General features: G+C 40.7%; 1 protein-coding gene across 2 annotated transcripts; it reads right to left on the bottom strand.

Annotated features, from left to right (window-relative positions):
• Positions 1-1,085: 1,085 nt before the first annotated feature.
• Positions 1,086-35,209, bottom strand: UBP5 (ubiquitin-specific protease 5). 2 transcript variants are annotated; one of them, XR_016057914.1, is made up of 13 exons: positions 34,911-35,209; positions 33,345-33,587; positions 31,124-31,268; positions 25,146-25,205; positions 24,974-25,069; positions 21,353-21,763; positions 17,015-17,155; positions 16,710-16,880; positions 5,326-5,600; positions 5,070-5,218; positions 2,765-3,316; positions 2,092-2,365; positions 1,086-1,554 (listed from the first exon to the last, which is right to left on the bottom strand). XR_016057914.1 is itself a non-coding variant. In XM_006850274.4 (13 exons), the coding sequence occupies exons 1-13, from the start codon at positions 35,033-35,035 to the stop codon at positions 1,390-1,392; spliced, it is 2,790 nt and encodes a 929-aa protein (XP_006850337.1). In that variant the 5' UTR covers positions 35,036-35,209; the 3' UTR covers positions 1,086-1,389. The 2 variants fall into 2 exon arrangements, 1 of the variants encoding a protein (XP_006850337.1); XM_006850274.4 differs by having other exon boundaries at positions 5,326-5,583.
• Between the last annotated feature and the right edge of the window lie 25,739 nt (positions 35,210-60,948).

Below are 60,948 nucleotides of genomic sequence, written 5' to 3'. Positions count from 1 at the left end.
GAGCGGTTGCATCCGCATTTCCCTGATGGTGCTGACATATATTCCAGCATAAATGCATTGAGTTTGAATGATGGTATCTCCTTCATCAGAAGTCCATTTTCAACAAGATTTGAACCATTGGGTTCGTCTCTGAGCTCTCTTTAATCTCACTAAGTTTTTGTGATTAAAGGGTGCGCATGGAAAAAGCGATTAAAAATATACTAAGATGTGTCCAACAAAGTAGTGGAACTTGAACGAAAAGGCAATAAGATGCAGCAACGTCTTGGTTTTCCTTGTTAGATTTCGTATCTGCAAATTTAAAATTCAAAGTTAAAGATAATTATCGATTGGATGTATGACTGTTATCAAAGATACGCTAGGTGCAAATAGCTTAAGCAGCATGAAGTGATAAATATGAATTAAGAAGGACCAACTCACGAATTCAAATTCGTGGAAGTTGAAGACAATCACAAGACCAGTGAGTGGGTTCAATTTTGCGTGAGACCAATTACACATTCAAATTCATGAAGAACAACCCACAAATTCAAAATTACGAATATTAAAGATAAGCATAAAGCCTTGTGGATTCAAATACAAAATTATATGAGGAATAAGCGCAGAAGTAAAAAAACTATGTATTTCTATAATATAGAGACGTGTGGACAAATTTGATCCTGAAGTGGTAAAATTGATTGGAGTCTATATCTATTTTAAATATCTTCAAACACCTTTGTAAGCATCGCACTTTTCAAAACGTCCAATTTCATGAAATACCACATTTCTTTTGTTCAAATCTAGCAGACTACTACTTTGAACCTCAAAACTGACATTTATAATCATGTTATTGGGCTGAACTTGCCCTGATTTCAATCTCTGCCCCATCCCATACGAGGATGGTCTAAGAGGAAATCTAGATACTCCGATCCCCAACCAAATTTCAGTCTTTTAAAAGTGGGTGTGTGGTTATCGTCTGATCCTGAACCTAGCATCACAGTTCAACTGTTATTTTCATTAATCAATCATCTGAAATAACAAGAACAAAATACATTTCGTAGATTATTAACAATAAAAAAATATTTGAATATTTCAGCAAGTACTCAAGGACCTTTTTATAAGGCACCTTATAAAGTTTCAACTTCAAATTATGCTGTTCCATCTTCTACACAAATATACCAATTCTTAGTGAATAATTGAGTCAGTTTGGATATGTAAAGCTTTTCCTTACATGGGTAAACATCGGGCACCCGTTACCCGTAATTAATAATCAACACAATTCTCTAATATGTGAATTCCTGAGGGAGATTACTTTCTCAAATTTTTTTGTTAAAACAAGGGAAATTCTGATGACCATGGAGAGCCTAGCTGTATACTACATATATTTTTCATATTCTTCATTTCTCACATGAAATGTTACACATGATCTGCAGAAGACTGGGCCCCATTACTTACACATCCTTCCTCATTCTTCACTCTCCTGTAGAAAAGCACATAGGCTGCTGCTGATTTCACTTCCTCTTCAGTCAAGGAAGAAATATGACTATCATCAAAATTGTACCACCTATTCTCATCCAAAAGCTGCACGTATAGGAGAACAGAAAATAATTGACGTTACAAAGCACGTACTTTAGCACAAGTTCTCAATCATCATAAAGAAGAGTAGAAAGAGTTATTTTTAATGAAAAAAGTTTACATAGAGCTGAGGCTCAAAACAATCAAATTAGAGCCCACTTCAAAAATTTCACTAGAAGAGGTTGTTTTGATGACCAAATATCCTCAAATTGATCATCTCGGGCATGAGTAAAAAATGAATTTCAAGTTTTGGAAATAGTGCATCTCGTAACACATTTTTTGACCGTCAATTTTCAAGATTTTCAAGTTTTCATAGATCTGCTTGATCTACACTATTTTTGAAGCTTTAAATTTTATAATTAAAGATGAAAATATATTTTAAGTCAATCACAAAGAATTCCGGTAGTAAAACCACATTTATCGACACTATTTGAAGGTGTCATTTACTTTGATTGTTTAGAGCTTCGGCTATACCAACTGCACCCACTTTTAATTATCCTAAGAATGAAAAAAAAAATGTTTTTTGTAGAAACACAGTTTCACCTTGACATGTGCTGTGTAGTGGCCACTTCCCATGCCACCATAGTGGTTGCTCAAAGCGTAAAGCTCGTAAAGCTGGCGAGAAGAGCCACTCTTGTGGGCTACATAGTCTGTCAGGTCGAGGTCATGGATTGGGAAATTGACAAACGTTTCAAGTTTATGCTTCATGGATCTGCTATAAGAGAACCTCTTCAGGTGGATGACCAGCACCTCGGGCAGCCTCCACAAATCCAGCTTCTTGCTTGCTTGTCGCCGCTCGTTACATTGTGGACAAAGCCTAGAATGAAGAAGGTACTAATAAATCAAAAATATAAAAAATGCACAAGAGGAAGAGCAAATTTCATGCAAGTACATCCATTTGTGGACGTGTCTAATAGTTTGCTTCCTTGACAAAAAGGAAATTAACCTGGGTAGTACTGTAAGCAATGGCAAACAAAAAGCACAGACTTTTGGACTGACCTGCTTATCAAAGAATTCACAAAGGGAAGAATTTTCACTGGGGGACAAGTATCAAGTAAAAATACATAAATGAAGACTAGAAACTTAGAACTAGAGAAGGATGCATATCATTGCAAGTCCCAATATGAATTCCCCCAGTAGCCCACTATGAATGAATAAATAAATACATAAAAATAAATACTATGAAATAACAGAAAAATGAAATATTCAAACTAACCACATATCTTCAGGCACCAATGGCTCCTCCCGCAGAAAGGCTTCCAAACAGGTATACAGTGAGAGAGGTTCAGTCCGTGCTTTTTTGGTCGCAGGGCCATACTTGAACACTTCAGGTAAGTTCTCGAGATAACGGGTATCATACTTCTGTAACTCTTTTTCTGACCAATCCATAAACACCAACATTGAAGATGAAGTTGACAGCTGGATTGCTTCGTGTTCTCCAGTTGACAAATCTATACATACGTTGTTCTCATCTACTAATTGCAAAGGCAATTTCGGTATCCCTCCTTTAGAACTGCTTTCCTCATCTTCAGTCATGGATACTCCTGAATCAGAATGTGCTCCACCCTGTATTAACTCCTTGGATAAATTGGGTGGGGATATGCTTGTTTTGCGCTTAAAATAAGACTCGGCTTTTTCAGATCTCAGCATAGGGGCAAGCATGGCCTGAACAATACTTTGGATATCCCCACGTCTTTTGACATCCTCAGAGATGGATGCCACAAGAGGGGTCCCATAGGGTTTCCAGATAGCAGTATTAACAGAGTCCCTGCAATTCGCTAGCATTAGAACAGCAGAAATGAGCTCAACATGAAGTCTATTACAATATTACCCAGTTGAAGAGAGGTGTATGCACAGGCTAAAGATATTAGATATGTATAACCAGTGACATCATGAATGGAAGCTTTCAGGCCAGTAGAAATTCAAAACAAGAATATGGCACAGGGATACATAAAGACCATAAAATTAAGGAAAATTGTTTCATGTGGCAAGGACCGCATTTCTACATTTGTGGTCCTCGAGGTATTAAAGCATCCATCTTAAAGATGGATGCAAATAGGTGGTCCATCTAAAAACAATTGAAACTAACAGTCCAAATGTTTTCTTAATAAAGTTATTATTTCTAATTTTCAAATTTATTTATTTTTTCATATTCATGATCTCTATGTTAAAGATTGATTACATGTCCTTAAAAATTAAGTAAAAAAATCCATCTCAAAAATAGATTTTTAAGAGGTGACTCATTTCTACATGCACTCATAGAAACCATGTCCTAAAATTAAATCTAAGTTGTATTGACCATACTGTACAAGTAAAATATGTTCATCCTTTTCCTGTCATATATGGTACTGTTAGCTGCTAATCCATGAGTATAATTGCATATGAATTCGACACACCACCATTCACACAATGAACAGATGCCGGAGCATAGGAAAGTCACAAACATACCCACCGAGACATTTTTGCTCAGGGTGGGTGCAATATAAGGGCTTCAAAGGAGGCAAGCCATCCTAGTAGAGTTCTCTCACAATGTCATTTAGAAGGGATCTAAATTGTGCTTGACTAACCTCATCTTAAAGCTTTCAAGTGTGACAAAGAGCGGTCCACAAGTCAAATTCAACTCCAAAGGGGTTTGGAGAACATAACATTTGGACTTTGAGGTAATATGAACTCACAAAATATGTTTCATCCATTTGAAAGTACTTAAACTCACTACTAGCTTATATGAAGATGTAGATGTGAGGATTGTGAAAAGAAAGTCAGGACTCTCTAAGCGCAAATTATTCTTATAGTACTCGTAGATCGTTTAGGCTGAGGTTCTGAAAGGAATCATCCTAAAACCCTGGATGAGATTGGTCACACTCCAAAAGGTTTAATACAAGCTCTATTAAAACCAGAATGTAGCAACATACACGAGCCCTTCTATTAAATATCTGGTCATTTTGAAGCAAGTAAAAAGAACAAATTTATTGAAGCAAAGAATTATAAAGATGGTGGAAGAATTTAAGGCCTATGATTGTTAAGAAACCCAGACATAGAACAAAGGAATAGATAAAAACTGTCATTGATGGTAAAACCATGAAGAAAATGACAATAAAACACATCCTGCACCCACAGTGTGGAACATAATGTTTTTAATCATAGGAGAATAAGCAGAAGAAGCACGATTTGTAGAATCGGTTTTTCTAATCCATTAGGAAATCAGAGGAGAAGCAAATTATCCAAGACAAGCACTGAACTTTTTAAGAAAATGGACAACACAATTGAAAGTTAGCACCCCATGATTATGAATTAAATCCAGACATTTTTACAAAACCCTAATAACACAGATGAGAATAGATATGCCAGAAGAGACGTTTAAGAATAAATTATTGACACACGCACACACACACACACACACACAGAGACTTGGTTTTTGGTTGGTTCTCAATGATAGTTTTTTTTCCTTTGTTTCCATATTTAGTTTTTTGGTCTAAATTATCTCATGATAGCTGCACAGGTTCCAACGTAGCTCAACTTACACTTCTTTGCGCCGATGTATCAACTGCAGAAAAGTTGCGGTCTTCGCATACTTTGGAAGCTTATAAGCAGCAAGGTGATCATCATCTTTAATACTGGATAATGAGATCAAAGGATCCTCCAAGAAGCGATGAATCAAGTGACTCTGGATCTGTAACAACCATCATTCAATACTTAACATGGACTACAGGATTTAGCAGTCTATGCTGAAAAGTTACCATATCTTAGAACAGGTTACAAGATATTATCCATACACACCTCTGCAAGTAAAAGCTTTTCCCCATTTTTCAAGGAACAAGCATTGCCTATGGCTTGCATCAAGTCCTTGCACTTCCCCTGCTTGGGCAAAGTTACAGTACATGGCATTGGCAATGTGCCACCCTCACTACTGAATACCATGACAGTCATGGTGCGTGTTGTTGTCGATGGTAATGGCAATGAAAGGTACATAAAGGGATCAAAGGTCACAGAGACCTTTCCACAGACAGGACAAACTAGAGTTGATTTGTATTGGCCCTGCACCAATCACATCACTAAACAAAATCATGGTGGAAAATAGTTTTTGAAACAGCATCAAATAGCATAAACCACAAAGAAGCTCGACAATTCAATTACAGCATGCTGACAAAACAATTTGTTCTTTATAAAATGAAGAAAGATATCAGCAGATATTGGCACACATATCAAGCATTCCTAATATAGAAGGCAGAACTCCCAACATAAAGGAATCGTGCCAGCTAAAACAGTATTTCACAGGTAAGAGGAACATTAGCCTGGGCCCCACAAACAAAGGACAACATCATTAAATTGAAGCCCCTTAGATTTTTCTTTCTTTTTTTGTTCTTTTTCTTTTTTTTTTTGCGGGGGAAAAGTTCATTTAGTATAAGTATGAAATTACAAAAATCTCACGTGGCGTGAGTTGAAGCCACTTAGATTCCCAAGTAAAAAGATGAAAATCAGAAAAACCATGTGCTTCCATACGCAAAAAGGTAAAAAGTCCATAAGCTCACCACATATCAAGACCAAATACCACCTTGACTTCATGAACTATGACAACCCCCTGAACCAAAACACACAAGGCAAAGAAACACCGAACTTCCCCAAAACATCATCTCTCATCAACTTCTCTCTGACGAGACCATTGGGTTTTGGGATTCACTTTTTACTGAGACCTTAACATAATAAAGTCAAACGTTGTTGGGACTGGACTGATGAAGGCACCAGTCTAATAAGACCCAAGTGGAATGGAACAATTTCAAAATTAAAACATATTCCATATGAAACAAATCCCAGAAAAGGGAAAATTGAAAGGGGCATGCAGCTATATCAAGATGCTTTGTTTTCCCTTGCTCATCAAAAACGACTTGCATATTCTGGTGCATTCCCTTCATGGTCGCCACAAGCCCCGCTGGAATCTTCGCATCATGGGAAGAAAATTGCTTTTACCACCTTGATGGCCACCCCTGGAATACTACGCATGTCTAGCGAGAGGCCAACTTGGTGGCCGACTACCTAGCCAAGAGCATTGCAAGCCTCTCCAAGGCCACCGTTTGGCGTGCCTGACCACCTAACTTTCTTTCTTCATTTATTTCTTCTGAGATGGCCAGGACCTTACATTAAAGATCTCTACCATAAACTCTATATTATTTGTAACCTTATTTTTTATTAATGAAAAAGGGGTAGGAGCCCAAGTCCCCACGGATTCACCTAAAAATAAAGAAAAGGAAAAATTGGGGGAAACAAATTAAAAAAAAATATTACAAGCAAAAATAACCCATCAAGCAACAATAAGCTAATATTAAAACAACTATTTCAGGCACAAAACAACTAAACAAGAAGCTCATAATCATACATATAGCCATGAAAACAGTTTTTTTTTTCATTTACTTTTTGTAAGGACTTTTTACAAAATTATAAAAGCCCTTAAAAACAGTAAATGAAAAAGCGCACACACACACACCCACAAAAGAAAGTTGTGTTTTGGACATCATTTTTTTCATTTTTGGCTTCTGCTTTTTAAGGGTTACAGCAATAAGCAAATGCCCTTAAAGTTGAAATCCAAAGCCAAAGATATAAGAAAAACACATACACAAACAAATTTTTTGTGCATTTTCTGTTGTTTAAGGGATTTACCAAATCATAATAGCCCTTAAAAGTCAAAAAAAAAAGGCCCAAAATAAATTTCTTATTCTTTTTTTGCATTTTCTGCGTTACTTCCTTGGGCACTTACAAATTGTAAAAGCCCTTCAAAAACCAAAGCTGAAAGGCAATAAAAATGCACAAGCAATTTTTTTTGTAAAAGCCCCAACCCTAAAAACAAAATATTTTTTGTTCTTTTTTCCATTTTAAATCCAAAGAGGAAAAAATTAAAATAAATGACATATGCTTAGTTCTAGGTTGAACATTTTGTCTTTTGCCAAATTTTGATTAGAAAAGTCGCCAGATGTTCACCCTAAAGCTTGTGGCTTTCCGTTCACACAGAGAGAGAGAGAGAGAGAGAGAGAGAGAGAGAGAGGCTTTCTCTCCTTCCGAACAGAAAACCCAAAAAAAAACAGACCCTTACTCTTCATTTTAAGAAAATGCCCCTATACAAACCCCAAAAGGATGGAAAAAAAACACCTTAACACCTTTGTTTATTAAAAACCAAAATAAGACCAAAACTAACATTTTCTTGCCTCCATCGAGACCAGCCAGCTCGATCCTGGATTGGGTATCAGTCCATTGGTCCAAGACCAGTTTGATGGACCGGACAGGACTGGATAGGGTACTGGTTCCCTGTTCGAATCGGCCGCAGTAGTGCTCGACATCATTGATAAAAGGTTGTTATGCTTTTAAAAAGTGTATTACTTGTAGGTATTTTTGTGAAGAACTACTATCACGGGAACCATATCTTAGTAGACCATTGAGGAAAAGTTGTGAGAACTACGAGGAAAATTGTCTCTTGTCTTGCCCATTAGATTTAGATCAAGATGAGAACCCAAAATTAACCCCCTCAAAGAAATGTTGACCACAAGAAGGCACTTATGGTAGTGGGATCCAATGCAACAAAGATAAGAAAACGAGCTGGTAGGATCTTTTCAAAGGGGAATCCCTTTAGTCAAAGCAACAATATTCATCTGATGCATTGTCACTTTACACGACACCCAACTCTATCACCAGAAGATTAAAAGGTAATATGGTAGATTGAAAGGGTAGAGAGGGATCCTTTCCATTTAGAATCGTGAAAGGAGTTAAATACACCAAGGAACAGATACAAACTTGGTATAATATGTCTTAGGCACAAGAGAAAAAATCCTTTCAACCATAGTAAGGGAGGTACCATTGCGAAAATACCCGATGTGAAGGAAGTCCACCCCTTTTAGTAAGGAATGGTGAACTAATTTGCATTAAAAAAGGAAAAAAATGAAGAAAATACAAGAATATTGGCCCCCTTAACCAGCCATAACTAACATAAGCCAACAGAAAAACCTATAGATCCCAAATATATGGTTAAACACTATGAGGAAGGTCAAAAAGGACAGTGAAAGGGCCACAACAAAGATCGACCAGCGCATCCATCCAAATCCCACTACACCAAATGGAATGATCGTACTAAACCAGCTACTCAAAAACTGATTGATTTCCAGCCTTATTACCATTTTTTGTTTTTTGTTTTTGAGAATATCCTTATTACCTGATCTTATAGGGTTAAGAACCTTAAATAACAGGTAAAGTTCTAATAAAAAATAAGTTATATAATATAATCATCGAAGGATGCCAGGAAAACAGTAGCCCAAGAATATAATACGTGAGATAAACTTGAAAGTAGTCATCCACGGAGGGAGAGAGAGAGAGAGAGAGAGAGAGAGAGAGAGAGAGAGGGGGGGGGGGGAGGGGGAACTATGAGTAAAACGGTCAAACCATCTCAAAAAATCAATGAGGTCGTTAAATCAACTTATTTCCTAACAAAGTGCTTACTTTTGGATATTCCATTTTGCTTAGGTATGTCCTCAACTATTTTGTTAGAAAATGTCCAAAATACCCTCTTTCTAGGTTTTGAACTCCAAACAAGCAAGGGTATTTGCTTATTAGGTCTCTTAAGAAACTCAATCCGAAATTACCTAAATGTACCTGCTTGATCTGGATTCCAACTCCACAACATGTTTCTTTCATTAGAAAACCTTGTTCAGGGTTTTGCATCTGACAAAAGGCAAGGATATTTATGCCTGGGGCAAACTATCAAATGCCCCTCTTTGTACCAGGTCCCAAACATGGAACAAAGATCTTATAAATGAAAAAAACTGCTCAAGGTTTGGAACCCATAACAAGGAAGGGAATTTAGGTTATTTAGCTTAAGTGACTTAAGTGAGTCGAATTACCAAAACACCCTTGCTTGTTCCGGATTACATACCCCAAACAAGGACAACTTGAGATTTTTTTAATAACTTCTGGTGTCTATGTAAGAGTATTTTATAAAAACTGATTGCTTGGTAAAATTGTTGATTTAACCACCTAATTAATTTTATGAGGTGATTTGACCATTTAAATGATGTCTAACTCAAAAATAAAAATAAAAATAGCCAAAGAGCATTGACAAGAAAACCACCAAATCATTTGCCCTACCCTATCACCCTATCCCTTGCCACCCCCAATCGATCCACTACAATATTCCTCCTCATCATAACCCATCAACAGTTATTCGTCCCATTATCCTCTTGCTTGTTAAGGTTTCAGCCTTAGCCGCCTACCCTCCTGGTAATTGTCGGCCTAACAATGGACCAAGAAGCAAGCATGTGCAACCCAATGATTCAAAAAATGGCCCACTTTGTGTCTAGGCGGGCAAGGGGGGCATGGGCGCATTGCCCGGATAGACTACCAGGAGACACTTGCCAACTCCATTCGGGTTGTTTGGTCAATGCCAATTCCTGGCAGCTTACTTCGCATGGTCTATTGCACCAAATGGATGTCAAGAAAGTGCTCTTCCAGGGGGAACTACAGGAAGAAGTGTATATGGTACCTCCACTTAAATTTCAAGCACTTAGATATGAAAGAAAAGTTTGTAGATTGAGAAAGGCCATCTATGGTCTAACTCCTCAAGCTTGCTTTGAGAGGTTCAGTCGTATCGTTCAAAAAATCGGGTATACTTGGAGTCATGTGGAGCATACCTTATCTGTCAAACATATCAAGACCAATACTGCTACCCTGATTGTTACGTGGATGATATTGTCGTAACAGCTAAATATCTTTAAGGACATTTAGCAACTCAATTCTTTGGCAAGGGAAGTTGAAATTAAAGATCTAGTCCATGAAAGTATTTTCTTCAGATGGCCAGGTCTAAGAGACGAATATTTTCTCTAAAAAGAAGTATGTGCTGGATCTTCTTAAGGAGACAAGAAAGTTTGTGGCTAAACCAGTTGATACTTCTATAAAGCAAATCCACAAGCTAGAGAACCAAGGGGGTGAAGCCCTCAAAGATGTTGATATGTTTAAGAGATTAGTGGGTAGATGGGTATATCTCTCACTCACACATCAAGATATTACATCTTATGTGAATGTGATCAATCAAGTCATTTTGTGTATGCTCCGCGAACTACTCATCTTGAGGCTACTGACAAAGTTCTTAGATATCTAAAATCACACCAAGTAGACTGCTTGTGAGTTGAAGCTTATATAGCCACGGATTGGGCTGGTACTATTGTTGATCGAAGATCTACATCAAGCTACTGTACACTGGTTGCAGGTAATCTTGTGAGTTGGAGTAAGAAACATTCAGTTTTAACCATGTTAAGTGAAGAAGCATAGTAAAGATCCATGCCTCATGAAGCATGTGAATTATTTTGGCTCAGAATTCCTTTACGAGGAACTTGGCTTTCCTGTGTAACGACAAATGTCCTTGCAATGTGATACGGACGCAATCGTCAGTATAGCTCACAATCTAGTCTGACATGATAGAGCCAAGTACATGGAGATAGATAGTCCTTTCATTCACGAAAGAGTCGCTCCTAGAGAAATATGCCGTTCATATATAAAAAAAAAGACCAGTTAGCAGATATTCTTACCAAGGCTGTTGTGAAAACTTGATTGCAAGTGATCTTAAGCAAGCTGGGCATGATTGATATTTATCCAACAAATTGAGAGGGAGTGTTGTAGATGTCGAAGTTTATTGTTACTTGTTTTGTATTTAAGTCCTTAAGGACTTATTTGTCCTTTTCCCATACTATGGGGCATTTCTGTACTTTTTATAATTATCATTACAAATAAAAATGAGCGCGGTGTGTTGGTGTGGTAACCTCTCTTACATTCTCAACGCTACTCTCTCTCTCTCTCACTTTCTCACGTTCTGTCTCCAACCCTTCCATCCATAAATCGCATCCTCTCTCTCTAGACTCAATTCTTTTTTCTCTCTTTCATATTTCTACATTTTGAAGTCTCTCAAGCTCTGAGAGCTCTCAGTCCTGGGAACCATCAACTGGTGATGCTCCAGATCCCTATCATCTAAGGGCTCCTCCTGAACTGATTTCCTATTTGATGGGTGGTTCAGAAGAGATTGCCAATTGATGGATACAATGGTAACATATCAATGTCACCAAATTTGCTTTGGAGTCTTCTTCGGTTTGGTGAGAAAAATGAAGTAATTCAATGCTTCGGCCAATTCGGGAGAAGACTTCAGACCTTTTTTTTAATTTAATATAAATAAATTAAATATTTATATATAAAATATATAAAAATAATAGAAAATTTCAAAATTTACAAAAAAAAATTAAAAAAAATAATTTTATATAGGTATTTCTTTTCTGACTAAAGCAGCCCGAAGCTTCTGCCGAAGCAAACCTGAATCTGGCCGAAGCGGCCCGAATCTGACCGAAGCGGTAGCAACACGCCTCTCTTCGCTTCGGTTTGTGCTTAAAATCGAAGCAAAGCGAATTTGATAACATTGTAACATATATCAAATTTCAGCAAAATGGGCTCCACTTATAATGGCCTGACCTCTGACAACAACAACGTTAGAGAAGCAAAGCAAGTGTCAGAGAAGTGAGAGAGCTCAAAAGCCACTGCAGTTCTACCTTAAGAGAGGTTTGGGGTACCCACTTTAGCACCTCCTACCCATACTCCTTCCTCCTCCTAAGAGCAATTTAGATGCAGATGTATTCGAGACATACATTCAGGGTTTAGGCCAACCTCAGTACAAAAAGGCCATCAAAATACTTGCCATTGTGGAAACTAAGCTGGTTGTTCTTGACCTAACCTTGGACCAACATCTCTAGGGCAGAAGGCCGTGTGAATGGAAAGCCCTTCCTTCAAAGAGGAGGGCCTCTGATCGGATTTGTATCCTATGAGACCCTTAGCATCGTTTGGAGTCATCGATGCATATTGGCTGATTTTCGGTCTCGCTTTTATGTTTAGAAGGCACTGATGATTTTTGCAGACGTTCACGCTTGTTTTTGGACCTACAGCCTCAACCTATGAGCAGCCTTTTAGGGCTAAGTTAAATGAAGTGGTTGCTAGGTATGACACCCTTTGTTGCCTAGGTGAGGATTTCAATAGGACTCATTGGGGGTTTTAGAAAATGAGGAGCAATAGGATCACGGCCAGTCTATCAACTTTCTCAAACTTTGTCCTCAGGAATAATCTGGTTGACCTTCATTAAATGGACTTCCTTCATGTGGTCGAACAATGCCCCATGCCAACTTAGTCAAGGATAGTTATTGGATGGTGTCTTGATAGCTCACGAAGCTACTCATACTTGTCCAAATCCTTGAGCCTGTTCTACAGACTAGATTGAAGACGGCTTACAACCAAACATGTTGATTAGGATATATTGGATCAGGTGATTGGGCTTATGGTTTTGGCAGCAAGTGGTGAAGTTAGATTTCAGCATGCATGCACTCCCCCCCTTCTCATTGACAGCTTCCCTCAAGGGTACTTCCTGTCATCCAGTAGCCTTCATCAAAATCCCCCCCCCCATCCCCTTTTCGTTTTGCGATTGTATTGAAGACTTTCAGCATATCTATCTCCAATCTCAATATCCAAAACTTTCCCAAGGTTTATTATCTTCCAGCAGGGTTCCTCTCAGTACCCCATTTACAATACGTTAATGATACACTTCTGTTTAGTGGCGCAAATCCTCAGTAATTGGAAGACATTTGGTTGTTCCTAGGTGTTTCAAACTTGAAACCTGGCTCAATATTAATCTAGAAAAGACAAAGATGATGGGCTCTGTATGGACCCCAACAATGAACAAGTGCAGCCTAGAAACCTGGACTGTGGGATTGACGCCCTGCCAAGTAAGTACCTTGGCCTCCAGTTGTGTCTTGGCAAACCTAGAAAGGCACAATAGGATGGGATGATAAAAAAATTCAAAACAAGGCTCACATCATGGAAGGACAGGTGCTTGTCACTAGGGCGGAGGATAACCCACTTTGAAGCTACCTTGTCCGGTATCCCAGTTTTCGACATGCCACTACAGAATGACAATGTTTGTCAATAAGGGCACGTGATGAGAAAGTTCCTTCAGTCGGGCTTTGATTGAAATAAAAAATTCCACTTATTGTTTGGACTATGGTCTCTAAATCAAGTAAACAAGGAATGTATCTGCCCTGCAATGCAAATGATGGTGGAGATCTGCAAATAAAAATGACCACCTATGGAAGCCGGTTGTTCAAGGTAAGTATGGCTTAGACGAGACTGGGTAGCTCCCAAGAACATAGTCACAGTTTATGGTGGCTTCATCAGGCATGCTAATTTACCCTAGAAAGCTTGTTTATGGACTTCTTTGCCATTGTTGTAGTCTAAAATGGTTTGATCTTTCAAAGAACTCGGAGGACAACTGGTATGGGCTCCTTAGTCTTGGATCTTCGTGATCTGAAGGTCCCTGATTTTGTTCTCTTGGATCTCCTAGGTACCCATTTCATCGACCAAGTGTGTTTGGACAAGCTAATTTGGACACCAAACTCTTCAGGTAGCTTCTTGGTCTCTTTGATGTACACCATCTCCACATCCACCGAAAGCAGGCCTATCATTGCTAACTAGTTTGGGTCACACCTGTCCCCTCGAAGATCAAAACTTTTAATGGGCTGGCCATTTCCAAGAAGGCACTTACTATGGACCACCTCCAAATGTGCAAGGATGCAGAAGAATCAATGGACTTCCTAGACTGTTCAATGGAGGTCCAGGTATTCCTTTCATTTTTGGTATCTTTGAGTGGGAATTGGTTCTGGCCTAAAAATGCCCGACAACTATACCCGACTTACTTTCAGCACTATTTCCAGCAGCGGGGCTGTTCCTTGAGGGTTAATATGTTGGCCACAATTTGATCTTAACGGATTTTATGAAGCTCCAGAATCTTTGAAATTAAAGGGAGCAGCTGTTCCAAAGGATAAGATCAGGTCCATGGTAGTTTCTTGTACATGCAATCATAAAGATTTTGTGAGATTGTCCTACTTGGACTTTCTCTAAGCCGGGGCTCCATTCCAAGCACTAGGCTAATGAGGGTTCCTAGTTCAAATCCATGGTTGGCTCTATAGTTGTTGGAAACATCTGTGATTCTGAATCGTTTTTGGAATCGGAATCGCGGAATTGAGTGTATCAAAAGTTTTGGAATTTAGGAATCGATGTTCGTACGATTCGGATTTGAGAAAAACGATTCTCACTATTTTGGAATCGTGATTCAAAAAATTAGGAATCGTGTTTCTTATTTGCAAGAATCGATGTCCCTTGATGTTGGAATCGCGTTTCATATCTATATGGAATCACACATAACCGCACTTGTTTCGGTGGTGGCTGGAATCGTGATTCCAAAAACTCTAGAATCGTTGTCCTCATCAATTTGGAATCAACAATCTCACCATTCCGGAATCGTGATTCTCCCCATATTGGAATTGAGATTCTCCCTTTACTAGAATTGCAAACCAATTCCCTCCAAGAGAAGTACTCAAAAAATATATAAACTTACCCATTACTACAAGATCAAATTTTGGTCTGTATATACTCAGTCCAAGACTCCAAGTACTAATGTCAACCTATATGATATCTTTGTAGACAATCCCATAAAATGGACTCGGTCTGCCGACAACCCTATTATGCCTAAAAGGTCTGGAGCTAGTCTACGGCATGCAAGGAGTGAGAACAAAGGCAAGCTCGCTTTATCTCCTTTCGTTGAATTATAAAATAAGTACATGACATAGTAATTCTTCTTTGTTAAATGTAGTTTTGAGTCTTTTGACTTTTGAAAATTGAGTTATTCAATTTTTAGTCAATTTCTCTGATATCTAATGATTAATTTAACCTAAAACACCACACAAGGCACTTCGCTCATATCCTTATTATCTTCTTATTCTACTTAAAGAAAAGCATTTTTATCCTCTTATTTAATTTAAAGAAATGACGGTGCCGATCATATATTAAACATTATTACATTAGAAAATTTGGAATCAACGTTTCTCTCAAGCAGAATCGAATCCTTGTGTAGCTAAGAATTAAAAAGTACTCGATATGAAATCTTAATTCCATCAATCCAGGAATCAAGATTCCTAAACTAGGTGGAATCGTGTTCCGCAAAAAATGGAAACGCGATTCCTTTATTTTAGAATCGACTTTCGCCTGGGGAAACGCCGAATCGAGATTCCGAAACGGAATTTACCTTCATAGAAAATTCGGGTAACTATAGTTGGCTCCCCCACCCTGGGCTATCAAACTCAACTTTGATGGTTGCTCCCTAGGCTTATAAGGAGTGAGTGGTATCTTCAGTGACAGTATGTGGGACTGTTTTCTCTCTTTTCATGATTCACTGGGGTTACAGATTCCACAAAGGTGACGGCTACCATCCTGTTGGAAGGGCTAAAACTTTTCAATACAAGCTGGGGTCATTCTCTTGTCGTGGAAGGCATGAAGGATATGATTTGATAGTCACCACAAGGAGGCCAACCATCCTTGGTACACGAAACGGCTGTTCGAACAAATTTTGGTTTCATTTTGCAACATGAAAGTCTCTCACAAACATACCTGGGAGAAAGCGAATTTGCCTGCTGACGCCTCAGCAAAGGATAGTGCTAGCAGTGATAGATTTCTAGTTAATAGATCTACAGCCTAACGAGGATGCCGTTTTCTGTTTTTTCTTTTCTGTAAAAGCCTTTCTGGATTTTTTGTTTGGGCCCCTCTTTAGGGCTCTCTCATTACGTCATACACAGCTGAAGTCATTTATTCTCAAAAAGGAAAATCTAGTTAAAGATCACAAAAATAAATAATGAAAAATGAAAACATTTATTCCATTACACTTTTTTCTTATATTTTGGAAGCAATGAAATCTATCCATGGATTTCATATTCTGAGCACATCAGGCAATGTATGCACAAATTCACCTATACATGTATACATGAATGCACTCGAATAGATTTATATAAATGAAAGATGAACTCTATTTCTAAAAGCACTAGAAACAAGTTCCAGAGATGTCCCTAACTGGGGAATAACTGGAAGAACATTGTGATACAACTACATATGAAAAAAAAAGAAGGAAGAAGAATATTGTTGATAACATCAATATAGATACTAAATGCATCAAGAGCAAATAGAAAACCATGTGTCCATGACAATTCAACATCCTGCATATAAATGCTAAATGCTAATTGCAACAGTGAATTTGTATCCTAGAATGAAATACTCACTTGGCATACATCAACAATTATAGAATCATTCCGAGCGATGTGGTTCGCCCAATACTCATCTGCAACTTCTTCATCAGGCCGCCCATCTGCATCTTTTGACTTAATATATGGCTTGTATTTTACACGATTCAGATCTTCATGAAGCCCGTCTAACAGAAATGCTAAAAGCTCCTGAAGACATCGGCCTAGTTACCATTATCATTCTGATTATCTTTGAGACAGGGATAATATGTACAGAAATACATAAATATACATGTAAACCATCTCAGACAATATCCAAAACAATGTCAAACTCAGGAGAAAACCTGCGAATCGTGCTGATTATATCCACTAAATTGAGGTGCAAAACGAGCTAATTTCGCTTTAAATGGACGAGGAGCAACAGGAGCACGCCCAGGAGCCCATAATTTTCTTAGCAGGTCTCCAAAAGCTAAAGCAAGTTCACCCTACATAACATCAACAGAATACATAAACTAGTGCTCATACCACAATGGATACAGGAATTCACATTTAATTGATTTCCTCCTGCATATTCTATTGAAAACTTTGATCTCTCACTAATACAATTCTTCTAGGGGGGGCAGGAGAGAGAGAGAGAGAGATCTCAATTTTGCAAGCACTGCTAACTAGGCAAACGAAAAAGATCCATGGATTAGGCAATATTGTTAACTGGGCCAGGAGCCAAGTAACAATATTCTGTAGTCCATGTCTTTCCTTGACCACATAAGCTAAAAGATGATTGAATTGCTCTTGCGATGATTTACGCAACAATGTGGGAAAGCCAATTGTTATGTGTTGGAAGTTGAAAGCACTTGCACTAAGCATCAAACAGGATATCGAAAAGATTTGAAACCAATAAAACAAACTCTCGAAAGCATACAAAACAAAACTCACCCAAACTGTCATTACAGATCATCAATCAAACAATTTATCAACTTGGAAGATATCACAGTAATAAAAAATAATCATTTCTTAGATAGGAACAAAGCATATGATGATTTTACAACTACATGATGTTTAACATATTCTTTTCCTGCTTTTTGTTCTTTTGGGTCGGTTTGCTGGGTTAACGCTCATAACCTCAAAGTTGCCACATTGAGTGGCTTCCACTTGATTTGAGGGCTTTAACCCCTGTATGTCCTTACTTCCTATGATGTACAAGCTTTTACTTACTCTTATGGACTCACTTGTCTTCGAGCACACCATAAATCAAGGATATTATTGAAGATTTAATGATGTGCGAACAATGCGGCAGGGTTGAATGAACTTGCCAATGAAAGCTGCAGGCATGAAAAGTCGGTGCAATTGGATTACTTCAAGGTGGGAAAAAGTACATGAATTTCCAGTAAGCCACGTAATTTGCCTTTCTCTGTTAAGGTAATCTAAATGTCCTTACACAAACCATTGTCCTCATAACTTTAATCTACCGTGAGCCTTTGACCCCATTTCAATCATCCCAAAGACACAAACAAGAAGCTTGGTGACTCTAATAATGAGGTACAAGGGAGTCAAAAAACCCAGAAGCTACCATTGCAATTACATTGTGCTTCTCAGATTGCACTGAATCAAGCATTACCTACCTGAGCAACCTATTATTTAAACCAGCTTATGATCCTAAAAGGCCTGCAACACTGAGCAGTTTGTAACTTAGTACATATACTTCTTCAATAAGATGAACACAAGGATGATTATAAATAAAGTTCGGGGTTGCTTGGCTCCACCAATTAGTCACCCAATATCACCCATCTAAGAGATTCCTTCCACTATTAGAGAACACCTTTCAATTTAGAGCTACATAATATGCAGCATTGAATGTTTAATACAAATTGGACTGTAGCTATTTCACTGCAATTACTGACCAAAAAACAAAACGGAACTTTCCTGAGACCACTTAGTCAGTTGCATTATCTATATGACAATTTGAACCACATTTTGAGGTGTTGCATCTATAACAAGTTCTATAGAAATATCATATATCATCATTCTTACCAACCATTTTATCCTTTTAATGAATTTAAAATTCCTTGAACTACATCCAGATCATCCAGAGATAATGATCCACAAATCTAAACTGTGCCCAAACTTTTGCTCCTTCCGCCCCTCTGACATTGCAAAACACCATGTATCACCCAACCTTGTCCAAGCTTTATCTCAATGGGACATCTTGAACCTTCTTAGTATTCATTGCCCAGGAGGGATGAAATTTGAGCCATAATACTCAAATTTCAATGGCCAATACCGGCTCAAGCATGGATTCAACATAGAAAGAATTTACCGAAATAAATGGAACAGTAGCACCACATACAACCCCGTATGGACATATCAGCATCCTGCATGGCGACTTGCAAGATATAATGCTTCTTATGTTGGTTGGAGCCCCAAGCATTAATATACAAGTCACAAAACTCTTCTCTTTATAGTTAAATTTGGAACATTAGCCAGTCAAAATCCCCCTCCCGACCATATGGATTATCATCATTAGAAGGAATCCTTTGGCTGTCCAACATCACTCCCGAGCATTTCTGGATTTTTTTCCATAATAAAGGAAGGGCATAGGTATCCAATTTCACAAGTCATGCTTGCCGTCTTTTGTTTTTGAATAGCTACACTTTACTGATAACATTCATATGAAACTGTATATCAGTGTGTCTTTTCCCGATCATAACATTCCAGTTCTTGGCTGCAAGGTGCTTTGCATCCAATGGATTCTGCTACTTTGAAATACTTCTCTCATCCAAAAAACTTTCTTGCATATGAACCCCAAGCAGGGATGTTGTTCCTTCTTGTGGATAGAGCAGCAGAACACATTATGAAAAGGATGTTATATATGATTTTAGAAACCCTATCACTACAGCCAAAATATCAATAAAATGAAAATTTGTCCCACCAGATGTGAGCTACAAGCGATTAACAAAGGACTGAACCATGGATTGGTTGAAGCAGATGATCTGACCAGCCAAAAGCCCGTTCTAAGCGTCTACTATTTTTTTATTTTTTGTTTTCAGAGTAGACTAGCAAGGCTGACAATTGAAACCAATCTGATCAAAAAACTCAGCTCAATTTTTAGAAACTAGGTTGGTTTTTTATAAATATTCAATAAAAAGTTTTATGATCAAACTCCCAACATTAGAACATTAAAATTTAAGCTTTCAACTCTAAAAGTTGCAGCTCAAGCATAATCATCATCTTCATCTGCTCCTTTGCACTTGCTTCATTGTAATCATCTTCTTCATTGCCAATCCCATCGTCAACATTGCAACAATCCAATAAATCTACTAAGCGCCGAACCTAGGTTTGACACTTAGATAAAGCATATCCAAATAAATTGCAATTTTAAAAAAAAAATCAATAAAAACTTTTCCAAAATTGAACCGGAATAGTTAACCAAACATCGGTCCGGAAGCGGTTTAACCGGCCTAACCGATAAACCGGCCGATTCAACCGTTCTAACCGGGCAAGTCCCGAGCGGTCATAAAAATATTAAAAAAATAAAAAAGATACAAAAAAAGATCTACTAAAAATATGAAAAGCATATAAGAAATGAGTAAAACAAAACACATTCAAATGAAGTTGAAAATTAATGAAAAAATATATTTTAATGAAACGATTTTTTAATTAAAGTGAGTATTAATGACAAAAACAACTTTTAATCTTTACAAACCAAATTCCTTGTTTTTAGGAATTTATATACATTTTTTTTATTTTTTTTATTTTTAAATACCGATCGATCACCAAACCCGCCCAAAACAGGAACCGGCTACTAGCCAGTACCAATCTAACGGGGCCATTAGCAGTTAAATCGCCCGATTTTTCTAACAATGGTCATCATCATCAACATCCAAGCCTTATCCCAATTATTTGGGATCGGCTACATGAATATTGTTCCTCCATTCTTGCCCTTATTAAGAACAAAAGTAAGGAAAATATGTTCAATTGCCAAATCTTATCATGAATCCTATATATATGTTAAATTGCAATTTTATTTGTAAAAAAAATTACTCGAAAATATTTAGGCTCTGTCCAATCAATCAAAAGATCATTATGCAATTCGAATGAAATGCAATTATGCATATAAATAAAATTTTAAATATTAAAACACTGCACAGCCTCAATTCAAATGAAATGCAATTCAGACAATGATGATTCAGAAGTACAATCTTAGACTCAAAAAAGAAAGATAAATAATGTATGAAAGCAGAACAAAATCTCTAGAAAAAGAAAAACACCAACATGTTTCTTTTTAAATGTAAGGGAAACCAACTGAGATGTAAACTGTGGGGCAAAATCTAAATAGTAATAAACAAAATCACCTTCAATGAAATTACAGTTCTTTCTGAATGTTAAAATTAAAAAAAATTAAAAAATTAAAAAAATCCTGCATCCAGTAGAATAAGCTAATCAGATGGTCTTAATTCTATGCACAAGTCAGAAGGAAGCTCTAATGTAGAAACACAAACATGTGCCACATGCTGGAATTGTTTATTTAATCTGTAATCAATTTATCAATCCGTTAATAATCCAAAATTTATCAAGCAGTCAGGTACTAATTTATCAGACCAAAAAATACAATTAATAAAAACCCGAAATGAAAGGGATAAAAAACTGATCAACTTCATTGGTAGAGTTAGAGTTGAGAAACTTACAACCATCCCCAGAGGGTTCTGCCAGTTGATTTCTCGGTGGTAATCTTCTCGAAAGTACTGAGCAAACTCTGGTGTGTGTACAAGGCATTGGATTGCACTATTCATAAAACAAGTGTTCCCAAGATTAAGCAGCCCAGTTAAACCACCAGAACCTCCTCTAAGACTACTGTTATTTATGCCGCAGGACCCTTCAACATCTCTAACTGGGGAAGGTAGTATCTGGCTTTGTGACAACTCTGAACTGCAACTTCGGGAAGCACCTTTGTTTGTGCATAAACCCCCAGCAACTGATAAACTAGACTTACATGGTTCGACAAGAGATATCAATTCTTTCCCCATAGCACCATTGTCCAGTTCAAAACTCATGCTACCACCAAATGCAACACAATCACCTTGCACCTCTAGCAAAATCTGGGCACCAAGAAAATACTTAATGGCTTACTTCTTATGGTCACTGTATGCTTTAAAAATCTCAAACAAGAAAACGGAGAGTCCTTAAAAATAGACTTGAGAAGCAATACAACACCAGTACACAGTCTGTGATACATAAGAATGAAACAGATGGTTCAGATCGATCACTGCCTCACTGTGATTGTTCATCAAGATGGCAATTGGGCCAACAGAGAAGAGCCAAAGTTCCTATATAGAGTTGTGTGGTGTATTCAGAAATCATGAAAAGAAAAAGGGTTGTAGCGTCCAGCAGCCCAAAAAAGGAATGGAGAAGTTCAGAACCACTGCATGACTTTTTCTCCGCAAACCTAACCAGTTTACTCTAGCAGAAAAGGATGTTTCAACATAGAGATGAGCAAAAGGTGAACAATTTATTCATTCAGAATTCGCTAGAACTACAAAGCCTCAACGTTTGATACTCTAATACAGGTGTCATTGGGACTTGTAAATTTCATTAAGAATTCAAGGGCTATTGATTCTAGTAGGTGCTTGTGCCTCAGACCATGCCCATCACCTATAGGTTGCCTGCAGCTGAATTTTGACAGAAGTTCTAATGGTAATTGCAAGGCTGCTAGTGTCAGGAGTAGTCTAGAGATGAAGTGAGCAAGGTTTCGATGTCATTTCCCCATCCTATTCATAGCTGTAATTTCCACAATGGCAGAAGTCAAGACACAAGTGACTGGCCATCAATTGGGAGCTCACAGCTCAGTGCTCCCAATTATTATCAAAGGAGACCGATGAATGTCATCAGTTGGGCACATTGGACAGAACAAGTTCCAGGGTCAGCTACGATTATATTTGCTGTCTTCCTCAATTCTGCTTTTCGTTATCCCACATTTGGAGTGAAGCCAATCGTGCTCTGGGTTAGTTACCTAAGTTGCCATGAAGGATTTCAAATCTGTGGTGAGATGTCTCCTATATCTCTAACCAATTGCAGCCTGAGTGATACAAAATGCATTGGATCGTTTCTTATTAATAAAAACTGTTGCTGATTTAAATAAATATGAAACATTAACAATCCTATTGGTTTCAAACAGAAATGTCTTGCAAATCTGAAACTTATCCCACTTAGAAAGACAACCAAAATTAACTCCAGTATGTGGATTGCCCTCATAAACCAAAATTTGAATCAGTGTAGGAAAAATCGGGCAGTTCAAATTCTAACCGCCCAGTTAGATCGGAACCGGCCACTAGCCAGCTCCGGTTTCAGTGGGTTTTGGTGAATCGGCCAGGTATTTTTAAAAAATTGAAAAAAAAAAAGGGAAAATGACCTCTAACCCCCTCCCTGAAATTTCTAGTCCTATTAGCCCCTTGGGTTAACTAAAATCCCTTGGGCCCCCTCAAGTTTAAAACTTTGGGACCATTATCCCGTAATTATGTTTTTCTTTGTTCTTTTTACAAATTTGATTTCTTTGTTTTACAAAATGCCAAACCCATACATTAGTCATCCATTTTTTTTTTTGTGACTTGGTGTACAAATTTTATTGCTGATAATAATAATAATTATTATGATTAATTAATAATTATAATAATAACATCAATAATTAATTGTTAAATATTTCATCTCTTTTGATGAATTTTTAATAAATGAATAAATAAATAATAATAATCCATTAACAATAGTAACAATATCTTGATTAATCATTTTTCAAATTCAAAAGCAATTGATGTAATTGTAAAATAGATCATAATATTAAAGAAAAATTCATTTTCTTTTCATGTCTACATTTATACAGTGGGATCCACAAAGGTAAGATTGGTTTTAGGCAATGGAAGAGAATGGGAAAGGACAATTTTATAAAATAAAAAAATCAACTTTGTAAAAGAACAAAGAAAAACACAATTAGGGGGCTAACGGCTCTAAAATTTTAAATTTGATGGGGTACAAGGGATTTTGGTGAACCCAAGGCGCTAATAAGGATGCAATTTTCAAAGAAGGGGGTAAAGGTCATTTTCCCAAAAAAATATATAATCCCAAAAGAAGTGATTTTGTTTGTAATGCATTTTTTAATGTTTTTCATCATTTTGGCAAAGATTGAAAAACAAATTGGCCATTAATACTTATTTTTACATTTTCACATATTTTTTGAAAAGTTTCAAATATACCCCTGAGCACAAATCGATTCTTTAAAATCTATTTTTTTCATTAATTTTCAACTTCATGTGGATGTGCTTTGTTTAATCATGTTTTAAATATTCTATTTTATTAGACTTTTTTCGTACATTTTTTTTTTACACTTTTTTGACCGCCCCGGACTTACCCTGTTAGGCAGTTGAACCGCTTCAGGCCCCATGTCCAATTAAGTGCTCCGGTTCGATTTTTCCTACACTGGTTTGGATATAAGCCATACCATACAGTTTATTTGACCTCTTAAAGCATAACCTAAAACAAAACTCACAAATGCACAACTTTATGTGCTCAAGTACATCCCACCCCCCCACACACACAAAAGCCAAAAAAAAACAAAGAAAGAAAGTGAGGGAAAACCAAGATGGAACCCTGTGAAGCACGAACAGTTGCTTTCACATATCAAAAAATGCAATATCAGTTTTTATGGATTATAAACACCTTAACTGCTTAAACACTTGTGAAAGTTGTAAGTCCAATTTTCGATCTCTTAAAAACATACAATCTTCAAGACTAGAGTTTACATGCATCCTTTGAATTGATAACCAAAAAAAGCAGCTGGACTATTTGAGTTTTAAATAAGGGTGTGATTTGTATAAGGCTGAGGCCATAAACAATCCAAGTAAGGCACACCTTCAAATAGTGTCAAAAGATGTTGTTTCAGTACTAGTGGACTTTGTGATGGTCAGAAAATTGTTTTTATATCTAATTATAAAATTTAAAGCTTCAAAAATAGTACAGATCGTGCAGATATATAAACACTTGAAAATTGACATTTACAATATGCACTATTTCCATGACATGAAATCTATTTTTCTCATGTGCATACATCTTGAGGTCAAGATGACCAATTTGAGGATTTTTGGGCGTTGAAACAACCTCTTCTAGAGAATTTTTTACGTGCGCCTTAATTTGATTGTTTAGGGCCTCACCCTTATATAAAATTTTTCCTTTAAATAATCCATCACACATCATAAAACAACATAAAAGAAATAACTAAAACAAAAGACTGAGATGGTTGACAAACACAAGTGTAAACCCACATCCTGGTCCATCTGTATATTCGCATCATGAAGTGTTGCATCCATGTCAGTCATCAAAGCATTTCTTCTCTGTCCATAATAGTCCCATATGCGCACCTGAAACATGCAGAAAAACAAAGAGCAATTTAATGAACACCAACAATTTAAGCATGAACACATGTGCTTACCTCACCTGCTCCACGTTCAGTTCAAAAATGTCACAAGCCCTTCTATATAGTTCTCCCACCGTTTCCTGAAAAAGCAAACTATTAGGATTCAAGAATTGCTAGTTATGTGGTAAACTTACAATCTGAGAGCAAATGATCTGATAAAAACAGGTTCTAATCATCATTAGTGCATCAAATGTTATTCCTAGTAATCGGTAGCAAATTGATTTGATGAAATACATACAAATTTCTCCTACTATTTCTGTTGTTTCCTGCAAAGAGGGTCAGAATATCAAAATTTTCTACTACTCTGTCATAAAATACACCAAGCAACTATTTATATATAACCCAAAAGAATGACGATATGGCCAACACAAACAGATCATATTCTGAGTTTTCTAAAATGCATGACACTAATGCATACAAAAGGTCAGATGGAGATGACTCAGATATTGGTGAGGTGGAACCCACTGTGGTTCCCTTTCTCTAAAACCATGCAATCCATCTCTTCTTTACAATGATGTTTATCTCTAAAAATAATGTCTTTCCCGCATTCCAATGATGGCTTAAACCTACTGACGAGGCAAGCTTAGGAATCACAGGCATCAAAGTCTAACATTTCGATACAAGTTAACATGCTAAACCAGAGACCTACTTTATTACAGAAGAGTGAGCCATTCCCAAGCCTTGCTCATGATGCCAAATATATCATTCTCAAGCCATCTTCTAGCAGCACTCGTATTATCATTCCTGAGCCATCCTCATGATACCATTCACAACATTCCCAAGCACTGCTTTGATCCTCTTGTATTCTTCCAGAACACTGCTCATGATACAACTTAGATATCAGTCCCAAATTCCAAGCACTGCTCTGATGCCACTTGATATTCACATAGATACCACTCATTGGAACACAAGCAATGCTCAAATATCCAAATATTGGGATTTGATAGCCCCAAAACCTATATTGAGATCTAAATGCCAGCACCAAAAACAAGTACTGAGTTTCCCATGGCCAGCGGATTCATGGACAGATATCACCGTTGAATCCCCTACTGCATACCACAAAGTGAGATTCGTCAATGGGAAACTGGCCCCACTCTATTAGGGCACATCAAGTTCAAAAGTGCTCTAGACCACTGTTGAACACAAGCTGCACAGATACACATCACAACCTCAAACTAGGAGCCCCGAAGGCTCACAACATAAAGTTGCGAAAGTTGTCGCAATCACTATCATATAATTGAATACGGGGCTAATAATGTAAATGTGAAAAGAGAATAACAGTATAGCAAACATAGATGTCTCACACAAGTGCATAAGACAAAAGAGAAAGAAGAGAGTTTTCAGAATGCTTAGGACCCCTCTTTCCTTTTAGAGAGAGAGAGAGAGAGAGGAGTCTCTCTATAGAGCGAGGAAGGAAGAGAGAAACCTAATTTTCTGTCAAAAAAAGAGGAAGTAATATTTTATTTCCAAGGCTTTTGGAAATAATATTTTATTTCCAAGGCTTTCATCAAAAAATATTTTATTTCCAAGGTAGACCGAACTCTGCAGTTTTAGGTGTGTTACATGAGGGAATCATCAATCCCCTTATATATTGGTGAGGATGGATCATGCTTCTCACCTAAAGATTTGGACAGAAATTACTTCCATAACAATAACAACAAGAACAACAACAATACTGCTAAAATAAAGTAAAACAAACCTAGATCTAAAGCGAATTTCGCTCCCAGTTGCCAGCCCAGTGCCTCAGGCACTGTGCGGAGATTAACAATCTCCCTAAGCATGAGTTCTCTACCCGTTGCACCAAGTTTCCCTCAAAACTGCTGTCCAAATGGCACCCCCATGATTGGAGTACTGACTGATTGACAACTCTGGGTCTGCTTCAAGGCAAACACGCCAGCAGCTGCCATTGCTCCACCTGCGTTCAATTTCTGTCAATCTCTTGCTGTCCCGAGAAACCACACCCGATTGCAAGCTCCACCTGCGCTCAATTTCTGTCAATCATCTCTTGCTGTCCCGAGAAACAACACCTCATTCCAAGCTAACTACAAAGCTAGTAGCTGATCACACAATCCAACTACCTCAAGCAAGACTCCTCACTTTTCCTTGCTGTCCACCTCGCAACTCGATGCCTGAATTCCCTTACAATTATGCATGTTGTCAGCTCATCTCAGGAATTCTTGCCCAATTATATGCAGGTCTGGTATCAGTTCCTTACTAGCAAGTACCATGACCTCATCTAGGATCCCTGAAACTCTTTGACCCCATTAGTGTTCCAAAAAACACCTAGTGATACCCAGGGGGGGTGGGGGGGGGGGTCTAGGACGCCAAGTGCTTAGGCGGGGTCACCTAGGTAGGTTCAAAAGGGGGCAAGGGGTGTCCAGTAATACTGTTTTAGGTCCAAATTTTGTATAAAAGATGTATAATCATGAATTTTTTTATAATCCAAACAAAGACAAAAATATCCCATCAGATGAGTACTTTTGCACCTAGGAGGGTGCAATCCCCTAAGCAGCCCGCCGAGGCAGGGTACTAGACAGGCGCCTAGGATCCCTAGGCAGGGCGCCCAAGGACAACTCGCCTAGTTGGCCGCCAAGGCCTGAGCGATGCACCTAGCCCCCCTAGCCGCTTAGGCATGTGGTGGACCACTTTTTGAATCAATGGGCTCCATCATGCACAAGCCTGTCGATAGCAAGGCTCCACAAGCAAATCTTGCTACCTCAATGCCACTCATGCAAACTCCATGGCTTTCTTTTGATTCTCTTTCACACCTGGAACAAACACCTCAGCCCCAATTAAAACATTGTCCCAAACTGAAGACCAAAGCCCTCAAGTTCTATTTCACATCTGAGACCAAATACATCAGCCCCAGTTCAAGTTCTATTCCCAACTCAAGTTCGAAGCTCTCCTTGGTTTTTGTTCACACGTAGGACCAAATATGTTTCCCCCAATTTGCGTTCCAAAGTCCAAATTCGTAAGTGAAACCGTCTTTGGATTCTGTTTTACACCTGGGACCATTAACTCAGGTCCCCCCTCAAGCTTTCCAAGCTTGATAGCAGGGTGCCTAGACTACTGCTAACTTCATGGTCTCATCCAGATTCCCGCATTTAGATCTGATCGGATCACATGCATGAGTTCTATGGAGGCATGCAATTTGTAGCAATCTACATGGGCTCTCTCAAGGTTCTACTCTCCAATGAATCTCTTTCTCCAAGACCTCTCTTGCAGATGAGTCTCAGTCTCTTAAATGTCGCCCACAACTCCATGCAGATCAAAGGTAATGTCCAGACCATTCGAATGCCCGGCCCACCACATTTTTGACTGACACCTTTCAATCACAGACAAAGGCAACCATGTCAATACCTAAAACAACACTGCTTTGGATCATCACCATCCGCAAGCTCCTCAAGAAAGTGACCACTCTGGAGTTTCCTACACAAATTGTCAGACAAGCATATGCTTCTATCCTAAAGGTCTAACACCCTGACCATTATTCGAATCCAAATATCCGTTACTATGGAGATGTTGGAACCTTTGTAACAGCTAATTTACTAAATTGCTTCAATAAATTTCACAACTGAGTTGAGCACCGTACATAATTCCCCCACCTTGTAAATCTCCATTGCATGGGCAAACCCAAATGGCCACACTCGTCATCTTTTCCTGGCATTCAAACCACTCCGAAGAAAATGATTCAACCTGTCCAAGCACACCTACCATCCTCCAAATTTCTTCTTGAGCAAACAAATCAGCAGAACAACTAAGCAATAAATCAAAAAGCAAATTACAACTACAGCATATGGATTGAGCTAACCAAACAAATAAGGGATGTCAATAGTGTTGTACTTTGGTGTCTGAAATGCTCCTAGAGGAAATGGAACAACAAAACCAAGCAAGCATGAAACTTGAATAGTGTTCTTGTAGTATAAAATCTCTTGCATGAAATTGTAGGACAAGTCAGATTCGATCTGGGTTTTATTTTGCTTTATTTTACCTAGATTATAAGTTCTTCGTATTTTTGTTGTAGCTACCCCACATTTTCAAATGAGGAGATAACCTCTCCTCACCACTATATAAGGTGGTCGACCCCATCATCATGCAAAAATGAAAAGCAAAGAGCTCCCTCTCCCTTGGAAATGTTCCCTCCCTAGACCTTTGCGCATCTCTGTCTTTTATCTCTCTCTTTCTCTAGCATTGCACTAGACTGACAAGTTTGCAGTGCCATTATTCACTTTCTGGGATTGCAGTATTGGTCCTCCATTTGACAGCACAATAGTGATCGCAATGATTGTCACAGTCTCTAAGTTGCCACCATTCAAGGTTACAAATTTGAGGTTACCAATCCTATTTGCAACAAAGCCATGCAAGATTGTCATCATAAACCTATTTGCAACACATCGAAGGAGCTTGTGTTCAATAGTGGTCCATGTGATGTGCAGTGCGAAAGTGTAGGCAGTCCTTCCTTACAATTTGTTCAGGCTAGTGTTTGGCTTAACAAGACCAAGCACCCTGTTTCCCCACAAATGGTATTGGAGCAAGGCACTACGATCCGAAGAGAACTACATCTCTAAAGCTATAAGACTCATCTTGAAATTGTCCAGCACAACTATTGGCCATCCACTGCATCTATCAGAACAGCATAGCCTTTCTCGTTACATGCTGACCTTATACAACTTCCATGCATCTCAAGGCTGTGACTTCAGCTATGAAGGAGGACTGTGAGCTATCTCACGTAGGTGGATCTATCCAGAAAACAGAAGTCAAAGTAAAACTGAGCAGGATTCACCTCCATCCACAACCTCCACCACTCCTTTAGTCCCTTGAGGCCACCATACAAATTCCCAGTGTTTCTCTCTCATGGCTCTTCGGGCTTCTCCTATGAATAATGCGATTGATGATTCTTAGCCTCCTAAAGATCTATGTAAAGCAATTATGCACTACTCAGGCATGTATTTTTTAGCAGAAGAGGCAATTTTTGGTAAAGACTAAAATATTCTTGTAACAAAGGCGGACATGATCATGGGAGTTCCATTGAACAAGTAGATAAGAAGCAAAAGCTTTCAAGGTCATATACATATGAGTTCAAAGTTCGCACACCATGAGTTTACATTATCTAATGCTGATAGAGAACTCTCTCACAAAACAAATACTCTAGATGCATGAAAAAGAAAACAACAAAAAATTCAAAGATTCATTTTTTGCCAAAATTTCTGTAAACCTTGCTGTTTCAAAATAACAGCCAATTGAATTAGAGCTTAGGACAATGATCATCCTTCACAAGAACATGCATGGACACATGACATTGAGGAGAATGATGTTATCCGTTCTCTAACTACAACTAAAAAAGGGTACCAACTATGAGTTTAAAAAACAGAAAAACAAAAACACATGATAAACATATAGAAACATTTATCATTTCACAATAAAGAACTAAGTACACATGACAAACATTATGTAGTTTTTAAAAGATGGAAGTTATGAAAGTTTTCCCTCAATTCTTATAATATGCATGAGAAAAATTATGTACTTTTATGTACAATCAAAACAAGGTCCATGACACTAAAATTTTAAATATTTATCGCACTATTCTTTTCAAAATTTTCCTAAATCTTTAAACTTACCGACCAGATGATTTAGATACTTATAACATTTTTTCACACAATAATTATACCATTTTCAAGAAGTGACAGTACAAAACTACAGAACATGTCAGAAATTCATATGTACAATCAAAAGAAAGTCCATGACATTAAAAATTTAATTATATACAGTGATATTCTTTTCAAAATTTTCCAAAATCTTTAAATTTACTGACCAGATGATTTAGATATTTAAACATTTTTTCACACAATAATTATACCATTTTCAAAGAAATGTCAGTACAAAACCACAGAACATGTCAGAAATTCATAAATGATGTATCATTTCAGGATATTTCTCTCCCAGTAATTACCAAAGAAGCTCAAATTTATCATAAAGACATGCGATAAGAGCAACCAACCATTTTGCTAATTCTAAGAGTATTTTGTTCTCCTTTTGGCATCAGAAGCAGCTGGAGGTGTAGAGGGTAGACCTCTACAGTTAAATCCATTTGAGACAATCCCAAATTGATCACTCGACGCGCTAATACCGGCCCTCCTCCATACCTGCATACAAGATTTCATTACGGTTCTGGAGCTGAGTTTCCAATGATCGTGTATGCACAAAATTAGATTACATTTTTGAGTGAACTTTCGTTCACGTAAGTCTTAGAAAAGATAATAATTGTGAATAAATTATGAAGTCAACATTATATTCTCCACGCCAGCACAAACTGACAGCCTTGACTTTCCAATTACATCAAATCATCCTCAGTAACAGTAAAAAAAGGCAGCAATAAATTATCAATCCTGAAAATGATGGTAAGAAAGTATCACATGATCAACATACAACATAGCAGACAGGCATTAATCACACTAACCATCAGCTACAAATCATCAAAGCGTTCTCTAGCACCAACATACAACAACGGAAAAAAGAAAAGTAATATTCAATTTTCAACATTCATCACCTGATGGAAGAAAATAAAAGATTTGGCATACCCAACCCCACGTGTGTTAAATGCGCCATTAAAATAGACATGCATGGCTCTCATTGTAAGAACAATTGAAATGTTCTTACGTTACTCACAATCTAGATCGTTGATACAACCAACCTTCAGAGAAACAAAGGCAGGCACCTAGGAAGGCGCCCAGAAACACCGTCACGGAGAGGGCAGGCTACACCTTGGCCAGAGTCTATTTATTTCAAACATTGACACTTTTTTGGTGCTATAGTCTATTTATTTCAAACATTGATACTTTTTTGGTGCTATAGTCTATTTATTTCAAACATTGACACTTTTTTGGTGCTATAGTCTATTTATTTCAAACAACAATATCCCAACCACTTCAAATACATACATGAAGGCATACACACAATAATTTTTTACTTTATCACACAAATTCCTTGCTGCAGAATATGAAACCATATATTGCACTGATCTGTCAAATTTCTTATAATATTTTGTGGGTTTAGTCAAATTTCTTACTTTTCCTATAATTAATCTCCCATCCAACCAAAACATGCAACTAACCCTAATTTATGAGGGTCCCTTGCACATTTAGTGCCACATATCATTGAGATTAGTACTTTTATCTTTCTGAAATAAATAATCAATGAAAATCACAACTCAGTTCCTCAAATTAACCTCCCAATTAAACATCGGTTTCCATTAAAGCAGCAAAAAATCAGTGATATAATCCTAAAACCCATAAGCCACTTTAGTAAGTTTATTGAGCGGGCTTATGCTTTTTTAGGGGTTTTGGGGGCTAGGTTGCACCCTAACCCCCCCCCCCCCCCTCCCCCCCCCCCCCCCCTCCTTTTCTCTTTTGGGGAGAAATAACTTTTTTCCCTAGGCCGAGGACCTTTTTCTGCCCTCGGCCAAGTTTAGGTGCCCGCCTTGAGGCGACTGCTAGGCAGCACCTTGCCCGCCCTTGGCAGGCACCTAGGAGCAAGGACACCTGCCTAGGTCCCGCCTAGGCATTTTGGCTGCCCAAACATTGGACACAACAATGTAGTCAAGAAGGAAGATGGATTTTCTATAAAACCAATCACATAAGTTTTTGACACTTATTTCAAATGCTCAGCCAAGCAATGGTAATTTTTGGTAATTTCTCTTTTTGGGAAAATTGATTAATTTTTAGTGATTCTCCAACATTTATGAGCACTCTCCCTCCCCTTTAAAAGTTTCTATAAGGATAGATGTTATCCAGATACCATCTTAACTAAACCGACTTTTTTAATCAAATTCATTTTGCATGGTAACATGAAAAATGAATTTCCTACGTTAAAATGAATACCTTCCCTTTTCAATCTCAACCAATACTACTCCATTTAATGATATTTTTTGGGATAGTGAGTTTCATGCAATGCAAAGGTTATAAGGAGGCCCATGACCCACCCATTAACAGAGGAATGTATGTTGCACTAGGGCAACCAAAAGTTTGATGGGTAGCATCAAATTGATAAAGAAAAGCAAAACGACGTGTCGGACCATATATAGATGGCATCACTAGCTATATAATAATTCTCATAGGAATCAAAAGAGATAGACATCAAATAGCTTCCCTAAACCAGTAACCATGAGCATTAAGGCAAGATAAAATAAAAGCATTCAAAATTTATTCAGAACTGAAACACACCAATTATGAAACTGCTTCCATACATCTTCCGGAAGCAATATATAGTCAGTGCCCTCTACTAAAGCAGCATGAAGCTCTATATCCACATCAGGGCCTTCACATATCATGTTCGATATCAAATCTGAGTTATCAATAACTAAAGGCCTCCTGGGATTATAATAATTGGAAGAATGAGAAGAGGATTCATTGTTTGTGGTACTTGTCATATCTTGATAGACATATTCAAGCCATTCTTGCCACCACCTGCTAACAATTAAAGTCAAACAAATACAGAAAAATGCAATTAGTTCATCATTATCAGTATAGTTAAAATTTCTCAGTATCATTCAGAAAAGAATCTGTATAGCTTAGTTTTTTATTAGAAAACTCTATACAATGTCATGGATTCAAAACCATAATAAGTTCAAAATACTCTTAAGAAATAAATAGAAAAAAATTGCCAGAATCTAGAAGCAATGCACTAACAATAGATCAATGAGGGATTTACAGAAAATGGGCAACAATGGCTACAAATATCAAAATTTTCAACTTTGTTTCCCGAAAAGCAATCCGAAATAGATAGAAGCTACAATTAGCCACATCCCAATACTAGGAGGAAGAAAAAACCTTCCTTGAGGCATTGCTTTCTGTTTTAAAGCTTGAACCAGAACTCCTTTTTTATTTTTTTAAGATTTAAAACAAATCCATATGAGTAAAATAACAAAATCAAGTTTCTCAGCCACAGGCACTATGTTCACAGTGTAACTTGTGCGTTAATAACAAGATCAGATCACCAAAGCTCCACATGAGCAAGTAATAGTAAAATAAAGCATGGAACTTTTTTCCTGTGTAAAGTGTAGATGTCTATTATCCAAGTATAATTCCAAATGAGATAAAATGATTTGCAAATTAATATCTACAAGAGCTTTTATGAATATTCTCCATCATAAGTGTTAGTCTGTGTGTGTGATGAGCTTATGAACAAGGATAAAATACTACACCAAAAGATTTTCCAAATCTAGTTAAAAGCATTTAAAAGATAGAGGAAAAAATTTGAAGGAACATAGCAATCATCATGAATTTATGGATTAAATTGAGACTTTGAGATTCAATTTTGATTTCCAATATATATTCTAATATGTAGTTTAATAATGTGCACCAAGAACTACAATGGATCTCCAAAACTATAAAAGACCAAGTGAAAAAGAGCCAGTTCAGCTGCATTCTGATAAAGAAAAATAAATCAGATACCGCAAGGCCTAATTGCTCTGCAACAACTGAAACCCTAAACAATAAATAGGGACAAAAACCCTTCCAATGTTGAAGCGTTACTCCGCTGAAGTAAGGGATTGAGATGGGAAGAGAGAGAGCATGCGGGTGGCATGACAGTATAAAGAGATTCACAGCCAAAATGAGGGAGTTATGCTTAAGAGTCGAAGAACGGGATAAAGAATAGGAAAAGAAGGGAAGAGAGAGAGATAGAGATCCTGCAGAGGATATCAGCTATATGAATCACATGGCTAGGGTTTGAAGTACAGAGTTAAAGGAGAGGAAACAAGCACAGAGAAAAGAGATCAGAGAGAGAACCTGAAAGTGATGATATAAAAAATGTCACCCTCTTTGACATGGGCTTCGGCCGAAGCAGTGAGGTCTCTGATTACGAACCTCTCATCCTCAGGTGTGAGCTGTGGGCTACAAACTGAACTCTCCATTGAAGCAATTGAAATCTTACAAACTCAATGCTCTCTCTCTCACTCTAAACAAGATCGGGCATACATATGAGAGAGTTGTGAGGCCGTCCCCCTCTATCCCATCTGCCTCTTTGTTACCTTTGAAATCCTGCGCCAGGATAAGCGACCTCAAACTGGGTAACAGGCTGTCGACTTTGATCGCATGTTTACATACGAAACGACTCGTAATCTCGCGCCATCCGTGTTTGATTCATAAAAACGGTTGAAATTGATTGTTTTCCAAGTTTGATGGATAACGGTGTATGATGGTTTTGTTGAGTATTTACGGTTGAGATTGCGTCAGTTACTAATGTATTTGCTTCATAAATGGTTGGAGAAGAGTCGTTTGACTCGGGAACCGAGTTTAATATATCTCGAGGGAGACCGGAGCTTTCTTGAATCGGACGAGTCACCTGATACCCAATGAAAGAATTTTGAAAAGTACTGCTTGTACGCCATTTTGGAACTTTTTTGCTTGATAAATCATTGGGCTATGCTCAACCTTGTTTCAAATTGTCGCACCAATATTGGTTCGATTTGGACTTTTGGGGAGAAATGTTTTTACGAAAAATCATTATTTTTTTAACCAAAAACCCTAGTTCGCCGTTCTACAAAGTTTTCTCCTAATTTTAAACTTAAAGCTTTGAAATATATATCAATATTTTGGCTTTGAGCGCTCTATCAAACCTTGTAGCAATTGCACAAAAATACAAAATAAAAGAGCTTAAGGTCCAAATTTCATTCAATTTTGGACACATCAATTTATAAAAGCATACAAAGTTTATAATTGAAAACAAAAAACATCTAAAATCAATTTTTATTTGGGGGCTATTTTTCCAGAAACATTACTTTGATTTTTTACTTTAAATTTGATTTATCCTATGATATGAATTCATTTTTCTTATTTTAAATAATTGATCTAATGCATTTATATTACATATATATAATATAACATAGTATAATATATAATATAGTGTATTTTTCTATTATATAATATATAATAACATAAATGTATAATATAAACATGTCTAACACAATAATGTATTTTTTATTTATTTTACTAGATAATATATTTATATAAAATAATTTAGAATATTGTACATTATATTCTATATTTGTTCTATTAATATATATTTTTATTACATAGTATTATAAATATATATTATATTTTATGATATTTATAACATACTATAACATTTAATATATTGTATTTTATATTTATTTTTAATATGTATATATGAAAGTATCTTATATTACGTAAATATATAATATAAAAATATATGTTATATAATATATATAACATAGTATAATATGTAATATAGTGTATTTTTTTATTTTTTTATATAATATATAATATATATTATATAATAAAATATATTATATTACATAAATGTATAAGATATATATATATATATAACATAATAATGTATTTTTTATTTATTTTATTATATAATATATATTTATATAAAATAATTTAGTATATTGTACATTGTATTCTATATTTATTCTATAAATATATATTTTATTATATAATATTATAAATGTCTATTATATAAATAATATAATATAAATAAAATATATTACATATTATACAATAAAATATTATATATTATACAATAAAATATATACTTATATCATATATAACGTAATGTAAAATATAATATAGTGTATTTTGTATTTATTTTATTGATATATATTTGTATTATATAAGATATATTACATAGTGAATTTTTTTTATTGATCCTTATTTTTTATTATATAATATACATAAAATAATATTATAATATATATAAACATATATATATATATATATATATATAACATAATATTGTTCTTTTATTTATTTTATTATAATATATATATATATATATATATATATATATATATCATTGACAAAATAAAAAGTTCCCTTTTCAAGTTCCATGGTTTACCATTGAACTATACTCAAGCCTAAAAGGTGGGAACTTCAACAGTAAAGGGGAGTTCTCAAATTTTCTTCCACTTTTTATCAAACACATAACATGAACAGTAATAGCTAACGTTCCTTCTTCCTCTTCTAACTTCCTGTTATCAAACACGCCTTAGAGGTGCACACGCACCGTCTTGGTAGGATCCTTTCCGACCTCAACTCAGACAGAGTCAGGAACCTGCTCCTTCCTCTGTCAGTCTCCAAACACTAGGCAAACGCCTTGAGCCCTGATACTCAGGTCTTCCCTAAGAGTACCATCTTGAACCATCCTAAGGTCAGCCACGCATGGGCCCCACAAAGGAACTCGGGGCAACGACCTGATGTCAGACAGAGGCCTCCAGCCTCCAAGGCAGAAACCTAGGCTGCCTTCTGTCCTTGGACACCACTCCCTGCTCCAGCTCATAGACACGACCCTTACATGTTCAAAGAAGGCGGGGCAGTCCAAGTCTCAGGCTTAGTTCTGGAGTGAAGTCCACAACTGTCTCAGAGTTAAGTAGGAGAGAGGTTTTCAAATCCTAACCAAAGAAGTCTCTTAGGCAGTCGAGGCCACCACCTTTGATGACCTCCTGCCCTGTAACCCCTATTTCACTCTCCAAACTCCAGAGCCTGATTGAGTTCAAGAGTATTGCAGGGTCGTCACTACTCAAAAACCACGGTCCCTAGACCATCAAGAACCGACAATCACAAGATCGGCATACAAGGCTCGAGTTTAGTCGGGGCAGGTCAAACCCCTTCAAATTGACTTGCCACGCACCACTCGCCAACCTCGGCAGCCCACTGTCACGCCAAGCTCTGAACCTTTAGAAGAGACGGTCAATGTCATGGTGATCAATGGCCCAGATGATGCTCATGAGGAGCAAATGAACAAATTCAAGGAAATGATGTAAACCATCCTTGGAAAGATGGAACGCCTAGAGGCCTCTAGGTATCCTTCTTCGCCGATTCCCCAACTGGTGAGGACACAGTTCCTAGGCAAACTCCTCCATCAGCCTTCCAAGATAGTTCTACCTCCCCTGAGGTCTCCCAAACTGACATAGATGCTATGGTGGCCCATAGCCTCAAGAACAAGGTCTCAGGCATGCAGGAGACGCCTACCCCTCGTACATAAACCAAGTGAGCCGGTTGACAAGTACATCACCCGTTGGAGAGATTTGGCAACCTTCCATGCCACTCCCATGACTGAGAAGGAAGCGGTCCAGACTTGCATACGAAACATGCTTCCCGAGATCGCTCTACATGTCGAGGCATCCAATCCACCCTCCATGTCAGAGGACATCTCCAAGGCAGTTCATATTGAGGATTATTCAAGCATCATGGCAACCCTCGTCAGCAACTTGCCAGCTCAAACGTTTTCTCCAACTGTCGGGGCAGTAAAACGAAAGTAATCAGCACGACCGTCACCACGGCTGACACCAAAGGCACGGTTCCTCAAACCCTGGACCTTTCCAAGGCACAGGCGTCTCCAGCTGGGGGTAAGCAGCTGTCTTACAACAATGTCCAGCCTCTTAAAAATTATAGGTGAAATGATTACTGAGCTCAGCACCAGAATAAGGTTGACCCCTTTGACTCATAGTGGATGCCTGCACTTCTTCGACTATTGCTAGAACAGAACATGATACAGTTGTCGAAGGCCAATGCTGTGGAGGTCGCTGGGCAGGAGGCAACTGAGAAGTACTGCGCTTATCACATGAAGGAATGCCACCCCACGTATGACTGCTATAAGCTCAACGACACAATCGAACCTCTTATTAACAAGGGTCAGATAAAACTCGAAGAGTTGAAGAAAGCGTTCGAGGCAACTAAGGTTTCCCACCTAGTCACGATACAAGAGGACGACAGGTCACCCGCTATCCTTTGTGCATTTTTCTTCATAATGCTCAAAGAAGGGCTCGTCACTCCCAAGATAGCAAGGCAGCCCAAGTTCCTGCCACCATGATCCGAGAACCTCTGGTGCACGTATCACCACATACAAGGCCATGAGTTGAGCGAATACACTGGCTTCCACAAGCTCTTGGCAGCGAAGATGCAGTAGTGCTAGGAAGTTCAAGGCAGAAGGACACCCTCGAGTCCCTCTTTTGCATGAGCAAGTAGACCTCCTAACGTAAGCCCAAGGAAGCGTTGAGTTAGACCCTTAGCAGGGCCTCTTCAAGGCAATGCTCCAACAAGGCTTTGTCACTCCCAAGCCCGCCAGGCAGCGGAGGCGTCTTGCCCAGGGTAGGAAAAAACTTTGGTGCCCATATCATCAAGTATGGGGCCACGAACTCAAAGAATGCTCTGGTTCGAAGCTATAGTCGTGGAGAAAGTCCAGCAAGGCCACATCATTTGTGCGGTTCTCCCGAAACGCATCCAGGCTATCGCTTGCATTCCAAAGGAAGCCACACTACCAGCCCCTCATGAGTATACACTGGACCTTTCAGAGCCTTCGACCTCTTAGCCCTGGAAAGTCTACCATGAGCAAACTAGGCTCAAATCCTTGAAACATGAGGCAGTCTACTAAGCTAGGGCTACTCACCAACCTAATAGGGTGGCCCGTTGAAATAATCGTCCTCCTCAGCCACCAGCAGAGGAAGAATTCCTCAAGCCCCTTCCTCCACTGCCGACCTTGCAAGACTTTATCCTAGGCATAGCTCGCCTCGTCCTTTCGTCCAATCAGGCAAACATCCCCGAGTAACCAACAGCTCGAGATGCCCCCAATATGGGTGACGATGCTAAAAGCACCCCACGACTGTCAAACCCTGGGCAAGACCTACAATATCCCTTGAGCACGTCCAACTCTGACGATGATGTAAAAAGCTGTTCGAAATGTTCTAACTCTTCTTCTCCTCCCTCCTCTTCTATTTTCTCCACAGGCGCAGCTCGACGGTGCCTAGACTTCGACACTCTAAACGGATAGTTCGGAGGCACCAGCCTCACCAAGCCACAACAAGAGCACCTCAAAGAGATGCTGGCCCAGGCGGCTGGATTCTCGGCAGCTGTTGATGCCCTGTCAACACAAGCAAAAACTGAGTCATCTTCAGGTTCCTACTCCCACAAGGCCTACCACATGATGTGCATGAAGCATCACCTAGCCCGAGGAAAACACCAAGTGATCACAGTCACGAGGTCATGGACTCCCCGTTCATAGTTGACGTTCCATTGCCTGGACTAGCCAGAGATCGGTACTCTCCCACACTGTGCCCCTCCTAGAACCCGAGATGTCAGGATCATGGGCTTCTATGTTCGAGGTCAATGAAAATCCTGGTGAGTCTCCTGATGAGGAACTCCCGAAGGCTCCAGAAGAGTGGAAGAAGGCAATCAAGCCACAGCTGGTGAGCTCAAAGAGATCAACCTAGGGGATGAGGCCGACCTAAGGCCGACTTTTATCTCAGTAAAAATGTCCTCAGAGGAGAAAGAAAGTTATATCTCCCTCCTCCGAGCAAATCGGGACGTCTTCACCTGACTGAGTCCAAGAGTATTGTTGCCCATCGCCTTAGTATTGATTCAACCAGCAAACCCATGAAGTAGAAATCAAGAAGGTTTAGACCCGACCTCGAGATGCAAATCGATGCTGAGGTGAAGATGCTCAGGCAAGCAGGATTCATATGAGAAGTCAAATACCCAAAATAATTGGCAAATGTTGTCCCAGTTAAGAAGAAGAATGGCCAAATTAGGGTATGTATTGACTTCTACGATTTGAACATTGCCTGCCCCAAGGATGACTTCCCCCTCCCATTCACCGAGATGCTGGTCGAGTCCACACTTCATTGCAAAATCTTCTCCTTTATGGATGGGTATTATGGCTATAATCAAATCAAGATGGCACCAAAAGATGAGGATGCTGCTGTGTTCTTGACCCCAAGAGGCGTATTTTGCTACACTGTGATGCCTTCGGGTTAAAGAATGCCGATGCCACATACCAGCAGGCCATGACGACCATCTTCAAGGATTTGATCCACAAGGAGGTTGAGTGCTATGTGGATGACCTGGTGGTGAAATCATAAACAAAGAACGCCCACATACAAGACCTCAAAAAGATATTCAAACGACTGCGGTCTCACCAACTCAAGATGAACCCCTTGAAATGCGCCTTCGGCGTATGCTCAAGAAAGTTCTGAGGGTTCATCATGAGGTACCGAAGACTGGAGATCGAGCCAGTCAAAATCAAGGCAATTCAGGACATGCCACCTCTTGCAACCGTACATGAACTGCAATCTCTTCAAAAATACCTCATCTACATTCGAAGGTTCATCTCGAACCTTTCAAGGCAATGTAGCCCCTTTTCACATCTCCTAAAGAAGGACACTCCCTTCATATGGGATGAGGCGTGCCAAGCTGCACTCGATGACATCGAGCATTACTTATTAACTCCTCTAGTTCTCTCTACACCAATGTTGGGAAGGCCTCTCATCTTGTATGTGACCACTCTTGATGAGTCACTCGAGGCACTCCTAGTGCAAAACAATGATGGAGGGAAAGAGACAGTGCTCTACTATCTCAGCTGCAGAATGCAAGGGGCCGAGAAAAATTACCCTCCCATTAAGAAGATGTGCCTAGCCTTGATCTTTGCGGTACAGAAGCTCTGCCATTATTTGCTCGATCATGAGGTCAAGTTAATCTCCATGGTGGACCCGGTCAAGTTCCTTATGACCAGGCCATGCTTATCAGGACGTTTGGCCAAGTGGCATTATTGCTGATGGAGTTCGACATCACGTATGTACCACAAAAGGCAATCAAAGGTCAAGCCCTAACAGACTTCCTTGCAACTCACCCAATTCCTTCAAAACCCCTGTATCGAGCGACCTCCTAGCTGAAGAAGTTTTTTGTATGACGTAACTCAGCCGTGGAAAATGTACTTTGCCGGAGCATTCCAGTCTGATAGAGGGGGCGCTGGAGTTGTGTTCTTAACACCCGATGATGGAATGATCCCTCTATCCATCTCACTTGTAGAGGTGTTTTCTCATAACGAAGCCGAGTATCAAGCCCTCATAATCGAATTGGAAATCTGCTAAGAGCTAGACCTGGAACACCTGAACATCTTCGGTGACTCTCAGCTGGTCATCCGGCAGCTTAAGGGGATTTATGACGTAAGAAAAGATACCCTCAAGCCTTATCATGACACGGCCGAATCCTACATGGCCCAGTTCGATGATTTCTCCCTGAGTCATATCCGAAGAAGGCTTCCCTGAGACCCTGTGGATCTCTCTTCTCCATGCACTTCCCCCTTCAGCGAGTTCACCACAAACTCACCGAAATTCCATTGAGTTCCCGGTGAGCCCAATGTTGTTCTCCCTTCTTCTCCTCCGATAACCAAAGGACCTACAGAGCCCTCTGAACTCGCTGCAGTCTCCCGTTCAGCAGCAGAATAACCGGAGAAGCGTTCAAACCCAAGCAGGGCACCTCTGCAAATCCTGCTAAGTCCTTGAGAAGCCTTGTTCATTGTTCAGAAAGCCTTGACACTTCCCAAAGAGGTTCGCAATCACGGCCCGAATCTTCACGACCTCCTAAAGCTCACCAGAAAAGCTCCTAAACACTTGTCTTTACAAATTTTAGTCTGGAAGTTCTCCCTGAAAAACCTTCGTCAAAAGCTTTAGCCCTCCCTCGCTAAAAACCCTTCTATTGTTTTACCCTTTAGTAAAACAGTAAAGTGGGGTTTCTCCCCCTTTTATACCCAGCAGTGTTGTAAACTGCCCTCGAAAAAAATGAAATGAAGCTCCAATCCCCAATTCTTAGCAGCAATAAGACCAGGCCAGGGCGGGTCTCGAGAGGCCTATCGCCTTGCCGTTCACCCAGAAGGCCATCATCGCCCTCCTTCGTCTAGGGCCCTCATCGCGTGCCCTCTTCAAAGGGTCATCGTTGGGCACCTTCTTCAAGGGCCATTGTCGCGCACCTCGTTAAAAGAATTATCGCTGTGCGTTTGGCCAAGGGCCACTGCCCCACACTTCACCAAGGGGCCTAATGCCATGTGAGCCATCCGACACTTAGTGCCACATGCACGCCAAGGCACTCTCAGCTGGACCATCATCCTGTACTCTCAGGAAGTTCATCCCCTGCACCACAGCCTCACTCCTTGGGGAGTCCAGCCTCTAGTGACGGTTCTGTTCCCCCCACACCATGCCACGGTCCAGATGCACGACCCTAAACCGCACGGTCTGAACTATATGACCTTAAACTATAACGGATGTCTAGTTGCACCACCTTAAATTGCATAGTCCTGGTCTCATGACTCAAAATTATATGACCACGGTCCATGTTGCATGACCTTAAACTGCACAGCCAATGTCAAAACTATACGACCATAAACTGTAGCGAAGGTCTAGTTGCATGACCTTAAACTGTACTGTCCTAGCCGCATGACGTTAAACTGCATAGCCATGGTCCAAGCTACAAGATCCTAAAACTGTAATGCATGGCACGATAAAGGGTCCATACGCACAACTCCAATCGAGAGATAGAACACCTCCTCGCTGAAAGGGTATTTTATCAACATCCCCCGTGGAGTTAGAAGTGTGCAAGATTCATACCTACCCCTTTAACCCCTCATGGAATTGTCTCACCCCAACATCCCAGTGAGAGTCACGTCTTAATATGACCCACAATCCCCAGGGAGTTCCCTTCTTATCCTCTCAACCCTCATGAGGTCCATCTATGCTCTGGCCTATCATCTTCAGCAGAGTCACATGCATGCCATTGCTCACTATCCCTAAGAGGTCACACTGGACCTCCTAGTTCTTGGTGACGTCACGTCCATCTGTCACTCCTCGAGTGCTGCCATCTCTATCTAAACCTCACTTGTGTATAGCCTTAACTATCTCTATCCACAGGGAGTCAGATTGTTATCCACAACCCATCCCCCATGTAGCTTTACCTACATGACAACCCACACACTAGTCCGTATTGCATGACCATAAACTGCACAGCCTCAGTCCAGATGCACAACCCTAAACTGCACGGTCTGAACTATATGACCTTAAACTGTAGTAGAGGTCTAGTTGCATGACCTTAAACTGCATAGTCCTAGTTTCAAGACTCAAAACTATACAACCATGGTCGATGCTGCATGACCTTAAACCGTACGACCTTAAACTATAGCGAAGGTCTACTTGCACAACCTTAAACTGCATGGTCCTAGTTGCATGAATTTAAACCGCATAACCACAGTCTAGTTGTATGACCCTAAACTATAGTACATGTTCTAGCCACATGACGTTAAAAGGCTTTGCACAGGTCTTGAAGGAAAGACTCTAAATATGCCTTCCCATAAAAAAATGGGCATGGTGTACACCTAACAAGGAACGCCATGAGTAAAAAATGATGGACGGGCATGGTCACGAAACCATGAGTAAGAGAGTTGCATGGAAAACAAAATCCAGGCATGGTGAAAACCCCAAAAGGGCATCGTGAGTGAAAACAGATGAAAAGGGGAGGACATGACTGCAGGTCATGGGTAAAAGAGCTCAAAAATAGCAGAAGTTGTTGAAACCATCTTCACGGTACCACTTCCCCTGTTCAAGTGAAAACCCGCAAAAGGGCGCTTGTACCTACAAGACAGGCTGACGCACGACCACCGCCTCAGCCGACATTCAATCTCGAAACAATCACAATCCTGACTAATGATGTCTGCCTAAAATACTCGAAAGACAGCATCTGATCACAACATCACATGGTTCATCAAGGAGTGAGAGTCGCATAAGATCTCCCAACCATCAGGGCTCATCAGGGGGTGAGAGCCGCATAATATCCCCCACGTTTCAACATAGCTCATCAGGCAGTGAGAGCCGCATAAGATCTCCCAACCATCATGGCTCATCAGGGGATGAGAGCCGCATAAGATCCCCCACGTTTCAGCATGACTCATCAGGGAGTGAGAGCCGCATAAGATCTCCTAACCATCATGGCTCATCAGGGGGTGAGAGCCACATAAGATCCCCCACATTTCAACTTGACTCATCAAGGAGTGAGAGCCACATAAGATCTCCCAACCATCCTAGCTCATTTTGGGGTGAGAGCCACATAAAATCCCCCACGTTTCGACATGGTTCATAGAGAGTGAGAGCCGCATAAGATCTCCCAACCATCATGGGTAATCAGGGGGTAAGAGCTATATAAGATCCCCCACGTTTCAACATGGCTCATAGAGAGTGAGAGCCACATAAGATCTCCCAACCATCATGGCTCATCAGGGGGTGAGAGCCGCATACTCCCATGTTTCAACATGGCTTATCAGGGAGTGAGAGCCACATAAGATCTCCCAACAATCATGGCTCATTAGGGGTGAGAGTCGCATAAGATCCCCCACCCTTCAACATGATTCATTAGGGAGTGAGAGTCACATAAGATCTCCCCAGTTCAACAACAAAACGAGCCTTTGAAGTGAGGAAAATGACCAAAAGATGACTCTGAAAATGCTAAGAACCATCACGAAGCCAAGAAATTGACGAAGCCAGGGTCTAACCTACCACAGGCTTCAGGGTACGTCTCGTCAAAACCCCCTAGCCTACATGGGATCAGACTTTCGAAACGGGTTAGAAGCCCCCAATTAGATCCCATTAGACGGGACCTACAGAGATACCTGAGGATCAAAAATAAACCTGGTGTAGTAGTGAACGATGCCGACCAAAGGTTCATAGCATTTGGCCTACAGAAAAAGCCTGATAGTCCCTTGAGATTGAGGAATTCAACAAGATCCCTCAAAACATCCCGAATAATTGCCCTTCTCGATTCACTCAAAGCAAAACATTCGACGCGGCAAGCTATTGGAAGGTATTTTTCATCACCAAGCAAATAATGGAAATTTTGGCAGTCTCAAAATAGCCCTGAAATTGACCAAGATCTTCATGAGGTCTGTCAAAAGTCTCTTGCCAAGTTTCGTCACATTTCGACATGTCTAAGGTGGTACAGACTGAGAAACAGTTCCGGTAGAATCAGCCTCTGACACCCTGAAACGACCTCTATAACTAGAGCTATATTTTCGGTGTCTCAAACTATTGTGGGACCACCAACATTGGATCCCGCATGGTCGAAAACCCTTAGGGGTCAAAGAGTGAAACAGGAGGGGCCACATGATATTCCCGTGCGGCCACCCTGCAACTCTACGCCATGGAAACGATAGTCACAAGCAGTGAATTTCGATGCTCATATCTCACCCTTCCCAACTTCGTCTAGTAAAGACAAGCGATTTGATATGTGGCACGCCCTGTGACGACACCCGAGCGCGAAAAAAAGCTAGAGAGAAGTTGCTTATCCGTTAAGAAAGTGCAGAAAATTCAACAGCATTGTGCCTCGCTCGACTGACCAGATCGCGCTGCTCGCGAGCTTGATTGTCGCGAGACCAATTCCATTGTGTGCGTAAGGTCTCGGTCTATCACTGACCTGAACTCGGTACGTGATGACCGGTCGGATGCTGCACACAAAGATGATGAACCGACTGTAACAGCATGCTCAGTTTATTGCCCGCGATCGTAACGAAATCGAGCTGCGTTTGTTGCCCCGCGATTCTAACACCATGCTAAATGTAATTCAACGAAGAAATCACCAAAAAACATCAAGGAACGAGTACACTATCGATTTGTAGTTTCAAGATCCATTCAAATTTCAAGTCACATGATCGTGTACTAAAAGCACAATCTATGGCTCGAAGTTGGCATCAAATCGATCACTATGTTGAGCCTTACAAGAAAACAATCATCTTACGATCAACTGGGCATCATAACGACCCCAAATCAGCCATGCCAGATAAAGCAAGTTCTAGGGCAACACAAGGACTGTTCTGGAATTCCATGAATTGTTAAGAACAGGAAAATCTGTCATTTTGCACCATAATTTCTAATTTCTTTTAATTCAATTTAATCTTAATTCCAGCAATTATGGTTAATTTTAATCATCCACCCATGTTTGGGGCAAATTCTATATATACGTACGAGAATTGTACGCACCAGAGGACTCAACCTTTCACAAAAGAGAGAGTCTTTACTTTCTACAAGTTTCTCTTTCTTCTCATTGTTGGGTCGCATTTGAGAGAGAGAGTGAGGTGAGAAAAACATTTGACCGATACCCCTAGATTCGAGGTAAATCTTCTCTCTCGTCTTTTCCTTTTTTCTTCTCTCTCTTCTTTCCTCTCTTCTCCCTCTTTCCTACCTTAGCTCCTCGTAGGGGTCATGCACGGCAGTGGCAATGCTGTGCATGCCTCCCCTAAGGTCACACAGGCCACACATGGTGATGGTAGCATCATGTGCGAGCCTCCTTCTCCTTCTTTTCTTCTATCTCTTTCATCCAGTGAGACCTATAAACGATGCTGCCCATTGCAATCCACAGACGTAGCTTGGACGTCTTTGTGAAGAACCTAGAAGGCGAAACCCGTTGCCACTCATAGGGGTCCTTCCCTGTTCATATATAGCAGACGGTGATACCCATCGCCGCCCACTATGAGCCTCGGTAACATCTACAGTCGTCTACAAGCTTCCTTCGTCTGTTCGGCATTCATCGCCATCCTTCCTGTGTCCCACACCTATCGTCATGCACCTCTTGAGGATTACCACCGTGCGCTTCATCGAAAACTATCGCCACCCGTGCTGGGGCATGTTGTTTTCTTATGTTGCTAATGGCGATTCCTAGCACCGTCCATAGTTCATTCCTCACTCTCTAGCCATGATCAGTAGTGTCGAGTGCTGCTCAAGGGCCACGACACTGCTACTCCAAGGTCGCGAGCGGCAACGCCTAGCACCATCGGGACCTCATATCTCTGTTGTCTCGTATCTTCTTTTCATTCTCTTATTTCTTCTCGCTTGATTGAGGGTAGACTTAGCCTAGCACTGCCATATCGATATCGGTTTCACGTAGCATTGCTGCAGTGCTGGTTCTAAGAATCATGCCCGTCTTGCTACCACTCCGAGTCGATGACTTCCTAGGTGCATTGCGAGTCTTGCCTCTTCATCAAGTTTTCTTCCCTTTTCTATATTTGTTTGAACCTTACGTTTCATCACCCTCTCGTGTGAACATACAGTGCACTAAGACAAGGGTGGGTCTTTCTAACCCACTTGTCTCGCAAATTAACCATAGAAGTGTTGTGGGGAAAGCCAGAGGATTGTGGGTCAAGGGAGGCCATTCCGAACCAGCTAAAGTAGCTGAGGGGCTTTCTTCATGATCTAGAAGGGCACCCACATGAGCCAGTTCGAGTAAGTCCCGAACCCACCTTTAATTCCTCTCTTATCGGTTGGTATACCTGCCATTTCTCTCGACCAAGGTTCTAAGAGAGCGATCTCAAATCCCGGGTTCACCAAAAACCTGAGATATGTGTCGCCAGATCATTTAGATCTAGAGGGAGAGATCGAGGCACCTAACCAGTGCAGTTTAAGGTCATGCAGCTCAAACCATTGTGTGGGTCGTCATGTAGGTGAAACTCCATGGGGAATATGTCTGTAGATAGCCATCTGACTCACTGAGTATAAAATGATTAAGGCCAGTATGGATTTAGATGGAGAAGTAGACTTCACTGGGGATTAGGGGACAACTATGACTTCCTTAAGGTGAAAGATGGAACTCCATGGGGAATGGGCTCATGAAAGATAACTCGACTCTTGGGGATATGACAGCTTGGTGTGCGACCCACAGGGGATTAAAGGGGTAAGCATGTTCCTACCTCCATCGGGGATCAATGGGCTGCAGTATGAGTGTAATTCCTATTGGGGATGAGGGACAGTTGCCAGCTCCTAACTCTATTGAGGGTGACGTATCATGGCATGGGTGCAACTCCACTGGGGATAGTGGTAAGACACACACATTGGTAGCCAGGTTCTAGCATGCGTGGCAATAGAACATGCACGGTGCTAGCGTGCGCAGTGACAACACACATGGCGGTAAACCTGGAAATACAGCGGGCGCTGGGTGATTGAGAACACAATCGGCGCTAAGTGATTGAGAAGACAGCCGGTGGTGGGTGATTGAGAACACAGCCGGTGCTGGGTGATTGAGAACACAGCTGGCGCTGGGTGATTGAGAACACAACCTGCGCTGAGTGATTGAGAACAATGTCAGCGGTGGGTGATTGAGAACACAGTCGGCACTGGGTGATTAAGAACACAGTCGACATTGGGTACGGGCAGTAGACTTTTGAGAAACAGAGCCGACACTATCATGTGCCTCAGTGATTTCCATACAGGAGTAGGTACTAAACCTTGATAAGATGGCTAGGCCCTCTCACAGTATTCCTAATGTAAATAACCTTCCAAGAGGAGGAGAGGTTAGCACCAGTGATTTTACTGGTGAGAGTCTAGTGAGGGGCAAGTCTTTTTGGCTCATTGATGCATTGTGCAGGTCAGAGTGGCCTCTTAGCATCACATTTGTTACTGACCCTGTTCGCTTTGAAGTCTAAGGGGATGATGACAATAATGTTAGTATTGAAGAAGGGGTGGTGCTCCTTCATTGTATGCACAGGAATGTGGCCTCCAATGTCAATCTACCTACTTTGGGGAAAAGAATGGTGAAGACCCAAGGGATGATGTGGTGTTCTTCTGATCTCCGAGTGCCGGGAGAGCACCAATATTTGAAAGGATATGCTTCCTAGATGACCCAAGTGCTGGGGTCATTCAGAGACATTCTTGACCGTGCTTCTTTGCTAGCAGCAGTTCAGTGCTTAGCTAGCTATTATGATCAGTGCTCCAATACTGTCAAGGTACAGCTAGAAACATGGAGTCATGGTAGCAACACTTGGCTCCTTGGGCATGGGGAAGCAAGGATCTCTTTATTAGACCTTCATTTTATTGGTGGCCTTTCGCTAATCAGGGCCATGTAAGACAAATTCATGCCCCAGAACTCAATCATCTTTGGTGGTGCTCTCCTAGGAGGTGAGGAATCGCCTGCCAGTCTTCAAAAGATTATGAGATATACTAGTTGCTTCATTCCAAGTCTAGCAACAGTCAGGTAACCTTCACTAAATGGGTGAAATTCTTTTGCGGGGATTACCCTGAGGATGGTCGAGGCTCTTCAAGAAAGAAGGGAAAGGCAGCTGCTAAGGAGACGCCTCCTATCTATCAACTTGAGACTAGTGACAACTCTGTCTTCATGGCTGCTTACTTGGCTTTATTCTTATGCAAATTTGTTATTCCTGGACGGGTAGATGACATCCGACCAAGAACTCTTTATATGGCTTGTAATATGGTGAGGGGGCACCCATATGTACTCACTCAACCAGTCTTATGCAATATCTACCATGGATTGGGACCTATTTCCAAGGGGAAGGCTTACAAAGGGAAAGAGGGGCGAAATGGCTTTGTTGGGAGAGAAGCCTTTCCTGGTGATTTTAAGACTCCATTCCCTATTCATTATGTGTATGGGTGGCTAGGGGCCTATTTCCCTTCCACATATGTCAGGAATCAAGGCTCGGGGGAAACATATGCCCCTTTTTTATGAGAATTGCTGGTCAAAAGGCCATCTTTCATAGCCTAGGAGAGGCTCGGGGCTTGTTCGGGCACGACTCCTCAACTATGTGGTGGGTCCCATTTTCAGTCGGGAGCTTTACCGACCGCACTTTCGTTGATGAACTGGGGAAGGATTTGGATGGCGCTCCGATGACCATCAAGGAGCTCATGTTCATGTTGAGCGTTACAGGGGGTTTTACCTATCGGACCTCGAACTGTGACAGACTGGAAGGGTACTTCCCTCATCACTTCGCCCCCTAGCACAGGCTTGATTAGAGATGCCCTTTCTCTGTGTTTTTCAAGAAATGTCATGACAGAGTGAACATCAGGAAGAAGGAAGAGCTTGGGACTCTTCGAGATTATTGGTTACCAGAGCATGTACAGACTGCATGGTCCACCTGTTTGGAGGCGACAGAGATTAGCAAGTATGTGCTTCCCCACTTTGGCAGAAGGGTCCGGGTAACTGAGGCCTATGCATGCTGGTGGAGGCTTACTAGCTCGGGCTACTGGGACGTTGATCATCCTGGAAAGGGGAAAATGGCAATTGGCATCAAAAGGTTTGACAGAGGAGAATCATCAATGCTCCTACTATTGACGAGGCTATTGACTTGGGGTACTCATGGAATCGGCAGACTCTTGGGGTCCCTCTAGGGATAGCGGCTGACGACACTTCGCCGCAATTTCTTTCCTTGAAGAAGAAGACCAGGAGCATCTTTGATAAATTCAGCTCTGTCTTTGAATGGAAGGAGGGTCGAAAGTCCCAGGTCATGAGGGGCATCCAGTCCAGGACTTGAACGCATTGATCGGGAGTGGTCCTCACAGTAGACTTGCTGTGGGACCTTCTCAAGGAGGGAATTCTGAAGCAGTTGCTTCTCCTCCAATAGGAGGGAAGAAAAGGAAACACTCTACCCCTATCGGTACACGTGCACCGGCTCAGGCCGGTAGACCTGCTCGAAGATGTAGGGGTGCAAAATGTCTTATGATTTTGGAATCAGGAGGCAGTTTTTCTTCTTCTGATTCATTAGGTGCTCCTTCAGTGTCACCTTCTACGCTTTCTCGCTCATCTTCTGCCTCTCTTGAATTGTTTTCTGCTTCGTCAGAGACTGAAGTGGATGAATCCGACCCCTCCAAGCCTATTTTTATCACTTCTGATCGAGAGATGACTCCAGAACTTGGGGTGGTGTCTACAGGTCCTAGGGGGATTCCTAAGTCAGTTTCGATTCCAATGGAGGTCAATGAGGCTGAAGACCCAGCAATCATTACTCCAAGAGAGGAACCCATCACTGACATGGCCTCTGAACCTCAAGAAATTACTGCCCTGACTGAGACAGGGGCTGAGGTAATGGATGATGAAGGCCCAAGCATCTTTCTTGAGAAGGGGCCTATGGTTAGCGAAGCTGTTGAGTATCAAGAGGTTGTTGTCCTAGAGGGCACAGGTTAGGAAGAGAAAGGGGTTGAGCTCTTCATCACCGAGGTTCTGGCTGTTGAGAATGCAGGCTAGGTGGAAGAGGTCATGGCTGAGCCTAAAGCGGTGACCTTAGAAGATGAAGCTTAGCAGGAAAAGGTAACCCCTGAACTTGTCGAAGTTGAAGTGACAGTTCAGGAGAGTGGGGAACAAGAAAGAGATGCTGGCCTTGACCTTGTTGAGGTTATAACAGATAATGAGAGATAAGGGGAGGGCATTGCTTATGAATCTGGGGACCTCGAGGCTTCAGGATTCACAATTGCTCTAGAAGAGCAAGTGACTCAAATGGCTATCGTTCCTTTCAGCCCAGCCTCAGAAACTGAAGTTCCTTCAGTGGTGGACTTGGGAGTACCATCCAGGCCTATTTTTAGCTGAATTTCAGGGATAATTGTGGGCATGCTCCGTGCAGGTCTCCAGGGTCTAAGGGAGCTGCCTGTCACTGAGCTGGGCGAGGCAATAGTCAAACTGAGGGAGTTTGCTGCTGCGACCAACATTTGAGGGGATGCATCAGAAGTCCTCTCTCATTTTCATGCTACTTTAGATGAGATGGAGAGCTGGATGTTGCATAATGAAGCTGAGACCAACAGGTTGGCTTCCTTGGAGATGTCAATCTCGCATCGTTGCGTGGGAATGGATGCATGCACTCATAAGAAGGCCGCTATGGTTTCTCACCAGCTCGACCTCAAGAGGGAGGGGAGAAATTATTTTAATTGGATTTTTGGAATAAGGGAGGAGATGCGAAAGTTAAGAGAAGAATTTGGTGATCTTCAGAAGGAGATGATTCATAGAAGGGCTTTGGATACTTCTCTGGTTGAGGATCTATTTGAACTCACTCGCACCATTGAATCAGAAACCACCTCCATGGAGTAGGAAACTCAAATGGTGGTTGAGCTGAAGGAGCGCATCCAGCATGCCGAGAATTTTTCCACCGCATCTAGGACAGAGATCAATAAGATCATTGATCGTTTTTTAGGGTGTCCTTCCTGTGTCAGCACTTGTAAAAACTTTTTGATTTTACGAATGAAATACTTATCTTTCTCTTCTGCCTGATTTTGCTGCATGATTTCATTCTTATTTCATTTTGTTGCATCTCATTTTGACTCTTTTTGGGCTTGAACGCCTCTCGAAATGTTTATTGTCTCAAGGGGCTAATACCCCCGGCGTTGTCTAGTCTTGTGACGAGCTACTATGGCTTCAATGATTTCCAATGGGGGAGAAATTACTTCTTCTCCCCTTAACGTTTGATTGGTTAGCGGCTCATAATTCATTTTTCTCATCATTTGATGAGCCTACTAACTATAAACAGTCCAATTAGGAGGGGCTTTAGCCTCCATTTGAGGTGCATTTGCTTCAAGCCTGCAATAGCTCTTTGTCTCAGACATGAACTCCTTTAGATGTTTTGAAGCGATACGCATAACCTCCAATTAGCTCTAGAGACTGCGAACTTCGCTTCTTAACTCTATTAGGGGATCCTGTTCCTGTGGGCAAGAAGGTTGTTCTTTCTCAAATTGCTCTCCTCCCACCAAACCAATGAAGTGCAAAACTTGTGGTTGACTACTAGTCTGAGCTGGCCTTGTGGTGGAACGAGGAGCATCCTCAATGCTTATAACAACCAGGCTTTGAAAAATCTTATGCGGCTGTTGGCGCACTGCTTCTGCTTTCAAGAGTGCTATAGGGACATGCATGATTTTTTGCTGCTTGTAGGTGACCTTTGGAACCGAGCATGACTTCCTCAATTTCAAGATTGAGCTCTAGTTCATCTTCCTGCAAAGGTGGCTCTAGACTATAAGCAGAAGAGGAAGCTTCGTCTTCAGGCGGAGATGGAGCTTTTTCAGGGGTAGTGAATAACATGCTAAGGTGAAGGGGAGTCAAAGGAAGAATTTTGCCTTGTAAACCTCTTCTTTGAACATGTCCACCAGTGTTCGCCCGATGGACGAAGGTCCTGTCTTTCTTACAAACTTGTAGTCACCATTATTTGACTTTTGGGTTGACACCGAATCTGTGACGTAATGTTTGGTATCAACATATTGAGCTTCAGCTATAGGAAACGGTCTTTCATTGGCATAGACCGTATGTTGTCTCCCATCTCGACTATATTTAAAGCATTGAGGCAACGTGGACGGAACCACCCCGTGGTCATGGAGCCACGAGCGGCTGAGAAGGATGTTGTAGGAGGTGTCAATGTCGATTACGTGAAACTGAGCATAGTCGTTTAATTCACTAATGTTGAGATGAAGGTGGACAGTGCCTTTTCGCCTGACTTGTTGAATCCTCGGACTGTGATACGAGTCGGAGTGAGATCTTTAGAACCTAATCCCAACCAAGTGAGGATTCTCCTTGGGATGAGGTTGACTGCTGACCCTCCATCCAACATAATTCAGTTGATGGGGTATGCATGTAATTCACCGGTCACAAAGAGAGGGCGATTGTGAAATTTTTCTCCCAATTGCAGATCATCCTCTGAGAAGGTGATCACTATACATCTACCCAAGATCGATGGGTCCACTTTAATGGGTTCCATTTCAGTCTCATATACATCTGGATCTGAAAGAGCCTAGATCAGAGCCATATGATAGTCTCTTGAGAGCATGAGAGCATGTAGATGCTAAGAAGGGATGGAATTTTCCTTAAGTTCCCCTTCACATCATATTTCACCTTTTCCTCTTCAGCCTTCTGTGTTCTCAACCCTACCGTCGGTTTGGGTTGAGAAGAAGGCTTAGGTGGAGGAGGTTTGCTTTAGCCTGCTGGCTGATTTGATTGCACAGCAGGCTTAGTTTGGGTGATGGAGATTTGAGGTTGAGGCTTAGGAAATGGCTGGGTAAATGGAACGAGCGGCCTTGTAGGGAGTTGGAGGATGCGTGGATTGTCCAGGGTACCTGGACGAGGAAGGAGCCCAGGGAGCTGTAGGATGGATGGATTGCTTGAAGTATTCAGGTGAGGGAGAAGTGGTGAACCAAAAAACTTCAAGATGCCTGGCTTCTAACGTGGAGGTTGTAGTGTTTTCCCAGATCTGAGGCTCATTTGCCCTGTGCTGGGTGATGCTTCTGATATTTGCGCCACGTGTCAAACTTCCTGAGAATAGAAGGTTTGCCCCCTTGATTTTCTCAGTCTTTGCTCAAAGTTGGGCTCAAGGGGCCACTGGGGTTTCTTTGGTTTGACTTCTTGTGCTTCTTTGTGGAGGATGAGGGCTCTAACTTGGCTTGAGCCACCAAGACATCAGCAACTATTAAGAATCCTGCTGCCTAGGCCAGCATCTTTTTCAACCACCTCCGGTGCGTCCTGCTTATGTTGGTTCCTTCAAGTTCCCTATCAAGAGCCTTAAAGTTTGGATATTTCAAGGTTGTACCTGCAGGAGACATAGAAGACGAAGGATGAGAAGCAGGAGGAGAAGAAGGAGGAGAAGGGTCAGAAAGTGAGGGACATTTAAGGTCGTTTCTCTCATCAGACCAATCCGGGCAGCATTTTGCATCATCACCAAAGTTGGACGTGTGCAAGGAATCTTTTAGGTCTTTCCCTTGCTTAGACCGTTGGGGTGTGCTTTTAACGTCGTCACCCTCATTAGACCGTTGGGGTGTGCTTTTAACGTCCCACCGCGTAGTGGTCAATAACAATATAAGCAGTGGCCATTCATTGTCTCATAACAGATGAATCATATTTCATCATAACGTCATAGCATTTAGCAAAAGACATGCATTTCGTAAGCTATTACTGGGCATTTACACAAGCTTTCTCAATAGCATTTGGCATTCATTGTAATTCACTTCATCATTATCGTGCTCATGGCCCTTTTTTCTCACAAATTACAGTTTCTCACGTATATTTATGGCATTCTCATGGAATTTATCATATGGCATTCATTTTTATCGTATATTAAGATAACTTAGCGTCGCATGGTCATATAATGATGTAGTGACAAGTAATAGTGACATGCCCCTCTTAGCGATGGCGTAACTCCTGATGTAGGGGGACTTTCAGGATGCCTCAAACATGAGACCTTGAGCAAATACACATTTCTTTACAAAAACAGTGATTTTAAGAAATTTGGATGCCATTTGATGGGCAATAGCTCAGTACAACGTGAGCCTTAGTTGCTGGAAATTTCCCTACAACAGTGCGCAGTGACGTGTTCGCGCATTTTGGGTCGTAGCTCAAAATCCATGGGGAGCTTCAAACATCTCAAAACATGCAACTCAACTTTAAGTACATTCACAAACCTTTCCAATGATGATAATTTCAAGGTTTTTAGATACCATTAGCTAGGTCAAAAGCATTGCCTAAAGAGGGCCACAGTTGCTGGAAATAGCAGCGACTGTGAACCATGTTATGCCTTGACATTTAGGGCCATATCTTTTTATCCATGTAAAATATTATCATGACAAAAAAAGTAAACTTGGAGTATACACACATGTCTTTCATTTGGGACTGATTTGGTCCTATTTGGATGCCATTTGGTCGTCAAACATATAGATGCAATCACATTCATAGTTCTAGAAATTCACATTCTCAAGTTAATCTACTTTTAAAGAACACTTAATATTTCCTAGGCAAGCTACACTTTGGGCTTGGAACCTTATTCGTGATAAGGAGTCTCACAGTGAGCGATTTCATGAGTTTCCATAAATAAAAAGATCAAACATGTGGTAGACACAGTTATGGCATTGAGAAGCACAAACTAAAACTTCAACCTCATGTTAACCCATTCATTCTTCACATTTTCCTTGATATCATCTAATCCATTTCAACATTTTTACAGCACTCGTGGATGCATAAAGATAAACCCACTTTCCTTAACTTCTCATGGTATCACAAATCCTCAGTCATGGCCTTCATGGGCTTTCCTTGGCCTCACCAGTGGGTTGTCTTGAAAGGGACAGCAGTGAACTTCAAGACATAGGGAAAAGTTGAGAAAAATGGGAGGGACCCCTATTGCCCAAGGCTTAAAAGGATAGGGTGGTTGAAAAACACTGTGGCTGACGTAATCATTCATTTCTCTGACACATACGGGGCGGCTCTGACATGTACAGAGGCTATACGTTTGACTAAGACACTCTTGACACTGCACTATCAAGCATCCAACTGGTGCGGCTCCAACCAGCGCTGCTTTCTTCTCTTCCAATAGGCGTTGCGTGCTACTCTCTTCTTATCCAACCGGTACTACACTCTTCTTATCCCACTGGCAGTACTTCAACCGGCGCTGCTCCACCCAGTGCTGCTCCAACCGATGCTACTCTCTTCTTATCCAACTAGCGCTGCTCCAACCAGTGCTACTCTCTTCTTATCCAACCAACGCTGCTCCAACTAGTGTTACTCCACCCGGTGTTGCTCCAACCGGCGTTACTCTCTTCTTATCCCACCGGCGCTACTCCAACTAGTGCTACTCTCTTCTTATCCCACCGGCGCTGCTCCAATTGGCATTGCTCCGGCGCTACTCTAACCGGCGCTACTCTCTTCTCATCCAACCGGCGCTGCTCCTAAAACACGCGTGGCAATGCCTCAGAAGGCAATACTCCATACGCCTTTCGCATGCGGTGAAAATCCTTATGCGTTCTTGCTCAACATTACATCTTTCTTCTCACGCGGTGATACTAGCTTGGGAGAAATTGTGGCCCTTACATCATCCCCCTCTTGAAAGGGATTATGTCATCAAAATCATATTAACATTAACTAGAAAGGTGGGGGTATTTCTCCCTAATCTTATCCTCCCATTCCCATGTCGATTCTTCCTTTGAATGATATTTCCATTGTACCAGGACTAGGGGAATTTCTTTATTGTGCAACACTTGTACTCTTCTATCTAATTGGTTGCTCAACATAGGTCAAATCTTCCCTGAGCGGGATTAGTTTATACTCCAAGACATGAGACGGGTTAGGTTGATATTTCCTTAGCAGTGATATATGGAAGATATTGTGGACGCTGGCGAGTTCAGGTGGCAGGGAAAGTCGGTAAGCCATGCTTCCAATTCTTTCCAGGACTTCAAAAGGTTTAATGAATCGTGGGATCAATTTCCCCTTTTTACCAAATCTCGTAACTCCCTTGGTTGGTGATACCTTCAGGAAGACTCGATCCCCTACTTCAAACTCGAGGTCTCTTTGGCGATTATCGGCATAGCTCTTTTGCTGACTTTGGCCTATCTTGAGCCGCTCTCTAATCAAGACAATCTTCTCATATGTCATCTGAACCATTTCGGGCCCTAATAATCTTCATTTCGGGCCCTAATAATATTCTTTCGCCCACCTCATCCCAGCAGACGAGAGACCTACACTTTCTTCCATACGGTGCCTCATAAGGTGGCATCTGAATACTAGCTTGGGAGCTGTTATTGTGGGCAAATTCTATCAGGGGTAAATGGTCTTCCCAGCTTCCCTTAAAGTCAATGACACATGCCCTTAACATGTTGTCCATGGTTTGGATGCTTCTCTCTGACTGTCCATCTGTTTGGGGGTGAAAGGCGGTGCTAAATGTAAGTCTGGTTCCTTGACACAATGTGATGGGCACTCCATGCAATCTCACAATTTCTCTGATGTACAACTGGGTCAGTTTATCTAGAGTATAGGTCGTGCGAACAGGTAAGAAGTGAGAAGCTTTAGTTAATCGGTCCACCATGACCCAGATACTATCATGCCATGCACTTGATCTCAGTATCCAAAAATAAAGTCCATCGTTATGTGTTCTTATTTCCATTATGGTATGGGTAGGGGTTGTAATAGTTTTGCAAGACTCTAATGTTCTACCTTCACTTGCTTGCACGTCAAACACTTAGCGACAAACTGTGCCACATCTCACTCCATGTTGTTCCACCAGTTTTCAAATCTTGATACATCTTTGTACTCCCAGAGTGTACCATGTAGCAGGAGTGGTGTGCATCCTCTAGGACAACCCTTTTTATCTTCTCGTCATAAGGAACAAACACTCAGCCTCAAAACCTTAACAAGTCACCACTACTCATAAAGAAATCTCCTTTTCCTTGATGGTCATGAGAGACCACTGGGAGGAGAGAAGAGAGAGATCGTGGTCAAGCGAGACCATAAGAGGAAAAGAGGAAAAGAGGAAAAGAGAATGAGAAAAAGTGAAACACAGAAGGCGATGGGGCTCTGCCGTCTGTGAAAGGGGAGAGAGAAAGAGAGAGGAAGAGAAGAGAGAGAAAAGAGAGAAAGAGAAGAGAGGAGGGAGAATGAATCTTGAAACTTTGGATCAATTGTGTGCTCATTCTTGACGTTTTTCTGTGATTTCTTCGTTGGATCATACCACGCATGTCGTCACGATGGCAGGGCAACAAATGCAGCTCGATTCCGTGCTCGGACGAAGATTTTGCAACTTCGGTGTTTTGACCAAAATCTGGAATTCTGGTGAAGAAATTTACAGTCACTTTCTCAGCTTTGTGTTTGGAATCCGATCGTTCATCATGTAAGGGGTTCGTGCTAGCGATAGCCCTAGGCCTTACGCACGTGATGGAACTGGTTTCACTCCGATCAGGCTCGCGAGCGACGTGATTTGGCCGTTCGAACGAGGCACGATGTTGTTGATTTTTTTGCACTTTCTTCACGGGTCAGCAACATCTCTCTAGCTTTTCTTCACGCTCGGGTGTTGTTACAAGGCGTGCAACATATCCAAACGCTCGTCTTGACGAGACTAACATGCTCACCAAATTTGAGCATGATCCGATCTCGAAAGAGGGAGATATGAGCATTGAAAGTCACTGTTCATGACTTTCCCTTCAATGGAGTTGAGTTGCAGGGTGATTGTACGAGAATAGCATGCGGCTCCTCTTGTTTTGCTCTTTTGCTTATAACGTCTTCTTGGAGTGTCTGTTCAAGCTGAAATTTGACTTTTGGAGGTTTTCAACCGTGTCGGATCCAACGGCAGTAGTTTCATAGAAAATTGAGACACTGAAAATATAGCTCTAGTTATAGGGTGCTAAAAGCAAATTCTGCCAAAACTGTTTCTTGATCTGCGCTACCTTAGACATGTTGGATTATGACAAAACTTGGCAGGGGACTTTTGAGAATCCTCTTGAAGTTCTTCACTAGTTCTGAGGTCATTCTGAGACTGTCAAAATTTCCACTATTTTGTTAGGCTCTTTTGACCGAGGACTAAGGTGCTGCAAAATGTTTTCAAACAGCTTGCCCCACTTAATGTTGTTCGTGGAGAGAAACGAGAGGGACAACATTCGGAAAAGGATGCTCGGACTTTTGGATGCAGTGTATAGGTCCATTTGTGGAGATTTAGGGGGAGAATAGACTTTTGAGAGATCTGTTGAAGTCCTCACCTTCGAGGGACTATTTGTGATTCTGACAGTTCGAGGATTTTGTAGGGACCTCATTAGCCAGAATCAGCCTATCTGGAGGCCAAGTGCTATGAACCTTTGGTCGGCATTGTTTGTTGCTACACCAGGTTTACTTTTGATGATCAGGGTACCTCTATGAGTCCCGTCTAGCGAGGTCCATTCGGGGGCTTTTGTCCCGAAGGTCTTGGCTTATCGGCTAGGGTGAATTTTGGTGAGGCGGCCTCATGGGGCCCACCCTATGGGGTAAAAAATGTTTGGGCCTGTGGGCTAAAGAAGGTTTTAGGCGTGGCGATCTCATAGCGGGGAGTAACCCTGAAGTCTCTGGTAGGTTAGGCCTTGGCTTCGTCAGTTTCTTGTCTTTGTGTTGGTCTTTAGCATTTTAGAGGTATCTTTCGGTCATCGTCCTCACCCTCAATATCTCTTGTTATTTTTTGAGGTGAAGTGTGGGAGATCTTATGAGGCTCTCACTCTCGGAGGAGCCATTTTGTGTTGATATTGAATTAGATGCTAGCAACTAAGGATTTATTGTAAACCTTGCCTGTCAGAATTATGATTGTTTGGTAATTGGGTGTCAACTGAGGCTGTGGTAATGGATCAACCTGTTTTGTTGGTCCAAGTGCCCTTTTGCGAGTTTTCACTTGAACTAGGAAAGTGACACCATAGAGATAGTTTTCACCATTCCTCCTTTATTTTTGGGCTCTTTTACCCGTGACCTTGAGGTCATGTTCACTCTTTTCATTTATTTTTGTTCACGGTGCCCTTTCGGGGTTTTCACCATGCCTAAG

This window comes from Amborella trichopoda, chromosome 6, assembly GCF_054954075.1.
Source record: "Amborella trichopoda isolate Santa Cruz 75 chromosome 6, AtrichopodaSantaCruz75HAP2 v2.0, whole genome shotgun sequence".
NCBI lineage: Eukaryota > Viridiplantae > Streptophyta > Magnoliopsida > Amborellales > Amborellaceae > Amborella > Amborella trichopoda.
The sequence above is the reverse complement of the archived record's forward strand: the minus strand, read 5'-3'. Positions and strand labels throughout refer to the sequence as shown.

Coding starts and splice junctions, on each gene's coding strand:
- UBP5 (XM_006850274.4), bottom strand. CDS start 35,035: ATGGAGAGTTCAGTTTGTAGCCCACAGCTCACACCTGAGGATGAGAGG. Junction 25,206..31,123: donor CTCTTAGAATTAGCAAAATG/GTTGGTTGCTCT, acceptor TTGCTTTTTCAG/GAAACGGTGGGAGAACTATA. Junction 16,881..17,014: donor ATAATCAGCACGATTCGCAG/GTTTTCTCCTGA, acceptor CGATGTCTTCAG/GAGCTTTTAGCATTTCTGTT.